Genomic DNA, 60,731 nt, shown 5'->3' with positions numbered 1-60,731 from the left:
TCCTGGCATCACATCACTCCAGTCCTCAAACAACTTCACTGGCTTCCCATCTCCCACCGGATCACCTACAAAATCCTGATCCTCACCTACAAAGCCCTCCACCATCTGGCCCCCCCCCCATATCTCACTGACCTCCTCTCCCCCTTCCAACCCTCACGGTCCCTCAGATCCACATCAGCCGGTCTCCTCTCCATCCACAAGTCCAACCTCCGCAGTTTTGGGGACAGAGCCTTCTCCAGGGCAGCTCCCAGGCTCTGGAACTCCCTCCCCCAACTGATCCGCAATTCCGTGTCCCTCACCATCTTCCAGTCCCGCCTCAAGACCCATCTCTTCACCTCTGCCTATCCTTAGCCCCATGTCCCCCTCCCTTTTCATCTGTGCTTGAATTGCCTCATATTGTGTTTTGTATTGAATTCTGTCTTTACTTTGTGTACTAGTCATGTCTCTACTATTTATTTCATTCCCCTTACATGTTTTTCCTCTACCTGCTAAATTTTTGTAAGGTGTCCTTGAGACTCTTGAAAGGCGCCCATAAATAAAATGTATTATTATTATTATTATTATTATAATGTTAATGATAGTACCTGCCTCAACAACCTCCTCCGGCAGCTCGTTCCATATCGCCACCACTCCAGTGTTTTGTGTTTTTTTAATGCTAAATTAGGACTATCTTAGTTGGGACGCCATGCTGGCATTTTTGAGTTGGGCTGAAGGGCCAGGTTCCGTGCTGTTTGATTCTATGACTGCCGGTTCACTTCAAGTCAACAGCCTGGGCTTTATGAGCTAAGAAGAGCTGGACACCGAATAATCCCAATGGCATTAAAGCTCCATCAAACAGAGTCTTGCTTCATAGAGAGAGACCTGCTCTCTGCAACTGGACAGAAAGGTGATCAGACTGCTTTTGAGAGAAATTCTAATTCTAAATGGCAGCAGGTCTTAATAGCTAAAGGAGAGAGGTTGGGGACAGATGCAAATTTTATTTCCAAGCACATTAGCACTAATAGCTACTCATTAGATGCCAATTTTTAATCCGGACACATAGAGAGCCTGCATTTTCAGGCATTTAAAATCTCTCAGGATGTCCCAGTAAACACCACAGGTGATAATCATTTTGTAATTCCAGTCATTACTGCATCAGAGGCCAAAATAGCAATTGATTTACACAGCCAGATCCTGCAGCAAATGGGATGAATGACCAAATGCTGGTGGTTCATCCAAGAGCTAAATACTCATTATTGGTATTGGTGTATTATTGTCCCGTGTATCGAGACTCGGTGAAGAACCTTCGTTTTGTGAAGAACGAGGTACCTTTAATATAATGCGTGAAATAGATGGAATGGAAATCCTTCCTTGGCTGCATGTGTTATAGACAATAGACAATAGACAATAGGTGCAGGAGTAGGCCATTCGGCCCTTCGAGCCAGCACCGCCATTCAATGTGATCATGGCTGATCATCCCCATTCAGTACCCCGTTCCTGCCTTCTCCCCACATCCCCTGACTCCGCTATCTTTACATGTACAATGTAGCAGCCTATTGCATTCTCCTCTGCTTTGTCAAGTTATTTTTGTCCGACTTCAATGGAACCAAAATCCAGAATATAATTCAACGAGCTTACACATTTAACCTTGGTGGATGAATGCGACATTCTTCCTGCAAACACACAACATACAACAGTACCGCACAGAATATTGGCTCACAAAGTCCATGCCGACACCACGCCAAGCCAAACTGATTTCATCAGCACGACCAATATCCCTCGATTCCCCACACTTCCACGTGCCTATCTAAACGCCTATTAAATGCCACTATCGTAGCTGGCAATGTGTTCCAGGCCCCCGCTATTCTCCAAGGTAGACAAAATGCTGGAGAAACTCAGCGGGTGCGGCAGCATTTATGGAGCGAAGGACATAGGCAACGTTTCGGGCCGAAACCCTTCTTCAGACTCTATTCTGTCCCACTACTCTCTGTTGTAGTCAAGGAAAGAGTGTCCACGTCACGGCCCTGTTTCCACCACCACGCACAAGAAGTGACAAGACAGACACCATTGTATGCAGATGGCGAGAAGTGTGTTCAGCTCTGGCTAATCTTGTGTGTGGGCTCGATAAGAAGAAGGCTACTCTTTGTGTTAAAATATTAGCCCCGTACATCTCCATTAAACTTCCCCCCTCTCACCTTAAACCTACACTATCCACTGTTGGACCTTTCCAAGAAGGTTGTGACTCTCTACCCTATCTACGCCTCTCATAATTTTATATACTTCCATCAAGTCTCCCCTCAACCTCTGATGTCCCTGAGAAACATTTCTTCATGCAGACACAACCAAAATATGTAGAAGTATGTAGAAAGGAACTGCAGTTGTTGGTTCATCTTCTCAGTCCTGGGACACTTTGAGATACCCCTTGCCTTGTAGTACTTCTGGTGAACCTTGCAGGAAACGAGTGGGTGCGTAGATCCCAGAACCATGGAGAGAATGCATCGTTACTGAGGGACTCATGAGATACCTGGAATGCTGGGCTTGTATTCACTGGAATTTAGAAGGATGAGAGGGAATCTTCTAGATACATATAAAATTCTTAAGGGATTGGACAGGCTAGATGCAGGAAAAATGTTCCCGATGTTGGGGGGAGTCCAGAACCAGGGGTCACGGTTTAAGAATAAGGAGTCTGAAGAAGGGTTTCGGCCCGAAACGTTGCCTATTTCCTTCGCTCCACAGATGCTGCTGCACCCGCTGAGTTTCTCCAGCACTTTTGTCTACCTTCGATTTTCCATCATCTGCAGTTGACACCAAGCCAATTAACCTACAAACCTGTACGTCTTTGGAGTGTGGGAGGAAACGGAAGATCTCGGAGAAAGCCCGCGCAGGTCACGGAGAAAATGTACAAACTCCGTACAGACAGTATCCGTAGTCGGAATCGAACCCGGGTCTGCGGCGCTGCAAGCGCTGGAAGGCGGCAACTCTACCGCTGCGCCACCGTGACTGCCCAAGTGTGTGATGGGACAGAGTGTGTACTTTTCTAGGGATGGCTGCATGGGTGATTGGGGGGTGGGGGGGGGCTATATACACAGTGTCGGTAACGTGTTCCGTGCATGTGGCATTTTGTAATGGATGCAAGCTTGTTTGGCCATGACCCATCCATTCATGTTCCTGCAATCTCTGACTGCTAGTTTTGGGAAAGAGGAATGAGGTACAATGGTGCTCGAAGTCCCTGAGCAATGGAACTGCAGACTGCCAGACAGTTCTGGTTATACACTCTGCTCCAATGCACAGGTCTAGGTATTATTTATGTTGGAGCTAAGGATGAAAAAATATAGCAGGACCTGAATGAAATGCAGGTCCTTGGGGGAAAGAAAATAGAAACTCTGGAATTGGTTGTGTTGTGAGTCTTAAAGTCACATCATTTGCAGTTTTTTTTAATTTAATTGCCACTGGCCCCATGGATTGGGACACGGGGCAAAGATGGGGGATTAGGAGAGGAGTTGGGATTGGTGTGTGGGAGACAGGGAGAGGGAGAAAGGAGAGAAGGAGAGAGGAAGGGAGAGAGAGAATTGTGAGAGGAGAGAAGAGAGAGCGAGGAAGAGTCAGGAGAGGAGAGGAAAGAGAGAGAGAGTCAGAATGAGAGAGGAGGAGATAGAGAAAGAGGGGGAGGGAGGGAGAGAGTCAGGAGAGCAGATGAGAGAGCAAGGAAGAGTCAGGAGAGAGGGGGAAGAGGGGGGAAGAGGAGAGAGAGAGAGAGAGGGAGAGGGGGAGAGGGGGAGGGGGGGAGGGGGGGGGGGAGAGAGGGAGAGGGGGAGGGGGGGGGGGGGGGGGGGGGGGGGGGGGGGGGGGGGGGGAGGGGGAGAGGGAGAGAGAGAGAGAGAGAGAGAGAGAGAGAGAGAGGGAGAGGGAGAGGGAGAGAGAGAGAGACGTCAGGCCACTTCATTAAACAGTGTATACAACACGGAACAGTTGTCACATCCACAGCCTCGAGAATGTGGTGCAAATTATTACAAAGCAAAAATAGTAATTAAGGAGCGTAATTATATAATGCTGTGTGAAGTTCCACCCCTCCCCCCCACCCCCCTCCTCACCTCTCTCTTGCTTACAGCCTGACAGCACAGTGTCGGTGAACACTGGCACCTCCTCACCGCCCCCCAACTCCCCACCGTCTCTGCTGCACTGAAGGGGAGGCACCATCTCCCAGCCAAGGGTCTCTGGATGAAGTCACCAAGCACCTGTGACTGCGGGAGAGGTCCACTGCCTGACACACAGACTGCCTCAAAGATAGAAACTAAAAGCTGGAGTAACTCAGCGGGTCAGACAACATCTCTGGAGAGAAGGAATTTGAAGCTCTTGACCCTTTCCACCATCGACCCGTTGATAATAATCAGAGTTTAATATGTTTGTAAATGACAGTCAGTACTGAGGGTGAATGGTCTAATGGCTCTTTACTATCACATGCATAGGCGTACAATGAAATTTCTTTTTTTCCCATGCAGTTCAGTAAAGTCTTGCCAGACCTAAACACAATCCCTGCTGTATTCAAAGGCACTTTGAGCTGATGTGCAAGGCAGCAGGCCCGTGAAACAATTTCGCAGGACATTGAAAGAATGGATTTGCAACACAGTCATGCTTATTTCATTCTGCAGTTAGACTTGGTGCAGCACAGAAGCAGTCCGTCCTCTGAGCCCATGCCAGCTTTCTGCCGAAGACCAGGCAGCCTCTCTCTCCCCAGAGCCTTGCAAGCTCCATTGCTGGTCTCCAATTCCACTGTTGTGACTTTGAACGGGCTACGCAGAGATCAGAGTTGTAGACGTGGAAGGTCTTTATTCAGCACGACATGCAGATACACAGAGGAGAGAAACTGCTGGCAGAATTTTCTGAGAGTCTCTACTGGATGAATTTCAGAAGAACCTCTCAGAAGTACATCAAAGTGGACTTTAGTTTAGTTAGAGATACAGCCCTTCAGACCAACCAGCGATCGCACCGTACACTAACCTACACACACTAGGGACAATTTACATTTATACCGAAGCCAATCAACCTACAAACCTGTTTAAGAAGGAACTGCAGATGCTGGAAAATCGAAGGTAGATAAAAAAGCTGGAGAAACTCAGCGGGTGCAGCAGCATCTATGGAGCGAAGGAAATAGGCAACGTTTCGGGCCGAAACCCTTCTAGGGTTTCGGCCCAAAACGTTGCCTATTTCATAGAAACATAGAAACATAGAAAATAGGTGCAGGAGTAGGCCATTCGGCCCTTCGAGCCTGCACCGCCATTCAATATGATCATGGCTGATCATCCAACTCAGTATCCCATACCTGCCTTCTCTCCATACCCCCTGATCCCTTTAGCCACATCTAACCCCCTCTTAAATATAGCCAATGAACTGGGTCAACTACCTTCTGTGGCAGAGAATTCCTTCGCTCCATAGATGCTGCCGCACCCGCTGAGTTTCTCCAGCATTTTTGTGAACCTACAAACCAGTACGTCTTTGGAGTGTGGAGGGAGACTGGAGCACCCGGAGAAAACCCACATGGCCAAGGGGAGAACGTACAGACATGGTCAGGATCGAACCCAGGTCTCTGGCGCTGTGAGGCAGCAACTCTAGCCCTGTGCCACCCTGCCACCCGACATCTACACCTCCTCACCCTCACCTACCTGTGAAGATCCATCTCGGGAAATGAAGTACAAAAACTTCTGAAGCCCCCAGTAACTCTCACCCCAGTAAGACACATCAAACGGTGAATCAGATCCACAGTAATCCCAGGATCCCAGACTGTATCCATGGAAACATCATCCAAGCTACTTGCCTGAAACCAAAAATATATTCAGTTATCCAACGGCTTTTGTAAACTAATTATAGTTATTTGGTGGAATAAAGTACTGTGGTTCAGATAAAAGCAGAACATTCTCTCACTAATTCATCCTTCAGAAGGTAGTAATCTTCCAGCAAGGTTGGTATACAAATGTTAGTTTAGTTTAGCGATACGGAGTGGAAACAGGCCCTTCGGCCCACTGAGACCATGCTGACCAAACATTTAACACTACCATACACAGTAGGGAGAATTTACCACTTTTTTAACCAAAGCTAACTAACTTACAAACCTGTACGTCTTTGGCGTTTGGGAGGAAACCGGAGCACCCGGAGAAAACCCACGTAGGTTTAGTTTAGTTTAGAGATACAGCGCGGAAACAGGCCTTTCAGCCCACCGTGTCCACACTGACCAGCGATCCCCGCACATTAACACTATCCTACACGCACTGGCGACAATTTGCACATACAACAAGCCAATTAATAAACAAGCCAACAAGCCAGGGGAGAGATACGTTTTTTTGCCTTCCATCACAGCGAGGAGGAGATGCGCTGTGATGGATGTCTGTGTAAATTGTGTTGTGTCTTGGGTCTTTTTCTTTTTGTATGTATGACTGCAGAAACAACATTTCATTTGGACCTCAACGAGGTTCAAATGACAAATAAAATTGTATTGTATTGTATTAACCTACATACCTGTACATCTTTGGAGTGTGGGAGGAAACCGAAGATCTCGGAGAAAACCCAGGAGGGTCACGGGGAGAACGTACAAACTCCATACAGACAAGCACCCGTAGTCGGGATCGAACCCGGGTCCCTGGTGCTGTAACCGCTGTAAGGCAGCAACTCTACCGCTGCACCACCGTGCCGCACAGATGGTAATAAGTCTCCCTTTCACTGCCCGAGGAACATCTCATCGTTGAGCTCAGAGCAGCAGACCGATTGGAGCTGAATGGATTTTCAATCTAGATAATGACTTTGTGCATTTACACAGTCCAGGATTCAAGTCGGGGTCAATCCTGTGGCAATTAATCGCTATTGAACAATGTAATAATTCCACAATGTGCCAAGTAAATACTGTGACCAAATTCCTAACGACTTCACCCAGTTTTAGATGCACACGGATACAGATCGGATGTATGTGTGTGCAAATCATTTCCTTCACCCATTAAACTGATTTGCACAGACATACATCCAGTCTGTATCTGTGTGCATCTGCAGAATACAGGAGAGTGTTCAAGTGAGTTTATTGTCATGTGTCCCTGTATAGGACAATGAAATTCTTGCTTTGCTTAAGCACACAGAAAATAGTAGGCATTTACTACAAAACAGATAAGTGTGTCCATATACCATGATATAAATATATACACACATGAATAAATAAACTGGTAAAGTGCAAATAACAGAAAGTGGTTATTAATAATCAGAGTTTTGTCCGAGCCAGGTTTAATAGCCTAATGGCTGAGGGGAAGTAGATATTCCTGAACCTGGTCGTTGCGGTCTTCAGGCTCCTGTACCTTCTACCTGAAGGTAGCAGGGAGATGAGTGTGTGGCCAGGATGGTGTGGGTCTTTGATGATACTGCCAGCCTTTTTGAGGCAGCGACTGCGATAAATCCCCTCGATGGAAGGAAGGTCAGAGCCGATGATGGACTGGGCAGTGTTTACTACTTTTTGTAGTCTTTTCCTCTCCAGGGCGCTCAAATTGCCGAACCAAGCCACGATGCAACCGGTCAGCATGCTCTCGACTGTGCACCTGTAGAAGTTAGAGAGAGTCTTCCTTGACAAACCGACTCTCCGTAATCTTCTCAGGAAGTAGAGGCGCTGATGAGCTTTTTTGATAATTGCGTTAGTGTTCTCGGACCAGGAAAGATCTTCAGAGATGTGCACGCCCAGGAATTTGAAGTTCTTGACCCTTTCAACCATTGATATAAACGGGGCTGTGGGTCCCCCTCCTACTCCTTCCAAAGTCCACAATCAGTTCCTTGGTTTTGCTGGTGTTGAGGGCCAGGTTATTGCGCTGGCACCATATGGACAGTTGCTCGATCTCCCTTCTATATTCTGACTCATCCCCATCAGTGATACGCCCCACAACAGTGGTGTCGTCAGCGAACTTGATGATGGAGTTCGCAGTCATGGGTATAGAGTGAGTACCTCGTAGTGACTGAGCACTTTGTGTCAGCGCTGTGTGGCAGCGGTAGAGTCGCTGCCACACTGCGCCAAGGACCCAGGTTCGATGCTGACCACAGGTGCTGTCTGTACGGAGTTTGTACGTTCTCCTTGTGAGACCGCGTGGGTTTTCTCCGGGTGCTCCGGTTTCCTCCCACATTCCAAAGACGTTAAAGTTTGTAGGTTAAAAGTACACAAAATTGCTGGGGAAACTCAGCGGGTGCAGCAGCATCTATGGAGCGAAGGAAATAGGCGACGTTTTGGGCCGAAACCCTTCTTCAGACTGATGGGGGGTGGGGGGGGGAAAGAAAGAAGGAAAAGGGGAGGAGGAGGAGGAGCCCGAGGGCGGGCGGATGGGAGGGTGGGAGGAGACAGCTAGAGGGTTAAGGAAGGGGAGGAGACAGCAAGGGCTAGCCAAATTGGGAGAATTCAATGTTAATGCCATAAGGACGCAAGGTCCCCAGACGGAATATGAGGTGCTGTTCCTCCAATTAGTTTGTAGGTTAATTGGTCTCTGTAGAAAATGTCCCTCGTGTGTAAGATGGTAACTAGCGTATGGGTGATCACTGGTGGGCACAGACCCGTTGGGCCAAAGGGCCTGTTTCCAAGCTGTAGCTCTCAAATCTAAAGACTAGCGTGCCAGTGCACAATCCTGCCCACTGTGTTTTGGTTGCAATCACTCAGTTTGTGACCCAATGCAAGATATGAAGCCATACCCTGAGAATCAAAGGAGATAACCTTTGTCTTGTGGATCGACACAAAATGCTGAAGTAACTCAGCAGGACAGGCAGCATCTCTGCGGAGAGAAGGAATGGGTGACGTTTCGGGTCGAGACGCTTCTGCAGACTGAAGACTTCTTCAGACTTCAATCTGAAGAAGGGTCTCGACCCGAAACGTCACCGATTCCTTCTCCCCAGAGACGCTGCCTGTCCCGCTGAGTTACTCCAGCGTTTAGTGTCCCCCACCTTCGGTTTAAGCCAGCATCTATAGTTCCTTCCTACAGCTTAGTCTTCTTGTAAATGAGCTGTAGACCGCTGGTCTTGCACATGGACATTAATGGGGAATGGTTTCGACGTGCAGCAAGGCAGCTTGGCAATAACAGGAGCAGAATTTGTAGCTCTTTCACCAGGTTAGATTGATGATATTTTATTCTGTTGCTAGGCAACGGAAGATATTAGACTTTTAATATTGGAGGTTATTGGCATTCTGCTGGCAGTGAGTGCCGGGCACGAGAGGATCACGGACATTTCCCTCCTCACCCTCCTCATCTCTAATTTATTTCTAATTGGCAATTAGCGTGCAGTTGAGATCGGTACGAAAGGGAAACTTGTGGATAGTGAAAATCTGCGGTAAAAAAACAGGGATTGCTGACAATCCTCGGAGAGGGAGAGAGGGAGAGAGGGAGAGGGAGAGAGGGAGGGAGGGAGGGAGAGAGGGAGAGAGGGAGAGAGGGAGAGGGAAGGGGAAAGGGGGAGGGTAAGAGGGGGAGACGGAGAGAGGGAGAGAGGGAGAGGGGGAGAGAAGGAGAGAAGGAGAGAAGGAGAGAAGGAGAGAAGGAGAAAGAGAGAGGGAGAGAGGAGAGGGAGAAGGAGAGAGTGTGAGAGGGAGAGAGGGAGAAGAGGAGAGAAGGAGAGAAGGAGAGAAGGAGAGAAGGAGAAGGGGAGGGAGAGAGAGGGAGGGGGAGAGGGAGGGAAGGGAGAGGAGAGAGGGAGAGAGGGAGAGAGGGAGAGAGGGAGAGGAGGAGAGAAGGGAGGGAAGGAGAGAGAGAAGGGGAGGGGGAGGGGGAGGGGGAGGGGGAGGGGGAGGGGGAGGGGGAGGGGGAGGGGGAGGGGAGGGGGAGGGGGAGGGGGAGGGGGAGGGGGAGGGGGAGGGGAGGGAGAGGGAGGGAGAGAGAGACAGACAGACAGAGACTGAACCACTGTTTCAGCCCTCCGACCTTTCAGCAGCTTTAGATTGGTGTCAGAATTTGATTAAAAAAGTGCAAAGACTGGGAAGCAGAAAATCAGATGACAGAAAATACAATTTACACCGGTAAAATTGAAATCATATTAACCTAAAGAGTAGAGATAAGTTTGCAACCCTGAATACCCTTTCAATGTGTGCGTATTATTAGTCAGAACCTTTGTCCCTGCAATAGTGGAATCGTTCAGTTATTATTGTTAGCTGCAAGGTCACTGGTGTAATATATATCGCTTCAATCAAATTTATCATTAAAATTCCTCTTTTTCTCTGTGGCGACTCCTCGGATTGGAATAGGCAATGGCTAGCTTCCACAGCTAGAAGGTATTGTACTGTCCATTTGAGTGACAAAAGCAATTGTGCCCATGGTCACGTCTATTTTCTGAAGGTAACATAACTGCTTAATAACGCAATGATCCAGTCATAAAGTTAGACTTCACGGCTCAATGTTAAACTCTTCAAATTTAAATAACTCACTCTTTCTTTCTCCATGTGCTGGGTACTGTTGCCTGACATCATCTGCGCGAGATAACCACTTATGAGGTGTTTGCGCAGTAATCAACCAGATCTTGCCTCCGTTTCTCCCTGTTTTATCTTCTTTTACTAGCCTGCTCGTTACTCCCACAGTCTCACCGCTAACAACGCATTACATTTTTACACCTCACGCTGCCTCGGCAAGGCCCGCAGCATCATCAAGGGCCAGTCACACCCCGACCAAGAATAAGGAGCAAGCCATTTAGAACGGAGACGAGGAAACACTTTTTCTCACAGAGAGTGGTGAGTCTGTGGAATTCTCTGCCTCAGAGGGCGGTGGAGGCAGGTTCTTTGGATGCTTTCAAGAGAGAGCTAGATAGGGCTCTTAAAAATAGGGGATATGGGGAGAAGGCAGGAACGGGTTACTGATTGGGGATGATCAGCCATGATCACATTGAATGGCGGTGCTGGCTCGAAGGGCCAAATGGCCTCCTCCTGCACCTATTGTCTATTGTCTTTTGACCACTCCCTCTTCTCCCCTCTCCCATCGGGCAAGAGGTACAGAAGTGTGAAAACACACACCTCCAGATGAAGGGACAGCATCTTCCCAGCTGTTAGTAGGCAACTAAACCATCCTACCACAACCAGAGAGCAGTCCTGAACATCTATCTACCTCATTGGAGACCCTCGGACTGTCTTTGATCCGACTTTACTGGACTTTATCCAGCACTAAACATTGTTCTCATAATCCCCTTTAATCATGTATCTGTACTCTGTGGAAGGCTCGATTGTAATCATGTATTGTCTTTCCGCTGAAAGCTTTTCACTGGACCTCAGTACACGTGACAATAAATTAAACTCAAATACATTACACAGGCAAAGAAGCTTGATCGGATTTTAGCCACTTATCTTCCATATTATGCCACTTCATGGCCCAACTTATCAGAGAAAGATCACAACCTATTTCAGTCTAAAGAAGGGTCCTAACCCGAAATATCGTTTGTCCATTTCCTTCCCGACAAGCTGCCTGAATAATAGACTAAACTAAACTAAACAGCGCCCCGACCTCACCAATGATCCGCCATGGGTTTGGTTCATGGCACACTACGCCCCTCGGTTTGCACTATTATGGTCTAGTTACCAAGTATTGGAACGTACGGTGGCGCAGCGGCAGAGTTGCTGCCGCACAGCGCCAGAGACCCGTGTTCGATCCTGACTACGGGTGCTGATTGTGTGGAGTTTGCACGTTCTCCCCGTGACTGCGTGGGTTTCCTCCGGATGCTCCGGTTTCCTCCCGTACGGGCTTGTAGGTTAATTGGCTGGCCCTCTAACTGTTCCTGAGGAGGGGAGCCTCATTGAAGCTCACAGCGTAGAAACAGGCCCTTCGGCCCACCGGGTCCACGCTGACCAGCGATCCCCAATCCACTAGCACACACTACACACTATGGACAAGTTTGCAATTCTGTCCAAAGCCAATTAACCTACAAACCTGTATGTCTTTGGAGTGTGGGTGTAAACCAGAGCAGGTCGCGGGGAGAACGTACAAACTCCGTACAGACAGCACCCGTAGTTAGGATCGAACCCGGGTCTCTGGCGCTGTATGGCAGCTACTGTACCGCTGTGCCACTGTGCCGTAAGGCACAAAGACCACCACGTCTATGCCTATCTTTTTGCCCATCTACACTAATCCCATTTGTCTGCTTCAGCACTATATATCGATCTGTGGTTTGCCTATTTAAGTGTTTGTCTAAGAGCCTTTTAAACGTAGAGATTTATATCTGATTCCACCACGTCCTCTGACACCATGTTCCAGATATCAATTACTCTCTGTATAAAAGAACATACTCCTCAGATCCCGCTAAAACTCCTTCCTCTCACCTTAATCCAAGCCCTGTTGTTTTTGGTGCCACCCCCATGGGAAAGAGATCATGCATCTCATGATCTTATATCCGTCTATCAGGCCACCCTTCAACCTTCTACGCTCCAAGGAAAACAAACCCAGCTTATCTATTTCTCCCCATAACCAAAGTCCTCCAACCCAGGCAACATAAACTAATAGCATCATCCTGCAAATAAAAAGGCCCTTCGGCCCAACTTGCCCTCGCCAACCAAGATGCCCCATCTACACCAGTCCCGCCTCCATGTGTTTCTCCCATATCCTTATAAATCTTTCCCATCCATAAACCGGTCCAAATCTCTTCTCAATGTTGTGATAGTGCCTTCCCCAGCTATCTCCTCTGGCAGCCCATTCCATTTATCCACTATTGCCCCTCAACTTCCCATTAAATCTTCACCCCCCCCCCCCCCCCTCACCTTAAAGCTCTGACCTCTGGTTCTTGATTCCCCTACTCTGGGCGAAAGAGGGAAGTGGATCTTGTTCATTTACCCGACCTATTCCCCTCATGATCTTCCACACCTCTATAAGTTCACCCCTCATCCTCCTGCGCTCCAAGGAATAAAGTCCTCGCCTGCTCATTCTTCTCCCTACAGCTCAGGCCCTCAAGTCCTGGCAACACCCCCCGTAACCCCTGCTCTGCACTCTTTCCAGCTTAAGTAACAGGATGAGCAAAACTCTACACAAAACTCCAAATATGGCCTCACCAATGTCTTGTGCGACTGTAACATAACAACACAAGTTCTATACTCATGCTGGAGTATTGAACGCATTTTGACAGTATGTCGTAGTTGTACAAGACATTGGGGCAGTATCTCTGGATAAAAGGAATAGGTGGCGTTTCAGGTCGAGCCTTCTTCAGACTGAGAGTCAGGGAAGAGGGAAAGTATGAAAAGGTGCAGAACAAATCAGGGCCGGCACCGATGGCCAAGGAGCCCACAATGGTCCATTGTTGGCTGTGTCAGATGTGATAATGAAGGGATTATGAACAGTAAAACTAGCAGGACGACTAGGGTGGGGGAGGGACTGAGAGAGAGGGAATGCAAGGGTTACTCAATACTAAGATAGACATTAAAAAAATCTGGAGTTTAACTCAACGGGTTAAGCAGAATTAAAGAAACCTCTCATCATCTTGTTTACCGCTGGGATTGTCTGAATTTCTCTTTTGGGTGTAAGCTTATAAAGTTGCAGTAGTGTTGAGACCCTCTAAAAACTGTTCAAAATCACCATTTTAGTTTAGTTTAGCAAAACAGGCCCTTTGGCCCACACATTAACACTATCCTACACACACTAGAGACAATTTACATTTATACCAAGCCAATCAGCCTACAAACCTGCACGTCTTTGGAGTGTCTTTCGGTAGGCGGCGCGACTCACGTCAGCAGCGGCCTCTGCAGTCCGTCTGCGTTTTTATTATTTTATGTCTATGTTTTTATGTAGTTTTTGTTTAATTTTGTTGGGGTATGTGTGTGGGGGGGGTGGGGGTGGTGTGGGGGGGTTGGGGGTAACTTTTAAATCTCTCCCTGCACGGGAGGCCCGACCTTTTCTTTGTCGGGTCTCCGTTGTCGTTGGGGCTGCAACGAGGAGCGGCCTCCAACAGGAAGACCGGGGGCTGTGGTGCCGACTACTCACCTCACCGTCGCGGAGCTGGCCGAGTCCAGAGCGGGTGGAGCTGTGGTGGACGCTGTTGCGACCCGACCCCCGGAGATTCGGTGGCTGCAACTGCGGGTTTGGCGGGCGACACCGGGAGCCCGCGGGTCCCTGGAGGGAGACCGCTTTTCGGGGCTTCCGCAACGGCGACTTCTCCCGCCCGAGTTGCGGGGTTGAAGAGCTCCTGGAGCGGGGCCTTACAGCACCGCCCCGCGCGGCTTGGAATGGCCGCGGGAGTTTGCGAGCGCACGCCGGGGGCTCTAACACCAAGACCCGGTGTGCGGCCTTGCATCACCCGGCGTGGCTTTAATGGCCACGGGACAATTCGCCATCGCCCGCCGGGGGCTTTGACTTTGACTTTGACTCTGACATCGGGGGGGAGAGTGCAGTGGAGAGAGAAGTTTTTTTGGCCTTCCATCACAGCAATGTGATGGATGTTTATGTAAATTATGTTGTGTCTTGGGTCTATTTGAGGAGGAGGAGCCATCTTGGTGAACGGCTGCTAGCCAGCAGCCGTCCGTTTTAAATCCGTTTTTTTTATAGTTTTTACTGAGTTCTGTTTTTTGTTTGTAGGGGATATGGTCTTTTTAATGTGGGGGGTAGGTGTAAACCTAATTTCTAGGTCCCTACCTGGTCGGTGTGGCAGCTTCTCCGGGCTGCCCGTCGATCCGTCCTCGTGGCCTACCTGCGGGCTTGGAGCGCCGTTTCCTGGCGGGAAACGCCCAGCACCTCGGCCTCGGCGGCGGCACGGCATTGGAGCGCTGGAGCGGAGCGGAGCGGAGCGGGCGATGCCTTGCCTGGGTCGCCGCGCTGGAGCGACGCGCTGGAGCTCTGGCGAGCTGGACCGCCGAGAGCAACAACTCCGGGCTGCGGGCTGCGGAGAGGCGGCGCCGACTTTGTCATCTGGAGCCTGGGAGCTCCAAACCGGCGCGGCCTTGTCGGCTTCGGCAGCTGCGGGCTCCAACCAGAAAGCGGCCGTTCCAGGTGGCCCAGCCGCCGAAAGGACTCTCCCGACGCCGGGGCAAGACCACCCGGTGAGAACGGCCAGGGACATCGGGCCTCCGTAGAGGCAATTGCGGTGGCCTCAATAGGCCTGACTTTGGGGTGAACAAGGGGTGGGGACTGGACATTGTGCCTTCCCCCATAGTGCTATCCACTGTGGGGGGATGATTTTTTTTGTCTAACTGTAGTCTTGTAGGTCTGTGTCCAAGATGGCTGCCGTGAAGGGAGAGTGGACGCTGGCACGAATTGGTTGCCGCTGCTCTCTCTTCACACTGTGTTTTTGATTTTCTGTTTTTGGATTGAATTCTGTTTTTAATTTGTGTCTCTGTGATGTCTTTATTATTTGTTATATTCCGATTATATGTTATTCCGATTAAATGTCTATTATTGTTATGTCTGTATTCTTTCTTTATGTCCTGCACGGAGAGGACGCTGGCGCTGTTTGTTCGCCGCTTCTCCGTTTGCTATTGTCTGTTACTATTGTAAAGCGACTTTGAGTCTTAGAAAAGCGCTATAAAAATAAAATTTATTATTGTTATTATTATTATTATTTGTTTGTAATGTATGGCTGCAGAAACGGCATTTCGTTTGGACCTCAAGGGGTCCAAATGACAATAAATTGAATTGTATTGTATTGTATATATTGTATTGTGGGAGGAAACTGAAGATCTCGGAGAAAATCCACGCAGGTCACGGGGAAAAGGTACAAACTCCGTACAGACAAGCACCCGTGGTCAGGATTGAACCCTGACCTCTGGCGCTGTGAGGCAGTAACTCTACCGCTGCGCCACCGTGCCGGCCCATACCATTTATTCAGATAAATCACATAAATGAAAAATAATCTGGACTATTTCGCTCAGTCTAATGATTTTATTTTGGGGTAATAAAGCTTGAAATGTTGCGAGTCTTTAATAATCGGAAGCATGAATGGCTTCAATAAGAACATTTGTTTTACAATCAGACATGGCTCATCATGGTCTAAGAACTTCAGAAGAGTGAAAGCTTTTGTAGAAATTAAGTGGATGGGATAGGTAGAGGCAAATGGAATTTAATATGCATAAATGTAGATTAATGCACATTTGGTGCAGATTAATTGTCAGCCTTTTGCATAATACATGAATGTCACAGGAAAGGGGAGGACAAATGATTTGCAAGCATTGAAGAACAAGCAGCCAATGTGAAATTCTTGTCAACATGGCTTGTCCCCTATGTGGCTGGATTCTGAGAATGTGATCAGGAGAGGAGGTGATTTTATCCCTGGGTGGAGTTGCCTTTGGAGTATTAGTTAGTACTCGGCCTTGTGTTGTTCTGTCAGCGACACACATTCGTGCCAGCGATTCCCACGTCCCATTAATGAATAAAGGAAGGCATCATGCAGATGTGTTCCATGGGGACACGAGGAACTGCAGATGCTAGAATCTTCAGCAAAACAGACTTTTGTCACCTACAGTCATAGAGTGATAGTGTGGAAACAGGCCCTTCGGCCCAACTTGCCCACACCAGCCAACCTGTCCCAACCACACTAGTGCCACCTGCCTATGTTTGGTCCATATCCCTCCAAACCTGTCATATCCATGTTATTGGATTATAAAGATGCGGTAGTGCCTTATGCCCCTGTCCCACTTAGGAAACCTGAACGGAAACCTCTGGAGACTTTGCGCCCCACCCAAGGTTTCCGTGCGGTTCCCGGAGGTTTTTGTCAGTCTCCCTACCTGCTTCCACTACCTGCAACCTCTGGCAACCACCTGCAACCTCCGGGAACCGCACGGAAACCTTGGGTGGGGTGCAAAGGGTTCAGGTTTCCTAAGTGGGACAGGGGCATTACTGCCAGAAATCTAATACTGAAAGGCAGATTTGTGAGTTGTGAATCTGTGGAATTCTCTGCCTCAGAAGGCAGTGGAGGCCAATTCTCTGGATGCTTTCAAGAGAGAGTTAGATAGAGTTATTGTGGTTAATACTGATTGATCACAATGAATGGCGGTGCTGGCTCGAAGGGCCGAATGGCCTACTCCTGCACCTATTGTCTATGTTTAAGGTGAGAGGGGTAAAGTTTAAAGGAGATGTGTGGGGCAAGGTTTATTAACACAAAATGTGTCGAGTGCCTGGTACTGCCGGGGTTGGGGTTGAGATAGACATGACAGTGGGATTTAAGAGGCTTTTGGATAGCTATGTGGATACACAGGGAATGGAGGGATATAGATTATATGCAGGCAGGTTAGAGTTGGTCTTAGCATCATGTTCAGCACTGACATTGTGGGCCGAAGGGCCTGTTCATGTTCTGTTCCATGTCCAATGTTCTATATACTGATAAATTATCCCCAAAAATAAAATATAATTAATGTTGAACCTGTATTACTTGATGTACCGAAGGGTAAATATTATATATCTAATACTTTCCTGCCCATAATACCACATTTCCTGATTAACAGCATATCTCCATATCTCTAATTTCCCTTACTCTCAGTCTGAAGAAGGGTCTCGATATGAAAAGTCACCTACTCCTATCCAGAGATGTTGCCTGACCCGCTGAGTTACTCCAGTATTTTGTGTCTATCTTCAGTGTAAACCAGCATCTGCAGTTCCTTAGATAGACACAAAATGCTGGAGTAACTCAGCGGGACGGGCAGCATCTGTGGAGAGAAGGAATGGGTGACGTTTCGGGTCGACACCCTTCTTCAGATTCTGCAGTTCCTTCCTACATATAACAGCAGATTTTGTTTAGAATTTATTTTCAATGTTAAATACAGATACTCAAAGGGTTAATACAACAGATTAAAGCAAATTTCCTCAGGAAATGCAGTGGAAAAAAAACACTATTAATCTCAGCAACAGTTTATCAGATATTATTTGTCAGGATGCACAAAGACTTCTGACGTCAGTCTGTTTCTGCAGGTGGTCCTTAGAAAGAGCAAACTGTACACAACACCATAATTCCTGCTTTGTAGACACCATCGGTTTCTGTTGCGAAAGCTTCCCCTGGGCTCACTCACTGAGCTCACTATGCTCTGGGCTCAATCACTGTGCTCTGGGCTCACTCACTGTCAAAAACTGTTTCCAATTTATAAGCTTCAGTGCGTCCTTTCGTTATATTGGAAGATTTTTCAGCTGATCTCTTCAGATTTCAATCATGCACGTTGATATATGTGTGTGCGTCTGTGTCTTTATGTGTGTGTGTCTATGTATGGGTGTGTTTGTATGTGTTTATGTGTTTGTATGTGTGCATGTGTGTGTGTGCGCCTGTGTGTGTGCGTTTGTGTGTGTGTGTGCCTGTTTGTGTGTGTGTGTGTGTGTTTGTGTGCCTGTGTGTGTGTATGTGTGCCTGTGTTTGTGCGTGTGTGTGTTTTTGTGTGCGTGCGTGCATTTGTGCGAGTGTTTGTGTGTGTGTGTGTGTGTGTGTGTGTGTGTGCGCCTGTGTGTGTGTGTGTGTGTGTGTGTGTGTGTCTGTGTGTTTCGCTATTTGCATGTGTGTATGTGTGTGTATGTGTGTTTCTGTGTGTGTGTGTGTGTGTGTGTGTGTGTGTGTGTGTGTGTGTGTGTGTGTGTGTGTGTGTGTGTGTGTGTGTGTGTGTGTGTGTGTGTGTGTCGCAGCCTTACAGCGCCAGAGACCCGGGTTCGAACCCGACTCCGGGTGCTGTCTGTACGGAGTTTGTACGTTCTCCCCCGTGACCGCGTGGGTTTTCTCCGCGATCTTCGTTGTCCTCCCACACTACAAAGGCGTACATGTTTGTAGGTTTATTGACTTGGGTTTGTATACTTGGGATGAATGTAAATTGTCCCTAGTGTGTGTAGGGTTGTGTTAATGTGCTGGGATCGCTGGTCGGCACCGACTCGGCGGGCCGAAGGGCCTGTTTCCCCACTATATCTCTAAACTAAACAGTGGTGGTGAGTGTGCAGTCCTGATTGTAAGTGCCTGTCGGGCCGTGTTTGTAGCTGCAGTCAGCATGACGGTGAGATAGCTGCGCTGGGCCATGTTTACTACATGTGCAGATTGAACAGTATCTCCTCTACAGCTCCACCTCTGTGTAAAGCCATCTTCCACTCCGTACTCACACTGCCACCAACTGACAGCTACGAAGGAGTGCAGCCAATCTCCCAACTCCATGTGTAGGAAGATGCACCAAAGATAGAGGCAAATAGCTGGAGTAACTCAGCGGGACCGGCAGCATCTCTGGAGAGAAGGAATGGGTGACGTTTCTGGTTGGAGACCCTTCTTCAGACTGGTTAGGGATAAGGGAAACGAGAGATATAAACAGTGAAGTGGAGAGATAAAGAACAATGAATGATAGATAGATATGCAAAAATGTAACGATGAAAAGGAAACAAGCAATTGTTAGTTGTTTAAGAAGGAACTGCAGATGCTGGAAAATCGAAGGTACGCAAAAATGCTGGAGAAACTCAGCGGGTGCAACAGCATCTATGGAGCGAAGGAAATAGGCAACGTTTCGGCACGAAACGTTGCCTATTTCCTTCGCTCCATAGATGCTGTTGCACCCGCTGAGTTTCTCCAGCATTTTTGTGTACCAAGCAATTGTTAGTTGTTTGTACACAAAATTGCTGGAGGAACTCAGCGGGTGCAGCAGCATCTATGGAGCGAAGGAAATAGGCGACGTTTCGGGCCGAAACCCTTCTTCAGACTGATGGGGGGTGGGGAAAGAAAGAAGGAAAAAGGGAGGAGGAGGAGCCCGAGGGCGGGCGGATGGGAGGGTGGGAGGAGACAGCTAGAGGGTGAAGGAAGGGGAGGGGACAGCACAGGCTAGCCAAATTGGGGGAATTCAATGTTGATGCCATAAGGGCGCAAGGACCCCAGACGGAATATGAGGTGCTGTTCCTCCAATTTCCGCTGTTGCTCACTCTGGCAATGGAGGAGACCCAGGACAGAGAGGTCGGATTGGGAATGGGAGGGGGAGTTGAATTGTTAGTTGTTTGTTGGGTGAAAATGAGACGCAAGTGCGACTTGGGTGGGGGGGGAGGGATAGAGAGATGGAATCGCTTGCCTTGAATGGACTGGCTAGTCTTGCTTTTCTGGGCCTGTGTGTTTAACCTCTGAAGCCCACAGGAAGCAGCTTCCTCTGCTGGCTCCAGAGAATAATTGCAGTTCGAGTTTACAACTTCACAGGAGACAAAAGACAAAGTGCTGGGGGAACCCAGGGCGCCAGGCAGCTGGTACTGTAACTGCAGATGCTGGTTTATACCAAAGGTAGACGCAAAGTGCTGGAGTAACTCAGAGAGTCGGGCAGCATCTCTGGAGAAAGAGGATGGGTGCCGTTTTGGGTCACAACCCTTCTTCAAATTAAAAATTAAATTTTAAATTAAATTTCTTTATTTATATAGCACATTTTTAGTCAACTTGCATTGACCCCAAAGTGCTTCACATAATTACATCCACACACACAGGCAAAGGTGTCTTGCCCAAGGACACAAAGACAGTATGCACTCAGAACCTATATCATTCGAACCAGCTACCTTCCGGTTGCCAGCCGAACACTTAGCCCATTGTGCCATCTGTCAGACTCAGACTCAGCCTGCATGGTGGGGATATGGAACGAACGGTCAGATGCAGCGACTACCCTCCAAAGATTTACAGGTTGATAGGTTGGCTTGGGTAAAATTATCAATTGTACCTTATTGTGTAGGATAGTGCCAGTGAATGGGTAATCGCTGGTCGGCGCGGACTCGGTGAGCCAAAGGGCCTTAACTTTGGAAATATGCTGTGTCACCAAAGTTTAAAGTCTACTGCTGCACTGACCACTAGGCAGGAACTGTGAACTTAAAGAACGTTGTCCATTGATGCCACAGCTCCCTTAGCATTACAGCAGACATGGAAATAATGGCAATGTGCGGAGGCAGTGTTTATTGTACACATCGTCAGTGCCATCCGAATGTTGTCCATTGAGGACCATGCTTACAAACAAGTGGTGCTGCTGCTAGTACGTTCACAAGCTCACAAGTTATAGGGGTAGAATTAGGCCATTCGGCCCATCGAGTCCACTCCGCCTTTCAATCATGGCTGATCTCTGCCTCCTAATCCCATTTTCCTGCCTTCTCCCCATATTACTCGACACCCGTTCTAATGAAGAATCCGTCTGTCTCTGCCTTAAAAATATCCACCTTGTTGCCTTACAACGCCAGAGACCCAGGTTCGATCCCGACTACGGGTGCTGCCTATATGGAGTTTGTACGTTCTCCCCGTGACCGCGTGGGTTTTCACCGAGATCTTCGGATTCCTCCTACACTCCAAAGACGTACAGGTATGGAGGCTAATTGGCTTGGTATAAGTGTAAAATTGCCCCTAGTGTGTGTAGGATAGTGTTAATGCGAAAGGACTGTGGGTCGGGCGACTCGGTGGGCCAAAGTGCCTGTTTCCACGCTGTATCTCTAAACTAAATTTGCTCCACTGAACCAGGAGAAAGAGACTTCCAGTTAATGTAAGTGTTCCCATTATGCGGGCAGAGATGAAGTCCGTGATGGCTTTCCTTGGCCAAACTGCCCTGTGGCTAAATATTGAGGACTCCTTTAGATTATTTGGGATATTCAGTAAACCCGATTTACTGAAGTTGCCGGTATTACTGAAATGAGGGACATGGAGAGAGTTTCAGCTATAGCTGGGTGAGCATTTGATGCCACTTCCCATTCCCACACTGGCCTTTCTGTCCTGGGCCTCCTCCACTGTCAGGGTGAGGCCACACGCAAATTGAAGGAACAGCACCTCATATTTCGCTTGGGCAGCTTACATCCCAGTGGTATGAACATTCAAGTAACCCTTGCATCCCTCTCTTCTCCATCCCTCCCCCACCCTAGTCGTCCTGCTAATTTCACTGTTCATATCCCCTTGTTATCACCTCTTCCACAGCCAACAATGGACCATTGTGGGCTCCACCTTTCCTGAGTCATTTGTGCCGGCTCTGGATTTGTACTGTACCTTTTCCTACCTCTTGTTTCCCTCTCCCCTGACTCTCAGTCTGAGGAGGGGTCTCAACCCGAAACGTCACCCGTTCCTTCTCTCCAGAGGTGCTGCCTGTCTCTCTGAGTTACTCCAGCATTTTGTGTCCTCGAGCAAGTGATAGGTGGATACAGGTGACAGAGGGGAGGGGTTGACAAATGCGTTAAAAGCTAACCTGCCACAAAAATACCTACATAAAATGCATCTGTAACACTGTAGGAGAACCCAAGGTTGTCCACATTTAAAATAAACCAGAATTAAATCTAGAATTAAACAATTATCGAGAGAGAGTGATTAATTTATTTCTCCTACCTTCTGGACAAGTTGTGTGGATAATATTTAATTACCATCTCTCAACATACAACATAGACCCAGGTCTGAGACTGCTTTTTGCATGTGGGCTGCGAGGTTGCTATGGCGACGGTGCAGGCCCCTGACCCTGCTGTTTCCTGCCGCTCGTTACGGAGATATTTCCTCTTGCCGCGAGACGCGGGCAATGTGCTCGGAAACCAGCGCAAGAGTCAATCACACTCTGGGTCCTGAGGGATGGAAGACACTAAATATCCAGCAAGATATCAAACAAGCAAGGGCCTGGTAATTGCTAAGAAGCAGCGCAGTCAAACAGGCAAATATTTAAAGATCCTGCCTGCCCAGGGAACCATGTACTGCTGGAAAAGTTAATCATCTCAGCATCGAATTAGGGGTGGAAGCAATCCTCGTGATAAGCAGCCTAACGCAGACAGGCCTTAACAACAAGCGACTGTGTTTAGAAGGATGAGGGGTCGGGGGGGACCTCTTTGAAAGTTATCGAATAGTGAAAGGCCTGGGTAGAGTGGATGCAGAGATGAGTTTTCCACTGGTTTGGGAGAGTCCAGGACCAGAGATCATAGCCTGAGAATTAAAGAATGTCCCTGTAGGATGGAAATGAGGAGGAATTTTTTAGTCAGAAGGTGGTGAATCTGCGGAATATTGTTGCTACGGAAGGCTGTGGATCGAGACTCTTCTTCACAATTATAAATATTTTTTTAAATACAAGGGTTAATTTTGGTTGAATAAGGGTGAACGAGAGAATCTTCATTTCATGGAAAGAAAATGAATCAAAGTGATTTGAAGGTGATGTTAATAAAAAAAAATGGTGACCTCAATTAACTGTGTTTCTCACTCCTAATCCCTTTGCTGAATTAACATCAATATTTTTGGGATGGGGTTTTAAATAGGAATGCGCTTTGTTTTATAAATGTGTTGCTGGCAGAACCACCAACTCTTATTGCCAAGAGTCCCTTGAAAACTCATTCTTCTCAATTACCTGTGATGGGATAAGATGACAGACTTTTATCATGGTCGCCTAACTGTGGGATTATGGAGTTTGATTCCGAGTTCGCACTTAATTTATTGTCACGTGTACCGAGGTACAGTGAAAATCTTTTGTTGAGTGCTAACCAGTCAGTGGAAAGACAATACATGGTTGCAATCGAGCCATCCACACTGCACACGGATGCAATCATACAGAAAGCACATCAGCACCTCTACTTCCTGAGAAGATTACGGAGTCGGTTTGTCATGGAGGACTCTCTCGAAAGTCTACAGGTGCACAGTAGAGAGCATGCTGACTGGTCCTATCTGGGACACATGACAATAAACTCTCTTGAATCTTGAATCTTTCTCTGTAGTCACTGAGAATATCAAAATAACAGTGTATTCTGGAGACTTCACATGGAGAGTTTCAACATGGATATCAGAAGATGCCTCTAGTTAACGCAGAATATAATAATAATAATGATGGATGGGATTTATATAGCGCCTTTCTAATACTCAAGGCGCTTTACATCGCATTATTCATTCACTCCTCAGTCACACTCGGTGGTGGTAAGCTACTTCTGTAGCCACAGCTGCCCTGGGGCAGACTGACGGAAGCGTGGCTGCCAATCTGCGCCTACGGCCCCTCCGACCACCACCAATCACTCACACACATTCACACACATTCACACACAGGCAAAGGTGGGTGAAGTGTCTTGCCCAAGGACACAACGACAGTATGCACTCCAAGCGGGATTCGAACCGGCTACCTTCCGGTTGCCAGCCGAACACTTAGCCCATTGTGCCATCTGTCGTCCCATTATGGAGTTTGATTCCGAGTTCGCACTTAATTTATTGTCACGTGTACCGAGGTACAGTGAAAATCTTTTGTTGAGTGCTAACCAGTCAGTGGAAAGACAATACATGGTTGCAATCGAGCCCTCCACACTGCACACGGGTGCAATCATACAGAAAGCACATCAGCACCTCTACTTCCTGAGAAGATTACGGAGTCGGTTTGTCATGGAGGACTCTCTCGAAAGTCTACAGGTGCACAGTAGAGAGCATGCTGACTGGTCCTATCTGGGACACATGACAATAAACTCTCTTGAATCTTGAATCTTTCTCTGTAGTCACTGAGAATATCAAAATAACAGTGTATTCTGGAGACTTCACATGGAGAGTTTCAACATGGATATCAGAAGATGCCTCTAGTTAACGCAGAATATAGAACATCACAGCACGGGAACAGTCCCTTTGGCCCCCAATGCTGTACCAAACATGATGCCCAGACCAACTCTTATCTGCCTGCACATGTTCCATATCCATTTGCATACCTTTAGTTTAGTTTACAGACAGAGCGCGGAAACAGGCCCTTCGGCCCACCGAGTCCACGCCGACCAGCGATCCCCGCACATTAACACTATCCTACACACACTAGGGACAATTTACACATACACCAAGCCAATGAACCGACAAACCTGCACATCTTTGGAGTGTGGGAGGAAACCGAAGATCTCGGAGAAAACCCACCCGGGTCACAGGGAGAACGTACACACTCTGTACAGTCTCTCAAATGCAACTAATATATCTTGTCTCCAGCATCCCACCGAGCAGTGTGTTCCAGGCACCCACCAGCATCTGTGTAAAAACTTGCCCCGCGTATCTCCTTTAAACTTTGGCCCTCTCACCTTAAAGCTGTGCCCTCTTATCATTTAATTCTTCCATCCAGGGCAACACGGTTCTGACTGTCTTCCCTATCTATGCCTCTCATAATTGTATATACTTCTATCCGGACTTCCCGCAATCTCCAGCGTTTAATGTTGCTCTCTGCTCTTGCATTGTAGAGAGCTCTTCTGCAGCCTTCTCCAGCGTAGTCTGCAGAATGGTTGACAATTGTCGCTATTAAACCATTTCCACCATGAAATATCCTAACTATGTTGCACTGTGTTACATGATGTATAAGTGTGCATTTAATGGCATACCTTAATTAATGCTTTATACCCTCTCTGGCTTCAACACTTATATCTTATGCTACATTGGCATGGAAATGTACATGTAACTGGACAATTTAACCACTGATCTGTTAATCCCATCAAACCTCACACCATGTTTTATTGCAGACTAAGATACCATTAGAATCACAAATGCAAATAGTGCCTGACAAGTTATATGGTGTTTTTATAGCAATACATAACTGATATTTCACACGTAACCAAATGAACTGTAGGAATCACATTAGGAGGAAGGAACTGCAGATGCTGATTTAAACCGAAGATGGACACAAAATGCTGGAGTAACTCAGCGGGACGGGCAGCATCTCTGGAGAGAAGCAATGGGTGTCGTTTCGAGTCAAGTCGGAAGAAGGGTCTTTTTTTTTTTTTAATTATTATTTAAATTTTTTTTTCATTTTAAATAATTCAACACAAAAAAGAAAAGGGACATGTTAATAAGAAACACTCAAATAATACACAAAAGAAAAATATAAAAATATACAGAAACATAAGAAATATATATATTTTTTTAATTATATATATAATACAACCATACCATCAGTCACACATGTGAAGAATGCACCTACACATAACAACATTTAACAAACCAGCCCTTAGTCTGGCAGAACCTGCAAGTCTGCAAAGTATGATAAAAAAAAAAGGATCAGTAGATCCCCTCAATGTATATTTAATTTTCTCAAGTTTAAGAAAAAACACTACAGAAGGGTCTTGACCCGAAACGTCACCCATTCCTTCTGCCAGGGATGCTGCCTGCCCCGCTGAGTCACTCCAGCATTCTGTAGTTAATTGCAACCATATTATGCAGCGACTGGTGAAGGTATAAAAGGTGACTGGTGGAAACATGGATAGGTAATGTCACCAATTCTTGGTCTCCAGAGATGCAGCCTGACCTACCGAGTTCCTCCAGCACTTTGTGTTCTTTTGTGTTTTAGCCAGCTTCTGCAGTTCCTTGTTCCCACTGCACAAAGTAAACTGAGGGCAGCTGCCTGGGATTAAACCCACAGTATCTGAGATTTGGGAGTCTTTTAAAGGCCAGTTTAATTAGAGTTTATTTGAGTTCAGGACCTCTGTGCTCCTGGGAGGATGCAAGATGAGGGTGGCAAGGTTCATGGAGAGATGTGGTGAGTTTAACCAAAAAGAAAAAGGTAGCATAGGTAATTATTATATTAGTACATGGTATTAGGAAAAAGGACTGTTCTGCACTCAGTATTCCAGCAGGAACGATTACAGGAAACTACCTGATGACTATTTTAAAATGTACTATTTTAATTTAACATTTCCCATTCATTTAAATGCAGACCTGATGCTATTCGACTGTGTTCTCCTAACACAGACTCCAATGAACTGATTCCGCCCCTAAAACACCAGTGACTGCACCATGAGATTGAAAATCAGAGGTGCTGTGCAGCGTTTTCATGAACAAGCCGTCAATCTTGTATATTCTTCCTTTCTTAAAACAGGATCAGACAGCAATTATCTTGTCAGTTTTCCAGTCACAGAGTTTCTGTGCAAGGATTCATCAGATTTTTCTGTTGTTTTGTGCCATTGCTTGGCTGTGCCCGGAGGTTGATAGATTCTTGATTAGTACGGGTGTCGGGGGTTGTGGGGAGAAGGCAGGAGAATGGGGTTGCGAGGGAAAGATAAATCAGCCATGATTGAATGGCGGAGTAGACTGGATGGGCCAAATGGCCTAATTCCGCTCCTATAACCTATGATCTTATGAATTCAGTGTGATGTTTGACATTGGGGTTAAGTTTAAAATGTATATCGCTCGGTAAATGGTTGCATTTTGGGAAGTTAAACCAGGGCCGGGCCTTCACAATCTAGAAGTACAAGAACATACAGTAGTTCCTTGAAAGCATCGTCACAGGTAGACGGGGTGGTGAAGAAGCCTTGTGGCACATTGGCCTTCAAAAGTCAGGGAATCAAGTATAGAAATGGGGACAATATCTTACGGTTGTACAAATGTTGGTGAGTCTGCACCACTGTGTTCAGTTTTTGCCATTAATCTGAAAAGGGTGCTGAGAAGATTCACAAAGATGTTGCCAGCAATCAAGGGTTTGAGTAATAGGGAGTGGTTGGGCAGGCTAAGACTTTATTCCATGGAGCGGAAGAGGCTGAGAGGTGATCTTAGAGAGATGTATAAAATCATGAAGGTAATAAATAGGGTGAATGCATAGACTTTTTCCCAGGGTGTGGGAATCAATAGCTAGAGGACAGAGATTGAAACTGACACTTAAAAGATTTAATGAGACCCTGATGGGCAATGTGTTCACACAGAGGGTGGAGGGTCCATAGAATAAGCTGCCAGAATTGATTGTTAAGGCAGGTACTTTAATAACATTAAAAATAAAAAAAACACATTTGAACAAGGACATGGATAGGAAAGGTTTTGAGGGATATGGGCCAAACACAGGCAAGTGGGGCTATGTTGGCATGTTGGTCGGCATGGATGAGTTGGGCCGAAGGGCCTGTTTCTGTGCTGTGTTCGAAAGCTTCTGATAGAGGATTTTTAGTCATCGGAAAAAAACAACAAATTCTTCACATTGACGAATATGTTGCAGGAAAAAAATAATTTGTTTAGTTCGGAGATGCAGCGTGGTCCTTTGGCCCACTGAGTCTGTGCCGACCAGCGATTTCCCCCACACTAGCACTATCCTACACACTAGGGACAATTTACAATTTTGCCAAATCCAATTAACCTGCAAACGTGCACCTGTATTATTGCTAAGATGCTTTTGCCCTGTAGTCACTGCAATATCAAAACCAGAAGGGGAAAAATAACTAAAACACAAAACATGTTTGAATCTGTTAATGTTTGTGGAAATATGAACCTTTGTATTCACCGGATTAACAAATAACAGCCAAAGGAAGTGATTTGGTAAATGCATAATGTCATGCAGAGGAAAATGAAAAGTCCATGATTTTTAAAATCTCTCCTTTTTACTTTTGCAACATGTAATAAACAAATCTCCCACCACTTTCCTACAATGTTTGAATAATGAACTGAAGGCTCATTAAATTTCTGAATGCGGTTTACTTAGCAAATTAAACTCTTTGAATGAGATTCATCTGGACTTGTGTGCAGCTGGATTTTGCTTGCTTGCACAAGTGGTTTATTCAAAGTATTCTTAACATTGTCAGCCCTTCATGCTGTAATTTATGCAATGGCTTGCTACATTTCAGTGGTCACACAGATTGCTCTGCGCACCCCCCTAGATTGCATGGCATTCTGTTCAATGTTGTATCGTGATTCCTAAACTGAGATGTCTAAGGATTTGGCTACAGACACAGAATGTTAACGAGCAACAACATCTGGCTCGGAACAAAGTCCTGACCCATAGTATATGATTATTGGAAAAGACAGTGAGGTGATGGGTAAATATCTTATCGAACATTGCTGACTTGCTACGAGATTCATACATTTCGTAAGTGATAGGAGCAGAATTAGGCCATTGGGCCCATCATGTCTACTCTGCCATTCAATCATTGCCGATCTATCATTCCCTCTTAACCCCATTCTCCTGCCTTCTCCCCATTACCCCTGACACCCGTACTAATCAACATCGAGCTCTAGGTTGAAGCTGATCTAAACACAGACTGAAATCTAAACCTGGTTTAGTTTAGAGATACAGCACAGAAACAGGCCCTTCGGCCCACCAACTCAGCAATCCCAGCACACTATCCTACACACTAGGGACAATTTACCATTTTTTTACCAAAGCCAATTAACCTACAAACCTGTTCTTCTTTGGAGTGTGGGAGGAAACTGAAGCACCCGGTGAAAACCCACGCAGGTCACGGGGAGAACGTGCAAACTCCGTACAGGCAGCACTCGTAGACGGGATCGAAACCGGGTCTCTGGTGCTATCTTCGGTTTAAACCAGCATCTGCAGTTCCTTCTTGCACAAAAGTAGAAGGGAGGTTGGTTTGCGTAATGGTCTGGGCTGCGTCAACAATTTTCTGCAATTTCTTGTGTTCTGTCCAGAGCCTGGTGGTATCCTTGTTGGAGATCCTGGCTCTTCCTTGGATCAGAGAGTGAATGGGCACTGGGATTCTCTTCAGCCAGCTCAGAAACCAGATTTCAACAGGAGCACCACTCTCCTCACTGACGGCAATCCAGTCACCAACCTAACCCTTGCTTGGGGCTTTTCAGTCAGCAAACCTATTCCTTTTCTCCAGAGACGCTGTCTGGCCCGCCGAGTTACTCCAGCTTTTAGTGTCTATCTTGCTAAGGGCATTTCAGTCAGCAGAAAGAACCTTGAAGGTGCACAAAAATGCTGGAGAAACTCAGCGGGTGCAGCAGCATCTATGGAGCGAAGGAAATAGGCAACGTTTCGGCCCGAAACGTTGCCTATTTCCTTCGCTCCATAGATGCTGCTGCACCCGCTGAGTTTCTCCAGCATTTTTGTCTACCTTCGATTTTCCAGCATCTGCAGTTCCTTCTTAAACACATGTGTAGGAAGGAACTGCAGATGCAGGTTTAAACACGAAGATAGGCACAAAATGCTGGAGCAACTCGAAACGTTAGCCATTCCTTCTCTCCGGAGATGCTGCCTGTCCCTCTGAGTTACTCAAGCATTTTGTGTCCATCTACAGGGTGATCATGTATCTATCTGTACACTGTGGGTGGCATGATTGTAATCATGTGTTGTCTTTCCACTGACTGCTTGGCACATAAGTCAAGTCAAGTAACATTTATTTATATAGCACTTTTTTAAAAAACAATTCTCGTTGACCAAAGTGCTTTATATTTGTTATAAGAATATTATAAACAAGGCCGAAACCCTTCTTCACCTTGAACCTTGATGTCTTCATCCCACGAGAAGCAAGTTTTGAGAGGAATACCAAGAGTGCTGTAGGCGGTGGGATATTGAGTCCATCCTTAGCAGGGGCTTGTGAGTCAAGCTGGGTGAGAGACTTGTTGATCAATGCACTTGGTGCAAGTAGGAATATAGGCATCGATTATGATGGAAGATGCCCAACAATAATTTCAACAAACTTCACTGTCAGTAGAAGGGACAAAATTCCCGCAATTTGGGATGATGATCATCACGCAAAAAAAGTTATTGTCATCGTTATGTGAAAAAAGAAGTTACATTTATTCAACATAGATCCAGCTTCCAGAGGGTTAAATCCAACAGATTCTCAAGCCTATAGTCGCTTTTAAATTTCTGTTTGATGTAAAATGTAATTTTTGGGTGGAAGTTATTATGAAGAGATTTGGCAGCACCCGCGGCATTGAGAGAAATCACAAAATTATTTTGAGCGATTTGGCGTGTGATTTTATCTGTAAAAGGATTGAAATTGGTCTTTTTAAAGAGCATCCTCACAGTTTATGCAAATTTTTTTAAACTTAATTTGTTCCACAAATTATGACAGGTTTTGTGCCCTTTGTTCTCATTCCTTTCTTCCAGATAAATTCCCATTTATTGGCCTTCAATTGAAAAAACAACTATTGAAGGGATAGAACCAGTCGTGTTAATAAGTTCGTGATAGGAGCAGAATTAGGCCATTCTGCCCATCAAGTCTATTCTGCCATTCAATCATGGCTGATCTACCTCTCCCTCTTAACCCCATTTTCATGCCATCTCCCCCTGACCCCTGTAATAACCTGCACTAGTCACTGTTTCCAGCCAGGTTTATGTCGCATGATCTGGTTTATCAACAATTATGAATGTGTGTGAATGTGTGTGAGTGATTGGTGGTGGTCGGAGGGGCCGTAGGCGCAGATTGGCAGCCACGCTTCCGTCAGTCTGCCCCAGGGCAGCTGTGGCTACAGAAGTAGCTTACCACCACCGAGTGTGACTGAGGAGTGAATGAATAATGCGATGTAAAGCGCCTTGAGTATTAGAAAGGCGCTATATAAATCCCATCCATTATTATTATTATTATTATTTGTGAACAGTCGACAGGAGGAGTTTCAGTAATGGTGAGAGGAAAACGTAAATAATATTACAAGTGTGTTGACCAGGGAGCTTCTCTGAAACTGCTCGGGTAAGAGTTGGTCAGACCTTCATCTGCATTTACAGATGCGACATCGCATAGAAACATAGAAGCATAGAAAATAGGTGCAGGAACAGGCCACTTGGACCTTCGAGCCAACATCGCCATTCAATATGATCATGGCTGATCATCCTAAATCAGTATCCCGTTCCTGCTTTCGCCCCATATCCCTTGATTCCGTTAGCTCTATCTAGCTCTCTCTTGAAAACATCCAGTGAATTGGCCTCCACTGTCTTCTGTGGCAGAGAATTCCACAGATTCACAACTCTCTGGGTGGAAAAGTTTTTCCTCATCTCAATCCTAAATGGCCGACCCCTTATTCTTAAATTGTGATCCTGGTTCTGGACTCGCCCAATGTCGGGAACATTTTTCCTGCATCTAGCCTGTACAATCCCTTAAGAATTGTGTACATTTCTATAAGATCCCCTCTCATCGTGCCATGTTTTTGTGAAGTGTTGGCAAATGGCAAATTGCGGATTCTCATGGCAGCCTAGTCCAGGCTAGGGCCAGACACAGTACAATTTTGACACAGGCAGCAGAGATTGCACAACAACATCCCATCAACACCAATGCCTCTATAATTTCCACCGAGTATTTGTCATTGTGTGTTCAAGTCAGCAGAAGCAAGGGGCTCATCTTCCCTTCAGATCCAGGGTGTAAGCGGCAGGTTACAGTGCATCAAGAACTGCTATTCGATTCCCATACTCAGCTCCTTCAATCTAAGGACCAAAATAATAAATCAGCTCGGAGCTGTGAGGCTTAATTGAAGTTGTGCTCACACCTTCTCGCCCTCTGGAGTCCAGGATGCCACGAGACATTCTGTTAACGTTATTCTCATGAACTTTATTTTCCCAATTCTGGCAATCCCATTAAAAACAAAATCAAGATAACTCACTTCGGAAGTACACTGCCAAGCATGGCGCATGGCACTTATTCAGACTTTAGTTTAGTTTAGAGATACAGCGCGGAAACAGGCCCTTCGGCCCACCGAGTCCGCGCCCACCAGCGATCCCCGCACATTAACACTATCCAGCACGTGTACTAGGGGCAATTTCACATTTCTGCCAAGCCAATGAACCTGCAAAACATGTACGTCTTTGGAGTGTGGGAGGAAACCGAAGAATCTCGGAGAAAACCCACGCTTGTCACGGGGAGAACGTACGAACTCCGTACAGACAAACACTCGTAGTCGGGATAGAACCCGGGTCTCAAGCGCTGTAAGGCAGTAGCTCTATCGTTGTGCCACCATGCCGCCCAAAGTTATATTAAGTTATATTGAGAGATCGTGAAGCAGTTTCTGAATCGTGCCACGTGTGACGATAATATCATTATTTTAAACATTATTTAAATTAAATGTATCAGGAGAGCACTTTACATGATTTCACAAAACTTGCTTGTGGGTGAAACCCCCATACAGGGGAGACCTATTACTGGTGATTTATACAGATGGAACATCTTATACGAAACGTTCTAGATTGATGAGTTGTGGGCATAGTTTGTGGTTTAGCAGCCTGTTCAGGATTAGTTGTCCGTGGCAGAGCTAGGGACAAGGTACTTACAGGGTAATATTCCTTCATCAATGAGTTTAACCAGGAGGGCATCAACTGCAGTGATGGGAGCCAGTGGGTTAGCTCCTGGCCATTTAACTGACAGGGGAGCACATTTATCACTGCTTCAAAGGCATTTACAAATTAGGAACCTGCGCTGAAACCTGAGGAACGGATCGGAGGAGACACAAGAAACTGCAGGTGATGGAACCTGGAGCAAAACACAAAGTGCTGGAGGAAGTCACAGTGGCGCAGGGGTGGAGCTGCAGCCTTGCAGTGCCAGAGACCCGGGTTCGATCCTGTCAACGGGCGCTGTCTGCACGGAGTATAAATGCTCTTCCAGTGACCACGTGGGTTTTCTCTGGGTGCTCCGGTTTCCTCCCACACAATGAAGACATGCAGGTTTTTTAAGTTAATTGGCTTCGGTGTAGGATGGTTGTAGTGCACGGGACGAATGTTTTTTGGTACACAAAAACGCTGGAGAAACTCAGCGGGTGCAGCAGCATCTATGGAGCGAAGGAAATAGGCAACGTTTCGTCCCGAAACGTTGCCTATTTCCTTCGCTCCATAGATGCTGCTGCACCCGCTGAGTTTCTCCAGCGTTTTTGTGTACCTTCGATTTTCCAGCATCTGCAGTTCCTTCTTAAACTCAATATGTTTTTTGTCTTGTTCTCAAAACCCAGCTGCCAAACCTTCCCACTTGCTGTATGTGCGTGGTGACACCCAGTGATTTAGTTTAGTTTAGAGATCCAGGCCATTCAGCCCATGGAGACCACGCTGACCAGTGATCACCCATACACGGGTATCGGTGGGTTAGTACGGGTGTCAGAGGTTACGGGGAAAAGGATAGTGTGCTGGGATCGATGAGTTGGTGGGCCGAAGGGCCTGTTTCTGTGCTGTATCACTAAACTAAACTAAGCTGTGTTTAGATTTCAGTCTGTGTTTAGATCAGCTTCAACCAAGAGCTCGATGTTGATTAGTACGGGTGTCAGGGGTAATGGGGAGAATGTAGGAAAATGGGGTTAAGAGGGAATGACAGATCAGCCATGTTTGAATGGCAGAGTAGACTTGATGGGCCGAATGACCTATTTCTACTCCTATCTCTTATGATCATATGATACACTAGTTCTGTCCTACACACCAGGGACAATTTACAGAAGCCAATGAACCTACAAACCTGCACGTCTTTGGAATGTGGGGGGAACACCTGGAGGCAGCCCACGTGGTCACTGTTTATGCAACTAATTATGGAGAAGATATCTGCACCCTCATGAAGAATAGACAATAGGTGCAGGAACAGGCCATTCGGCCCTTCGAGCCAGCACCACCATTCAATGTGATCATGGCTGATCATCCCCAATCAGTACCCTGTTCCCGCCTTCTCCCCATATCCCCTGACTCCGCTATCTTTAAGAGCCCTATCTAGCTCTCTCTTGAAAGTATCCAGAGAGCTGGCCTCCACTGCCCTCTGATGCAGAGAATTCCACGGACTCACAACTCTCGGTGAGAAAAAGTGTTTCCTCGTCTCCGTTCTAAACGGCTTGCCCCTCATTCTTAAACTGTGGCCCCTGGTTCTGGACTCCCCCAACTTCGGGAACACAGTTGCTATAGAACTTAGTTGCCATGATTTGGACTGGTTACGGTTAATGACCCAAGGCCTAATTTTGGGCTCCTTTGGACCTTCTGGCTTGGATGTACATCACTGTAACATCACTATTCTCTTGTCCAAAACTAGATGTTGATAAATTGCCCTCCTGCAGCAGTGTCAGAGAATACTCATTTATATGTCATGTGGCTTGGGGGCTGTGTATCTTGTAGTTTTTAGTTTCTATATTTCACTGAACTCTGCACAAGGTCATTCAAAACCCAGCACAAAGCCCCCTGCAGCAATCCTCGACAGTATCCGTGCTGGAGTTTACAAACACCAAGCTTTAATGAGGCTCTCCATCAGTTTAAATAGCACGAGGAGCAAACATACCAGAGTGTTCAAAGGCTCTCTGTAAAAATTACTTGCAGAAGAATATATTTCATCAAACACTGGGAATAAATATTTTTCTCGATTGGCCAGTTGGGCTGATCTGCTTCTTCCAACGCTGTTTGAAAGGTGTAATTCAATACATAAGGTATATGGGTCTTCATTGGTCGGGCCATTGAGTATAATGGTCAGGAAGTCAAGATGCAGCTTAAAATCCCTACTATAACAACTGTATGAGCCTCCAATCTCCTGGCATGTTTCTTTTTAGAGATACAGCGTGGAAACAGGCCCATCAAGTCCACAGCGACCAGCAATCCCTGCACTTAACACTATCCCACACACACTAGGGACAGTTTTTACATGTATACCAAGCCAATTCGCCTACCAACCTGTATGGTCTTTGGAGTGTGGGAGGAAAACGAAGATCTCGGAGAAAACCCACGCAGGTCACGGGGAGAACGTACCATTATACTCCGATGACCTCTCTTGGACCCACAATACCTCAATTCTGATCAAGAAGGCTCACCAGCGTCTCTTCTTCCTGAGGAGACTGAAGAAGGTCCATCTGTCTCCTCAGATCCTGGTGAACTTCTACCACTGCACCATCGAGAGCATCCTTACCAACTGCATCACAGTATGGTATGGCAACTGCTCTGTCTCCGACCGGAAGGCATTGCAGAGGGTGGTGAAAATTGCCCAACGCATCACCGGTTCCTCGCTCCCCTCCATTGAGTCTGTCCAAAGCAAGCGTTGTCTGCGGAGGGCGCTCAGCATCGCCAAGGACTGCCCTCACCCCAACCATGGACTGTTTACCCTCCTACCATCCGGGAGGCGCTACAGGTCTCTCCGTTGCCAAACCAGCAGGTCCAGGAACAGCTTCTTCCCGGCGGCTGTCACTCTACTCAACAACGTACCTCGGTGACTGCCAATCACCCCCCCCACCCCCCGGACACTTATTATCACTTATTATTATTTATTCAAATCATTTGCTATGTCGCTCTTCCAGGGAGATGCTAAATGCATTTCGTTGTCTCTGTACTGTACACTGACAATGACAATTAAAATTGAATCTGAATCTGAATCTGAATCTTGAATCTGAATCGGAACGCACTAATAGTGAATGTCAGCTAGGGACGGGCACTGAGTGTCGGCACAGAGTCATCTTGAGAAACCTGACCACAATTTGCAATTAATTTCACAATGGAAGAGAGAATCATAGTCAATCAGCATAGAAACATGCCCTAAACCCCATCTCATCCATGCTGACCAACGTGTCCCATCTAAGCCAGTCCCATTTAGGCAGCACACACAATGGCACAGCGGTAGAGCTGTTGCCTTACAGTGCCAGAGATCCAGGTTCGATCCTGACCACGGGTGCTGTCTCTGCACCGAGTTTGCACGTTCTCCCTGTGACTGCGTGGGTTGTCTTCGGGTGCTCGGGTTTCCTCTTGCACTCCAAAGACGTGCAGGTTTGTAGGTTAATTGGCTTCTGCAAGCTGTCCCCAGTGTGTAGGATAGATGGTCAGTGCGGGCTCGGTGGGCTGAAGGGCCTGTTTCTACGCTGCATCTCTAAACACAACTAAACTAAATATACTGAAGAAGGGATTCGACCCGAAACGTCGCCTATTTCCTTCGCTCCATAGATGCTGCCTCACCCGCTGAGTTTCTCCAGCATTTTTGTCTACCTTAAATATACCCGCATTTGGCCATATTCCTCAGTTGATCTTTGATTCTCAAACACCCCACATGGACACTCTAATGTCTGAACAAAGGTATAAACATTTATACAGCAGGTTTTTCCTGTTTAATCTGTCTGTGCTTTGTGCTATGGTGTTGCATTAAAGACATGGCATGTTTTTGCTTTAGAAATCTGCACATTAGAGCCAAAAAATGTGCGGGCAGTGTTCTCGATTGTCAGCTGTCCTTGATCACCTACACGTGGAGTCAGAACAGCAGAGTCTGGGTACTTCTTATTGTTAGAAGGAAACGTCATGAGAAAAAGAGAGGGAGGGGGGGAGAGAGAGAGGGGGGGGTAGAGAATGGTACGGGAGGGGGAGAGCGAGAGGGAAGAAGGGAAATGTAAAGAGGAAGGTGGAGAGAGAGAAGGAGTGAGAGAAATGGAGAGAGAGAGCGAGAGAGAGAGAGCGAGCGAGACAGAGGGGAGAGAGAAAGGGAGGAAGAGAAAAGTAGAGGGGGGAGGGGGAGAGAGAATGGTGGATAGAAGGAACGAGAAAAAGAAAGCGAGAGAGAGGCACACAGCGAGACAGATGGAGAGACAGAGCAGTGTGCCAGAAAGAGGCAGACACACCCAGACAGAATAAACTGTTTTGCAAGGTAAAACATCGTCGCAATTTGAGTTAATGGACACCAGTAAATGTGCCTTAAATGCTTAGTTGATGTATGATTCTTGTGAATTATTGGCTGTGGTGACAGGAAGCAGGATGTTCCTACTAATTTAACAGTCTGGCGTGACCCCATTTACTTCTCAGAACATCATTGGAATTCATCAGCTGTGCAAATCCAGTGAGGATTCTACACTTGCTCAGCCCGCGCCACAGTCAGATACTTTATTGTAAGTGGAATAAAGTGGAATAATCATTCTGCCATCTGCCTTTAAAACTAGTTTAGGGTCATCAGTGCCATTGCATTCCAATTCGGCTGAGGCAAGATCATATTTCAAAGTTATTACAAGTAATGTATGGATTACCTTATCCAACATCATGATTCACTGTGGCATCCAACCCCATTTTTTTATTTTTTTTCAATTTTCGGGTATTGCTGAGAAAAGCAGTATTTATTACCCATCCCCAACCATTCTTGAGAAGGTGGTATCAGCCACGTACTTGAGTTGCCGCAGTCCTTCGAGTGAAGGTCTGTCAGTACAATTGGGGAGACCCTTCCCAGCATTAGACCCAGCTGAGATGAATGGATGCTGCTGGCTCCACAGAGGATACCAGCGACCCTCTTCCATCCAATTCCATGGGTTCATCAAGGCAGCATCGAGGATCCAATTTCAAGACTGAAATACAAAAGGATAACTTTGCTTTAGACTTTAGAGATACAGCGAGGAATCGGGCACTTTGGCCCACCGAGTCCGCGCCGACCAACGTTCACCCCGTACACTGGCACTGTCCTACACACGAGGGCAATGTACGATTTTAGCGAAGCCAATTTAACTACAAACCTGCACGTCTTTGGAGTGTGGGAGGAAACCGGAGCACCTGGAGAAAACCCACGCGGTCACGGGGAGAACGTGCAAACTCCGTACAGACTGCACCCGTAGTGGGTTTTCTCCGGTTTCCTCCCACATTCCAAAGACGAACAGGTTTGTAGGTTATATGTAGGAAAGAACTGCAGATGCTGCTTTAAGTCGAAGGTAGACACCAAATGCTGGAGTAACTCAGCGGGACAGGCAGCATCTCTGGAGAGAAGGAATGGGTGACGTTTTGGGTCCTTCTTCAGGCTTGGGTTAATTGGCTTCTGTAAATTGCCCCTAGTGTGTAGGGTACAATTAGTGGATGGGTGATTGTTGGTCGGCATGGACTCAGTGGGCCGAAGGGCCTGTTTCCACGCTGTATCTCGAAAAACTAAAAACTAGTGGAGTACCAAAGCCTTGTGCCTTGATTGAAATCATTATATATCTTCTGAAGAGTGATATTGCAACAAGCAGGTGATATGAGCTGTATAATAGTTGTTGCTGACAGCAAATGTACAATCCCACTGAGGGAGTTCTGTGTGAAAGCCCTTTGATCCCAACTAATTTCTTGTTTATTTCCTGCATCCTTCATATTCCTCAAGACATTGCCTGGTTGGAGCTTTGTAAACCTTACCAACGCTACCTTTATCTTTTTGATTAAACTCAGCATATCTCTCCCTGAACCTTGCAACCTCTCCTGAACACGATGGTCCTGAACTCTAATTAACTGGCCTTTACCAGACTCCCAATTCTCAGATGTGGGTTTAATCCCAGGTAGCTGCCCTCAATCTATTTTGTGCAGTGGGAACAAGGATCTACAGAAGCTGGCTAATACACAAAAATACACAAAGTGCTGCAGTAACTCCACAGGTCAGGCTGCATCTCTGGAGAACATGGATCGTTGACGTCATTTATCTGTGTTCTCCAGAAATGCTGAGTTACTCCAGCACTGATTCCTTTTATATTTTCTCCTATAATACTGTATTAGCCTTCCCCCAGCTCACCACTACCACCCAAGGACCAATCCTACACGCACTAGGGACAATTTACATTCATACCAAGCCGATTAACCTACAAAACCTGTAGGTCTTTGTAGTGTGGAAGGGACCCGAAGATCTCGGAGAAAGCCCACGTGGTCACGGGGAGAACGTGCAAACTCCGTACAGACAGCACCTGCAGTCAGGATCGAACCTGGGTCTCTGGCGCCGTAAGGTGGTGACTCTACCACCGTGCCACCCCCTCGGTGCGTTCTCCCTCTCATGAACGCAACTCCTCCATCTTCCCTGTCCCTCCCTGCCCAGTACACTGACTGGCAGGTTGAGCGGCCAGCCTGACAGATGATGGTATGCCCACACACAATGATTCACTAATAATGATCTAATATAGAGCTTCAACTCCATCTGAGCGAGGCTTGGAATTGCAAAACGAAAAATAGAGATGATAGAGATGTGGTGACTGGAAATCTGTCCCAATTTGTTACAGATGGTACATACAAAATGTACATTGTGTTCATATTTAACTCCTTTGTCAGATGTCAGTGGGATTGTACTTTTTATTGCCTGTTACCAAATTATTATCCAGTTTATATCACCTGCTTATTCCAATGTCACTCTGCTGGGATGAAACGGCTTATTTTATTTATTATCGGTGTAAAACCCTGATGCGTTTGGCATTTGTAATGTATAAAAGAGCTGCATCATTTATAAAGGTGTCCACATTGTTGCTGGAGATATGCTCGATCTAAACAGGAATGTAGATTGTGATGAATTACTGATGATTACCTCCCTAGGAACACAATTTGTTTTTCCTTTCCAAGGAGTAACGTCTGCCCCCCCAGCAGATGCGCAGCCCTCTGTTTTACACTACAGATACCATCAGAACTACCATTAGGGCAGCACGGTGAGTCGCTGCCTCACAGCGCCAGAGACCCGGGTTCGATTGCAACTACGGGCGCGGTCTGTACGGAGTCTGCAAGTTCTCCCCGTAACCTGCGTAGGTTTTCCCCCGAGATCTTCGGTTTCCTCCCACACTCCAAAGACGTACAGGTTTGTAGGTTAATTGGCTTGGGATAGGTGTAAATTGTCCCTAGTGTGTGTCGGATAGTGTTGGTGTGCGGGGATCGCTGGTCGGTGCGGACTCGGTGGGCCGAAGGGCCTGTTTCCACGCTGTATCTCTAAACTAAACTACACTACAGCAGGCCCGTGATTCTCGTGCTGCAGAAATAATCTCCCATTCCCACCAGTTGAGTTTAGTTTATTGTCACTTGTACCGAGGTAGAGCGAAAAGCTTGTGTTGCGTGCTAACCAGTTAAAGGAAAGATAATACATGATTCCAATGGTGTGGTCCATAGTGTACAGAGACATGTACACACACAGATAAAGGGAATAACGTTAGTAATGTTTAGTGCAAGATAAAGCCCAGTAAAGTCCGATCAAAGATAGTCCGAGGGTCTCCAGTGAGGTAGATGGTAGCTCAAGACTGTTCTCGAGTTGTTGGTAGGATGGTTCAGTAATAACAGCTTGGAAGAAACTCCCTGGGACCGCGTGGGTTTTCTCCGGGTGCTCCGGTTTCCTCCTACACTCCAAAGAAGCGCAGGTTTTTAGGCTGATTGGCTTCGGTTAAAAAAACTGTAAATCATCCCCAGCGTGTAAGATAATGCTAGCGTATGCGGTGATCGCTGGCCCGCACGGACTTGGTGGGCCGAAGGGCCAGTTTCCGCAGTGTATCTCTAAAGTCTTAACTTTAGGGAACTTTCTGTATTACTAACTAGGAAAGAAGCCATGTGTAATGTGAGGGTTAACATGACTTTTCAGCTAAAATGGAGGTGTCTGCTTACACTCCCTCTGTCAGGCCACCAAGTTCACTGGGGAAAAACAATCAGCCTCAAGCCTTTGAATAGTGCAGCTGCAAATAAATATCATTACCATGAGAACTCATTCTAACCTGAGACAATCAAAACTAGCTCAAGTCAAGTTAAGTCAACTACAGACTTCAAGTTTCCTTGTAGATTAGTTTAGCTTAGAGATACAGCGCGGAAACACCGAGTCCGCGCCGACCAGCGATCCCCACACATTAACACTATCCTACACACACTAGGGACAATTTTTACACTTACCAAGCCAATTTACCTACATACCTGTACGTCTTTGGATTGTGGGAGGAAACCGAAGATGTCGGAGAAAACCCACGCTCTGTGGATTACTAATGGCACGCGTATTAATTTATCAAACTTTGCTGAATATATTATTTATCTGAGTGTTATTGCATTTACAGTGCCTATTAAGCTGCTGCAAGTAAGACCATCATTGTTCCATTGTCAGTTCGTGTGACAATTTCACACCCTTGAGAGTCTTCTCTCGACTCGTATCAAGTTGAGTTTATTGTCAGCATTGAGTTGAATTGCAACAGCAGCATCACACGCACACGGACTCAGATAATGCACAAAACCATAAATGATACATACAGGATATTACATTCGGCAGCTGATGGAATGATTAACCCTTGCTTTTAAAATGAAGGAGGACAGATAGTTTTAAAATATTGAATAAAGGAACCGCAGATGCTGGTTTACAGATAGAAAGTGCTGGAGTAACTCAGCAGGGCAGTCAGCAACACTGGAGAGCATGGAGAGGTGACATTTTGGGTCGGGGCCCTTCTTCAGACTGATCGTAGGAGGGGGAGGGTGGAAGAAAGCTACGAAGGGCAGGACAAAGCGTGGACGTTTTAAAACAGAGCCGACTGTTTACAGCTTCGGAAGGGAGCGCAGGGTTATCGTGTGTAGGAAGGAGATACACAAAAATGCTGGAGAAACTCAGCGGGTGCAGCAGCATCTATGGAGCGAAGGAAATAGGTAAAGTTTCGTGCCGAAATGTTGCCTATTTCCTTCACTCCATAGATGCTGCTGCACCCGCTGAGTTTCTCCAGCATTTTTGTCTACCTTCGATTTTCCAGCATCTGCAGTTCCTTCTTAAACACATGTGTAGGAAGGAACATGTGTAGGAAGCCCCCTATTGTACTCCCTGTACACACATGACTAGGTTCAGCTCCAACTCAATAATTAAGTTTGCTGATGACACTGTGGTGGTGGGCCTGATCTCAGACAACGACGAGAAGGCCTACCGGGAGGAGGTGGCTGGTCTAGCACTCTGGTGCCAGGATAACAGCCTCCTCTTGAACATCAAAAAAACGAAGGAGCTGATCATGGACTTTAGGAGGGCACATCATCCGAGGACGTTCACTCCATTGAGGATAAATGGGGATCCTGTGGATAGGGTGAGCTGTTTTAAATATCTGGGAGTCCACATCTCCGAGGATATGACATGGGCATCACACGCCTCAGCACTCGTGAGTAAGGCAAGGCAGCGCCTTTACCACCTCAGGCAATTGAGGAAATTCAGAGTGTCTCCGAGGATCCTCCAGTGCTTCTACGCAGCAGCGGTGGAAAGCATCTTGTCCGGGAACATTACCATCTGGTTTGGGAATTGCTCTGCCAAGGACAAGAAGGCTCTGCAGAGAGTAGTGCGTTCGGCCGAACGCACTATGGGAACTTCACTCGCCCCCCTGCAGGAACTATACAACAGGAGGTGCAACTCCAGAGCAAATAAAATCATGGGAGACCCCTTCCACTCCTGCAACGGACTGTTCCAGCTGCTACGGTCAGGCAAACGCCTCCGTTGCCATGCGGTGAGAACGGAGAGGTTGAGAAGGAGTTTCTTCCCAGAGGCCATTCGGACTGTAAACGCCTATCTCACCAGGGACTAATGCTACTGAACATTTTTCCTTCCATTATTTATTATGTAAAAGAATAAGTGTGTTATAATTGTGTTTATAATTTGTTTGGTTGTTTGTCTTTTGCACAAAAGTCCGCGAGCATTGCCACTTTCATTTCACTGCACATCTCGTATGTGTATGTGACAAATAAACTTGACTTGACTTGACTTGAACTGCAGATGCGGGTTTAAACACGAAGATAGACACAAAATGCTGGAGTAACTCGAATCGTCAGCCATTCCTTCTCTCCAGAGATGCTGCCTGTCCCTCTGAGTTACTCCAGCATTTTGTGTCCATCTACAGGGTGATCATGTATCTATCTGTACACTGTGGGTGGCATGATTGTAATCATGTATTGTCTTTCCACTGACTGCTTGGCACACAAGACCAGTCAAGTCACATTTATTTATATAGCACTTTTAAAAAACAACTCTCGTTGGCCAAAGTGCTTTACATTTATTATAAGAATAGTATAAACAAACAAACTACATACATATATACATATAGCCCTCGCTCAGTGGACGTCAGGAAAGGCTTGGGAGTATAGATACGTTTTTAGCCTTGACTTAAAGGAGTCGATGGAGGGGGCAGTTCTGATGGGAAGAGGGATGCTGTTCCACAGTCTAGGAGCTGCAACCGCAAAGGCGCGGTCGCCCCTAAGCTTATGCCTAGACCGCGGGATATTCTGCAGTCCCAAGTCGGCCGATCTGAGGGACCTGGAGGTGGAGTGGTGGGTGAGAAGCCTTTTAATGTAGGAGGGGGCACACAACAAAAGCTTTTCACTGTACCTCGGTACACGTGGCAATAAACTAAACTAAACTGAATTATGTGAACTAACTCATAGGACTTCCCCATGGCCCAGACTTACGGACGGTTCCAGCAGTACTGAGTATCACCAGTTGCAGCTTGTATAAGTGGAGTCCCTGATGGGCTGAGAAGCACGAGGCTAATTGATGATTTAGTTGATACTTTAACAGACATAACCTGGGTAAATTTAACTCATTAAAGTGTTCTTTCTTCACCATTCTCTGCCTCGGAGGGCGGTGGAGGCAGGTTCTCTGGATGCTTTCAAGAGAGAGCTAGATAGGACTCTTTAAAAAATAGCTGAGTCAGGGGATATGGGGAGAAGGCAGGAACGGGGTACTGATTGGGGATGATCAGCCATGATCACATTGAATGGAGGTGCTGGCTCGAAGGGCCAAATGGCCTACTCCTGCACCTATTGTCATTGATAACAATCGCTCAAAACCCACTAGTACCTTTTTGATATACAACATCTTCAAAAAAAAGCCAGCCATTAGTTTAAAGAGCAAACATCTCTTTGACACTGCAGGTCCACCACTGGTTTTCCAGCACCCTTGGTTCCAGAGCCTTTCTGGATTATCTGTTTTGCTGGACCAACAGAGGTCACGGCCTCAGAGGGGAGTCCAACGGTACCGGAACGGTCTGCCTATGCCGGCGCGGGACCGAGAATTCGGCCGCTCAAAGTCGGCCGAGGAAGTCGGCTATGAGAACAGATCAGCCGGCTCTGTCCGGGCTGGAGTTCCAGAGCTCCGGCTGCAGCGGGCAAATTCGACCCACCGATCGACACGGAAGTCCTGATGAGGTCAAGATTGGCCACCTCATCCGGCCTAGGCACCACTTTTTCGGGGGGACTTCCTGGGGGGTAGATTGCATGTGCGCTCTGTTAATTTTCTCAGGATTAAAGGAGGTACCGGGCCACCAGTCTCCGGAAAATTGGTGGTGAGCCTGCATTACTAGTGGTGCGGATGGTAGAGCTGCTGCCTCACAGCGCCAGAGGCCCGGGTTTGATCCTGACCTCAGATGCTGACAGTGCGGAGTTTGCACGTTCCCCCTGTGACCGCGCGGGTTCTCTCCAGGTGCTCCGGTTTCCTCCCACATCCCAAAGGCACGCAGGTTTGTGGGTTGATTGGCTTCTGTAAATTGCCCAGTGTAGAACTATTGGTGATATACGTGAATGGGGAGAAGGCAGGAGAATGGGGTTGAGAGGGAAAGATAGATCAGCCACGATTAAATGGCGGAGTAGACTTGATGGACCGAGCGGCCTAATGCCCCTGTCCCACTTAGGAAAACCTGAACGGAAACCTCTGGAGACTTTGCGCCCCACCCAAGGTTTCCGTGCGGTTCCCGGAGGTTGCAGGTGGTTGCCGGAGGTTGCAGGTAGTGGAAGCAGGTAGGGAGACTGACAAAAACCTCCGGGAACCACACGGAAACCTTGGGTGGGGCGCAAAGTCTCCAGAGGTTTCCGTTCAGGTTTCCTAAGTGGGACAGGGGCATAACTCTGCTCCTGTGACTTATGAGCTTATGAATGGGTGATCGATGGTCGGCATGCACTCGGTCGGTGGGCCAAAGGGCCTGTTTCCATGTTGTCTCTTTCAATTCAATATTAATTGACAGCTATTGCTGAAATGATGCTTTGAAGTTAAAATATGTTTTCTGTAATCAGCGCCAAGGGGTTAAACTGTGTAGCATCGTTTACAGTTCTGACCATCATGTTAATGAAGTATGACCTCTGAAATGCCATGTAAATATTAAGACGACGCTCTAAGTATACCAGGGCTGCAATTAATTAATAACAGTAATTGTTAATTACTGTTCAGTTTATTACATTTTAATTAGTGACCTCTTCTTGTTAATCTTTTATTCCTACATACATTCTTCTGTGAATATGTTGAGGTTATGCATTGGATGGAACCCCCGATGAATGTTAATGAGGCTTTTAACCAGAATTGTGGTGGGGAAGAGAGGCACCAACATTGTACAAAGATCATGAGAGGAATAGATCGGGTAGATGCACAGAGTCTCTTGCCCAGAGTAGGGGAATCGAGGACCAGAGGACATGGGTTCAAGGTGAAGGGGGAAAGATTTAATAGGAATCTGAGGGGTAACATTTTCACACAAAGGGCGGTGGGTGTACGGAACGAGCTGCCAGAGGAGGTAGTTGAGGCTGCGACTATCGCAAGGTTTAAGAAACAGTTGGACAGGTACATGAATAGGACAGGTTTGGAGGGATATGGACCAAGCACAGGCAGGTGGGACTAGTGTACCTGGGACATGTTGGGCCAAAGGGCCCCTTTCCACACTGTGTCACTCGATGTTGAAAATGCCTTGTCAAGGCTGCAAAATGGAGGAACTAAAGAAGGCGGCTGCTTAGGAAGTAGGAGATCTCCCCGACGAGCAGTTTTCCTTAGTCAACAATCCGCCAGGTTGTTGCCATGGTTACTTGTCTCAGATGCTGGCTGTGAACCAACGTCCTCCTGAGGCTGAGAGCTCAGAAAAATAGAAACATAGAAAATAGGTGCAGGAGTAGGCCATTCGGCCCTTTGATAGGTCATTAAGAGCCCTATCTAGCTCTCTCTTGAAAGCATCCAGAGAACCTGCCTCCACCGCCCTCTTGAGGCAGAGAATTCCACAGACTCACCACTCTCTGTGAGAAAAAGTGTTTCCTCGTCTCCGTTCTAAATGGCTTACTCCTTATTCTTAAACTGTGGCCCCTGGTTCTGGACACCCCCAACATGTTTCCTGCCTCTAGCGTGTCCAAGATCTTAACAATCTTCACAGGGAATGTGTGAGGCCACTCTGCAGAACAACAGTAAAAGCTATTTAATCGTGGCTGGTCAAATGCAAACATTAGATGACGATAATAACCGAGGCTGCTCTCTCTCCTGACAACGTGGCAACAACATGGGCAGCCGTGTTTGCATAATTGCAGCAGGTTCGTGTGAAAACAACTCGGGGATAGCAATCTGTATGAAAAGAGAGGGCGACAATTATCTTCATAATTAGGCATAACATCTTTATGATTTCTACGGAGGTGGACAAAGACCGACCAAACTTATAATGCAGATTTAATGGGATCATCGGAACGTGGGAATGAATTGTAAATAGCAAGGATTTCAAGGCTAGGATGGATAGGGAAGGTTTAGATGGGTAGGAAAGATTTGGCAGGATATGGGGCCAAGTCTAAGCAAATGGGACTATCTTAGATGGACCATCTTGGTCAGCATGGACGAGTTGGGCCGAAGGGCCTGTTTCTGTGCTGTAATACAATAGACAACAGACAATAGGTGCAGGAGTAGGCCATTCGAGCCAGCACTGCCATTCAATGTTATCATGGCTGATCATCCCCAATCAGTACCCCGTTCCTGCCTTCTCCCCATATCCCCTGACTCTGCTATTTTTAAGAGCCCTATCTAGCTCTCTCTTGAAAGCATCCAGTAAACATACCTCCACTGCCCTCTAAGGCAGGGAATTCCACAGATTCACAACTCTCTGTGAGAAAAAGTGTTTACTCATCTCCGTTCTAAATGGCTTACTCCTTTTTCTTAAACTGTGGCCCCTGGTTCTGGACTCCCCCAACATCGGGAACATTGGACTTAGGCTGAGGAAGAACTGAGCAAGTGGTGCTGAAACAATGCGTTTGAGGGGGTCACTGATGCAAACTGTTTGGATTATTGGTGACTTTCTTTATGTTAGTTTATTCTCCGTGTACAAGGTACAGTGGAAAGCTGGGCATGGCCATCAGGAAGGATGAGTAGATGGTGAGGAGGGTTACTGGAATGGCTCCAAAGAGTTTGAGACTCCACTGCTGTGTAGACCTGGAGAGAATGGGGGTGATTACCATCAGAATGGGTAAGGATAAGTGAAATGACATTCCATTGGTTTCCTCTACTCCAGAAACAGGCCCTTCGGCCCATCGAGTCTGTGCCAACCAGCGATCACCCAGTTCACTAACACTAACCTCCACACTAGGGACAATTTACAATCTTTACTGAAACCAATTAACCGACAAAACTGCACGTCTTTGGGGTGTGGGAGGAAACTGGAACACCTGGAGAAACAGGGAGCACGTGCAAACTCCATACAGACAGCACCCGTAGTCAGGATTGAACCTGGGTCTCTGGCGCTGTAAGACAGCAATTCCGCCACTGTGCTGCCTGGCAGCAGATACCCCACTTACACCATGTCTGAGATAACTCGGGGCAGCCCAGTGGGGAAGCACGTTTAATATATAATATTCATACTGTATATAATATCGGGGTGGCACAATAGCTTTTCACACAGATGGCGGTGTGTACATAGAACAAACTGCCGGAGGCGGTAGTTGAGGTAGGTACTTTGAGTTTGAGTTTAGTTTATTGTCACATGTACCGAGGTACAGAGAAAAGCTTTTGTTGCGTGCTAACCAGTCAGCGGAAAGTCAATACCATCGATAGTGTACAAATATATTGGTACGTGGAATAGGAAAGGTTTGGAGGAATGTTGGCTGGAAGATGGGCAGGTGGGACAAGTGTAGACGGGAGCATCTTGGTCGGCGCGGGCGTTGGGCCGAAGGGCCTGTTTCCACGCTGTATGGTCCAATGAATATTTTACCCATAACCTATCCGAGACACACAAGGAACCAGTTCTCTGCACTACAGGCCAAATTGAATACCAGTGCAAGATGAATTGGTACCAAAGAGGTTACAAGTGTCCCTCAGGGAGTCCAACATCAAACAGAAAGGGATAACAACGACACAACAAAGAGTTGGGGAATTCACCGCTGGTGGTGTCAGCAGAACAATTTGCTGATCTTTGATCAGATAAATCTTTGAGGCCTTAATTATATTAAAAGGATTTCATGTTTGAAAGTTCCAATTTACAATTCCCAGTAGAGTATCAATAATTAAAAATTATTGGGCAGTAAAAATTAATGGCTATTAACTCGGACTTGGAAGAACATTATTCTCTAGTATGACCATGAAACAATGTCTTAATAAAACCATGTAATTATTTCAATAATTCAATTTGGCATTGAATTTAATTAGTGACGTTTTGGGCTTTAGAAACCCAAACTATGGCTCAGTTTATGTATGTGTAATTAAATGGGGAGCTAAACTCCTTTGAAAGAATCCACACTCTAATGGAGTACAGTTTCAAAAGTTCAAAAGCATAGGTAATTTCCCCTTCAAAGAATACGAGATGTGACAAGACCTTGGTTGGTCTTGGTATGCAAAACATTGACTTCCTGCCACATACACATAGCCCTTGAATTCAATGTGAAACTTCAGATTGGTTATTCTGCCAATGTTTTCACAAAAATCACCTCTAGGGCTGATTAAAAGTAAGAGTCATTCATTTTGGGACAGCGGCAGAGTTGCTGCCTTACAACACCAGAGACCCGGGTTCGATCCTGACTACAGGTGCTGCCTGTACAGAGTTTGTATATTCTCCCGTGTTTAAGAAGGAACTGCAGATGCTGGAAAATCGAAGGTAGACAAAAATACTGGAGAAACTCAGTGGCTGAGGCAGCATCTATGGAGCGAATAGGCAACGTTTCGGGCCGAAACCCTTCTTCAGGCTGATCAAACCCTTCTTCAGACTGATTCAGACTGACAGTCTGAAGAAGGGTTTTGGCCCGAAAAGTTGCCTATTTCCTTCGCTCCATAGATGCTGCTGCACCCGCTGAGTTTCTCCACCATTTTGTTCTACCTTGTACATTCTCCCCGTGACCACGTGGGTTTTCACCGGGTGCTCCAGTTTCTTCCCACACTCCAAAGACGTACAGGTTTGTAGGTTATTTGGCTTCGGTAAATTGCAAATTGTCCATGGTACCTTGGATAGTGCTAGTGTAAGGAGTGATCGCGAACATCGGTGAGCCAACGGGCCTGTTTCCACGCTGTATCTCTATTGTCTTAGTTAGGTAGTTTAGCTTATTGTCACCTCTACCAAGGTGCAGTGAAACGCTTTTGTTACGTGCTAACAAGTCAGCGAAAAGACAATACATGATAACAATCGAGCCATCTACTTTGTACAGATAAAGTCCAATATTAAGACAAAGATGAGGTGACATTCCTTCACGCAGAGTCGTTAGTATTTGTAACACTTTTTCTCAAAGGGCAGTTGTGCAGAGTCCTAGAATAAGTTTAAGGTAAAGTTAGAACGTTTCTACACAGACAAGGGGGGTGAGAGGCCAGTGCAGGTAGATGTGGAGCTGAGGTTATAACCTGATCAACTATGATCTGATTGAATGGTAGAACAATGTTATATCTAGTTTTAGAAGCTTCCACACTGAGCCCCCCCCCCCCCTCCCCAAAGTGACCTTCTCTGTAATCAAATAAATAAGATTGTCCCTGGTGTGTGTAGGATAGTGTTAGTGTGCGGGTATCACTGGTCAGTGTGGACTCGATGGGCCGAAGGGCCTGTTTCCACAATGTATCTCTAAAACTAAAACTGAAACAAAGGATAAAGAATGCAGGTATTGACAAAGGACCTGTCAGGTGCTGTGCTGAGGAACAACATTTCTGTGCAATGGATAGTTCGAGATTGGAATGCAATGCAAAGGTAATCATGCAGGAAGATCCAGTTGTGGTTTACAAAGGAATTAATTAAGTGCTTGAAATGAAAAGATTGCAGGGCAGTGGAGAGAGGGTGGGAGCGTGTGCATTGTTTATTATTGTTGCATGCATTCTTTGTCCATGCTGTAACAACTCTTACACCTGCCAATTGTACTGCATTTCCGAGATGTGGGCGGACCCTTGGATGGCTGGTCGGTGTGGACTCGGTGGGCTGCCGCGCTATCTAAGTCAGAGCTTGGCACGAAAAGAAAGCTCTCACCCCTTGGGGAAGGTGTAGAAGGCCAATGAGGGCAGGACTTATCCTCATGTAGATCCATCTGTTGACACATAGATGGTGCCCAAGGACTGAAGACTGCAGATGTTACGAAGGGTGATGGGATAAGCTTAGTAACAACAGATCAGTCGGTTTAATCTCAGGAATGGGTTAAGTTAGTCACAGAGCCATGCAGTGTACAACCCGCTCATTCAGCCCACCAAGTACATGCCATCTATCAAGCATCCATTCACACTAATCCTATTTTATTTTTCCCTCCCACAGTCCTTTCAACCTCTAGATTCTAACATCCGAAAGAAGGGTCTCGACCCGATATGTCACCCATTCCTTCTCTCCAGAGATGCTGCCCGTTTCGCTGAGTTACTCCAGCTTTTTCTGTCTATCTTCAGTTTATGAATGTTTTAATTAGGAATTTTCAACATTGACTTCTTGGAGAACGCATCGCAGATTCACAATGCATTTTCACGTGAAAAACAGCTTCCTGCGTGCATATTTACCAAAAAAGATTTTAAAAAACAATTTGTTCCACTGTTTCCATTTTAAAAATGTTGCTTGACAAAATGTTTTGTGGGAATGCATCTTTAGTTTAGGTATGCAGCGGCAGAGTTGCTGCCTTACAACACCAGAGACCCGGGTTCAATCCTGACTACAGGTGCTGCCTGTACAGAGTTTGTATATTCTCCCATGTTTAAGAAGGAACTGCAGATGCTGGAAAATTGAAGGTAGACAAAAATACTGGAGAAACTCAGTGGCTGAGTGAGCATCTATGGAGCGAATAGGCAACGTTTCGGGCCCAAACCCTTCTTCAGACCGATTCAGACTGACAGTCTGAAGAAGGGTTTTGGCCCGAAAAGTTGCCTATTTCCTTCGCTCCATAGATGCTGCTGCACCCGCTGAGTTTCTCCACTATTTTGTCTACCTTGTACATTCTCCCCGTGACCACGTGGGTTTTCACCGGGTGCTCCAGTTTCTTCCCACACTCCAAAGACGTACAGGTTTGTAGGTTATTTGGCTTCGGTAAATTGCAAATTGTCCATGGTACCTTGGACAGTGCTAGTGTAAGGAGTGATCGCGAATATCGGTGAGCCATAGGGCCTGTTTCCACGCTGTATCTCTATTGTCTTAGTTAGGTAGTTTAGCTTATTGTCACCTCTACCAAGGTGCAGTGAAACGCTTTTGTTACGTGCTAACAAGTCAGCGAAAAGACAATACATGATAACAATCGAGCCATCTACTTTGTACAGATAAAGTCCAATATTAAGACAAAGATGAGGTGACATTCCTTCACGCAGAGTCGTTAGTATTTGTAACACTTTTTCTCAAAGGGCAGTTGTGCAGAGTCCTAGAATAAGTTTAAGGTAAAGTTAGAATGTTTCTACACAGACAAGGGGGGTGAGAGGCCAGTGCAGGTAGATGTGGAGCTGAGGTTATAACCTGATCAACTATGATCTGATTGAATGGTAGAACAATGTTATATCTAGTTTTAGAAGCTTCCACACTGAGCCCCCCCCCCCCTCCCCAAAGTGACCTTCTCTGTAATCAAATAAATAAGATTGTCCCTGGTGTGTGTAGGATAGTGTTAGTGTGCGGGTATCACTGGTCAGTGTGGACTCGATGGGCCGAAGGGCCTATTTCCACAATGTATCTCTAGAACTGAAACTAAAACAAAGGATAAAGAATGCAGGTATTGACAAAGGACCTGTCAGGTGCTGTGCTGAGGAACAACATTTCTGTGCAATGGATAGTTCGAGATTGGAATGCAATGCAAAGGTAATCATGCAGGAAGATCCAGTTGTGGTTTACAAAGGAATTAATTAAGTGCTTGAAATGAAAAGATTGCAGGGCAGTGGAGAGAGGGTGGGAGCGTGTGCATTGTTTATTATTGTTGCATGCATTCTTTGTCCATGCTGTAACAACTCTTACACAAGCCAATTGTACTGCATTTCCGAGATGTGGGCGGACCCTTGGATGGCTGGTCGGTGTGGACTCGGTGGGCTGCCGCGCTATCTAAGTCCGAGCTTGGCACGAAAATAAAGCTCTCACCCCTTGGGGAAGGTGTAGAAGGCCAATGAGGGCAGGACTTATCCTCATGTAGATCCATCTGTTGACACATAGTTGGTGCCCAAGGACTGAAGACTGCAGATGTTACGAAGAGTGCTGGGATAAGCTTAGTAACTACAGATCAGTCGGTTTAATCTCAGGAATGGGTTAAGTTAGTCACAGAGCCATGCAGTGTACAACCCGCCCATTCAGCCCACCAAGTACATGCCATCTATCAAGCATTAATTCACACTAATCCTATTTTTTTTTTCCCTCCCACAGTCCTTTCAACCTCTAGATTCTAACATCCGAAAGAAGGGTCTCGACCCGATATGTCGCCCATTCCTTCTCTCCAGAGATGCTGCCCGTTTCGCTGAGTTACTCCAGCTTTTTCTGTCTATCTTCAGTTTACGAATGTTTTAATTAGGAATTTTCAACATTGACTTCTTGGAGAACGCATCGCAGATTCACAATGCATTTTCACGTGAATAAACAGCTTCCTGCGTGCATATTTACCAAAAAAAGATTTTTAAAAACTATTTGTTCCACTGTTTCCATTTTAAAAAATGTTGCTTGACAAAATGTTTTGTGGGAATGCATCTTTAGTTTAGGTATACAGCGCAGAAACAGGCCCTTCAGACCACCGGGTCCGTGCCAACCAGCGATCCCCGCACATTAACACAAACTTGTACGCACTAGGGAAAATATTTTTACACCTACACCAAGCCAATTAACCTACAAACCTGTACGCCTTTGGAGTGTGGGAAGAAACCGAAGATCTCGGAGAAAACCCACGCAGTCACGGGAAGAATGCACATACTCCATCCAGATCGAACCCGGGTCTACCGCTGCACCACTGTGCCGCCCTAATTCACAGCTGAAGGAAGGGCCATCCTTAAAAGGACACTGAAGAAGGGTCCTGACCCGAAACGTCACCGATCCATGTTCTCCAGAGATGCTGCATGACCCACTGAGTTACTCCAGCACTCTGCATCATTTTGTCCATCCTTAAATTCTATCTTGATTAAATAAGGAGAATTTGTAGCTTTGGTGATAAGATCAAGAACCAAAGGACAAAGAGTGAAATATTGGCAAAAGACCTTGCCTTACAGTGTGAGAGATCCTGACTATGAGTGCTGTATGTTTGTACGTTATCCCCATGAACTGCGTGCATTTTCTCAGAGATTTTCGGTTCCCTCCCACACTCCAAAGAAGCACAGTTGCAGGTTAATTGGCTTGGTATGAATGTAAGATTGTCCCTGGTGTGTGTAGGATAGTGTTAGTGTGCGGGGATCGCTGGTCGTTGTGGACTCGATGGGCCGAAGGGCCTGTTTCCACGCTGTACCTCTAAAACTAAAACTAAAACAAAGGATAAAGAATGCAGGTATTGACAAAAGACCTGTCAGGAGCTGTGATGAGGAACAACATTTCTGTATAATGGATAGTTCGAGATTGGAATGCAATGCAAAGGTAATCATGCAGGAAGATCCAGTTGTGGTTTACAAAGGAATTAATTAAGTGCTTGAAATGAAAAGATTGCAGTGCAGTGAGGAGAGGGTGGGAACATGTGCATTGTTTATTATTGATGGATGCATTCTTCTTCATGCTGTAACTACCTTGTGATAGAAATAGAACAACTCTTACACATGCCAATTGTACTGCATTTCCGAGATGTTGGCAGCACAGTGTTCTGTAATCTCTCACAGTCAGGTAAATGCTTCCTTTTGGTTTAGTTTTGCTGCCAAAATGGATAATCTAATTTCAACTCGCACGATATAGTGTTGCCAGATCTTTGCCAACTCACTCAACTGATCTCTTTTCCTTTGGTGACTTCCCTTCCATCCACTTCACAACTTACCTTTCCACCTAATGTAAGAAAACAGATACTGGCTGTGTAGGAAGGAACTGCAGATGCTGGTTTCAAACCGAAGATTGACACAAAAAGCTGGAGAAACAGGCAGCATCTCTGGAGAGAAGGAATGGGTGACGTTTCGGACCCAAAACGTCACCCATTCCTTCTCTCAACAGATACTGGTTTGTTCCAAAGACAGACGCAAAGTGTTGGTGTAACTCTGGCAGCTCTGGCAGCATCTCTGGAACAAAGTGATGGTGATGTTTCAGGTCGGGACCCTTCTTCAGACAAAAAAAAGTCTCTGTTCTCCAGTCTGAAGAAGGAACAAAGGCCAGAAGTGAAATGGAGACAAAAATCTAAGGATAAAGGACAAGTACTGTAGTTGGATTATATTTCTGTGCTATTATTAAAGTCTTTTTCTTAATGTAATGAGGAAGAGGAAAGAATTGTCCTCCTAATCAAAGATCAGTGTGACAAAATGTTATTCTTTTAATTCAGAGCAAATTGGATTCCTTTAATTTCTTTAATTCAGAACAAATGGCACAGCGGTTGTGTTGCTGCCTTACAGCGGCTGAGACCCCGGTTCGATCCTGCCTACGGATGCTATTTGTATAGAGATTGTACGTTCTCCCCATGACCACGTGGGTTTTCTCCGGGTGCTCCGGTTTCCTCCCACACTCCAAAGACACGCAGGTTTGTAGGCTAATTGGCTTTGGTAAAATTGTAAATTGTCCCTAATGTGTGTAGGATAGTGCTGGTGTGCGGGGATCGCTGGTCGGCACGGACTCGGTGGGCCGAAGGGCCTGTATCCACACAGTACCTCTAAACGAAACTAAAATGATATCAATATCTCTTTTCTTTATCTGTCATTTATAAATCCTTCCTGAACATAGTTTCTCAATCATTGCCAAAGAGTATTGATCGATGAGTCTTACTGTAGCTAATATCATCTCCTGGCCACCTGTAAACTAACTGCTTGAGGCTGTTGGCAATGGTGTTTCCAGGGCTGGTGCCAACAGCTTAAACTTAACATCAGCAGCTTAAAGAGTTCATGTTCTTTTCCTGTAGGTTCCACCTCTGCTCTTGGAAAATATACTTTGCCAAAGATATATTTTTAAACATCATTTTACTTTCTGTTTCTTGACATAATGATACCGTCAATCCAAATCCAGACTTGTTATTTCAATGAAAACAATCCACAGTGTTTCTGCCCATAACCTTCAGGCAATAAAGATAAAGATAGTGCCCTTTAAATTGACTTAACACGTAAAATAACAAAGTCGGAAGAGCAGAAACATAGACAATAGGTGCAGGAGTAGGCCATTCGGCCCTTCGAGCCTGCACCGCCATTCAATATGATCATGGCTGATCATCCAACTCAGTATCCTGTACCTGCCTTCTCTCCATACCCCCTGATCCCTTTAGCCACAAGGGCCACATCTAACTCCCTCTTAAATATAGCCAATGAACTGGCCTCAACTACCTTCTGTGGCAGAGAATTCCAGAGATTCACCACTCTCTGTGTAAAAAATATTTTTCTCATCTCAGTCCTAAAAGCTTTCCCCTTTATCCTTAAACTGTGACCCCTTGTTCTGGACTTCCCCAACACCGGGAATAATCTAAGGTACACAAAATTGCTGGGGAAACTCAGCGGGTGCAGCAGCATCTATGGAGCGAAGGAAATAGGCGACGTTTCGGGCCGATGGTACCTGTAACACATTGCCAGAGAGTGGTAGTGGAGGGAGTGATAATACTGCTGTTTAAGATGCTTTTAGATAGGCCCGAAACGTCGCCTATTTCCTTCGCTCCATAGATGCTGCTGCACCCGCTGAGTTTCCCCAGCAATTTTGTGTACCTTCGATATTCCAGCATCTGCAGTTCCCTTTTGAACACCGGGAATAATCTTCCTGCATCTAGCCTGTCCAACCCCTTAAGAATTTTGTACGTTTCTATAAGATCCCCCCTCAATCTTCTAAATTCTAGCGAGTACAAGCCGAGTCTATCCAGTCTTTCTTCATATGAAAGCCCTGCCATCCCAGGAATCAGTCTGGTGAACCATCTCTGTACTCCCTCTATGGCAAGAATGTCTTTCCTCAGATTAGGGTTGCAGTGTTGAACATTTATCCTGGTGCTATGAGAAATAGGTACATTCCTGTATCATTCAACCTCGTGAAAGTCTCGTGTCACAGGTAGATAGGGGTGGTCAAAAATAAATTCCAAAGCTTCAAGAAGACAGCGATGGATAGGGATGGGGAGAATGCCTGAAAATGCTTAAAGTCCTCTTCACCTGTTTTAATCATTCTGTGCTGTAAAGAAGGTTGAAACTGAGCCTGTGTAACTGACACACTGCGGTCGACTTTAGTCAGATTCTGTTCTCTCTTGGCAAAGAACAAATGACAATCGTAAAACAATAAAATAACGTCTGGTAACAGGACCGTTTGCTTGTCTGTAATGGGATGGAATTGGGCTGTGTTTGCCCTTCCATGTTTTTCAGACATACAGTATAAGTGTTATACTGTAAGATCATTCGGAAAAGGGAAAAATGCTTAAGTGCCTGCTACAGTAAACAACACATCAAAGGAAAATGATGTATATAAAGAACAGATTAATGTTTGTTCGTTGAGCAACCTCCTACATTGTTCTGAGTGCTCACTGTGTTTGACCCTCTTAAATAAAGTCTTGATTGCCTCGTCCGATCGTAAGTTTAAAGTTTTCTTTAACAATAGGGTGGTCAAAAAGTCTTTTTGGTGCAATGGTACCTGTAACACATTGCCAGAGGGTGGTAGTGGAGGGAGTGATAATACTGCTGTTTAAGATGCTTTTAGATAGGCACATGGAATGAAGGGATAAAGATCATGTACAGGCACACAGGATCAGTTTAACTTGACACCATGTTCAGCACAATCATTGTGGGCCGAAGGGCCCGTTCCTGTACTATACTGGTCCACGTTCGATGTTGTTCGACTGGGCTTATATTCATTGGAATTTAGAAGGATGAGAAGGGATCTTATAGAAACATATAAAATTCTTAAAGGGATTGGACAGGCTAGATGCAGGGAAAAAACAGGAAACATGTTCCCGATGTTGAGGGAGTCCAGAACCAGGGGTCGCAGTTAAAGATTAAGGTGGTAGGCCATTTAGGACCGAAATGAGGAAAAACTTTTTCAGCCAGAGAGTTGTGAATCTGTGGAATTCTCTGCCACAGAAGGCAGTGGAGGCCGATTCACTGGATGTATTCAAGAGAGAGTTAGATATAGCTCTTAGGGCTAACAGGATCAAGGGATATGGGGAGAAAGCAGGAACGGGGTACTGATTTTGGATGATCAGCCATGATCATATTGAATGGCGGTGCTGGCTCAAAGGGCGAATGGCCTACTCCTGCATCCATTTTCTATGTTTAAGAAGGAACTGCAGATGCTGGAAAATCGAAGGTAGACAAAAGTGCTGGAGAAACTCAGCGGGTGCAGCAGCATCTATGGAGCGAAGGAAATAGGTAACGTTTTCCTTCGCTCCATAGATGCTGCTGCACCCGCTGAGTTTCTCCAGCACTTTTGTCTACCTTCTATGTTTCTATGTTGTCCAATGCCATTAAATTCTTGCTTTTACAGGGAATAAAAATCTTTAATGGCAATGCAGATGTAGTTTCCCCAACACTGTGCAGTTGCAGCGAGCCTTCCCTTACCACACTCCATCTTCTCCGCAATAAATGCCAGCGTTTTATTCGCAATCCTAATCACCTATCAAGCCTCCCCACTGAACCTCCCCATGTTTCACATACAAAGACAGCGATTCTGTCTGTTCTGCCGGATTTCCAGCCACTTCTCATTCCTGCGCTTGTGCACTTTAGAGGCACCCTGTCAAAAACGTCCTCTCAAATCCTACTGCTCCAAAGCTTGGCCACAAATTCACCTCTAACCGACTCTCCAATAAACCTGCGAGTGAATAATTGCCTCTAAAAGCCTGACTTCTCAAATGGTGCACATTCATTAGTGCCTGTCGAAACTTCGTTTCCCTGTAGCCCTCCGTCAGGTTTTTTTCTTAATGATGGAATACATTTTCCAAAAGGCATCTGAGACCAGGGTGACCCAAGTGTAGAGAATTCTAACGATCTGCATCTCTGCAGACACTTACTATTAATCAGTATTCAATTAACCGCAGTGCCACATCTCAATTGTGTGGTACTTTTAAGATGGAAAGTCAAAAGATCTAAAAGACTGCCAGAGCGCAAATGGGCTGATTTGTGTTTGCATTTAGTCAACTTCAAATAGAAAGGGTTTTTAATTCAAATAATATTTAGATGGGAAAGGAGAATACTAAGGGATCAAAGATGCCCTAACAGAACCCATAGCTCGAAGGGCCGAATGGCCTACTCCTGCACCTATTTTCTATGTTTCTAAATCTCCAAACAAAACACAGTGCTGGAGAAGCAAAGCAGGAAATAGTGAGTGATGCAGCATTGAAACAGGCCCTTCAGCCCAACTTGCCCACACTGACCAACATGCCCCATCTACACTAGTCCCACCTGCCTGCGTTTGATCCATGTCCCTCCAAACCTGTGCTATCCATGTACCTATCCAAATGTTTCTTAAATGTTGCAATAGTCCCTGCCTCAACTACCTGCTCCGGCAGCTCGGTCTATACACCCTTTGTGTGAAAAAGTGACCCCTCAGATTCCTCTTAAACCTTCCCTCACCTTAAACCTATGCTGGAATCTTGAGCAAAAGACAAAGTGCTGGAGGAACTCAGCAGGTTAGGCCACATCTGTGAAGGGAATAGACAGGCAACATTTTCCCCTCACCTCCCTCTACCAAATTCCTCCCCATTACTCGTCTTGAAGAAGGGTCCCAACACAAAACATCACCTGTCCATGCTGTCTGACCCGCTGAGTTCCAGGCTTGTCTCAGGTTGATGTATATTGAGACAATGACCGATGCCTTTGAAATGTCTTGTCCTGGAAGTACCAACTGATAAGATGCTTTTGAAATGTGTCTACTAATTGATAAGAGACAAGCTCAGACTCGTCCTGTGGTAATGTGTATTGACTGCATCTTGTGACCATGACCAAGATCTTTGGTGTATGACTAAGTGATACACAGTATAAAACACCATACAATTTTTTGTTCATTGAAGTGGTGGAATGGGGAAATCAAGTGTCTGTTGCGTACTTGACTGGTGTATCCCCGTCACCTCTGCCGGCTGATGATCAGTAAAGCTTGAGTTGGTTTACCTAACGTTTTTGTGAGTTGTCTGTTTATTAAGAAGTGAACCTTATCACGTTGATCAGGTGACATAACCGCTTATAATTATGAAATGAACGTCAAATCTGACCCAAATAAAAGAAATTCTAATTATTTCCCCACCAATTATTTCCAGAAAGTTAAAGAACCTGATGCTGCAAATTGCTCTTAACAGGAATTAAAAACTTCAGCTGCCTTCATTCTATTTATAATTCACCAGCTTGTGAGGACGAGCAAAATTTCAAAAGAGAGTCAGGTTAGTTTAAGAACCTGTGCAAGAAGGAACTGCAGATGCCGGTTTAAACCAAAGATAGACACAAAAAGCCGGAGTAACTCAGCAGGACAGGCAGGATCTCTGGAGAAATGGAATGGGTGGCATTTCGGGTCGAGACGGGTCATGATCAATCTGAAGAGGGTCTCGACCCGAACGTCACCCATTCCTTCTCTCCAGAGATGCTGCCTGTCATAGAAACATAGAAACATATATGCAGGAGTAGGCCATTCGGCCCTTCGAGCCTGCACCGCCATTCAATATGATCATGGCTGATCATCCAACTCAGTATCCTGTACCTGCCTTCTCTCCATACCCCCTGATCCCTTTAGCCACAAGGGCCACATCTAACTCCCTCTTAAATATAGCCAATGAACTGGCCTCAACTACCTTCTGTGGCAGAGAATTCCACAGATTCACCACTCTCTGTGTCCCACTGAGTCACTCCAGCTTTTTGTGTCTATCTTTAGTTTAAGAACCTGATGGTGTAGGTTTCTATGGGTTTCGGGTTTCTGTACCTCCTGCTCAATGGGGGCAGCGAGAAGGGGGTTTGATCCAGGTGGTGGGGTCTTGGCTGAGCGATGCCACCTTCTTGAGGCAGTACCTCATATCGATGATTCTGATGGTGGGGAAGGCTGTGGGAAAGGGTGATGGACCGGACTGACTCCACCACTCTCTGCGGCCTCTTGCGTTCCTGTGTGTTGTGATCGCTGGCTGCTTCATCAGCGAACTTCCTTCCAAGTTGTATTGGCAGATGGTCCAACCAAGATTTCACGCCCCTCTCCCCCACAAAATCCGTCACTTCTCCATGTTATCCAGAGACAGAGTCATAAAGCATGGAAACAACCCCTTCAGACCTAACTTGCCCACACCGGCCAACATGTCCCAGCTACACTGGTCCCACCTGCCTGCGTTTGGTCCATATTCCTCTAATCCTGTCCTATCCATTTATTTACCTGTATAACTGTTTCTTAAATGTTGCGATAGTCCCAGCCTCATCTACCTCCTCTGGAGC

At 46.2% G+C, this 60,731-nt stretch overlaps 1 long non-coding RNA gene across 1 annotated transcript; it reads left to right on the top strand.

Annotated features, from left to right (window-relative positions):
- The first annotated feature begins 36,874 nt into the window (after positions 1 to 36,874).
- On the top strand, positions 36,875 to 59,281 carry LOC116991308. The gene is made up of 2 exons (XR_004416746.1): positions 36,875 to 36,904; positions 59,167 to 59,281. It is a non-coding gene; the product is annotated as an uncharacterized LOC116991308 (long non-coding RNA).
- The last annotated feature ends 1,450 nt before the right edge of the window (positions 59,282 to 60,731 follow it).

This window comes from Amblyraja radiata, chromosome 33 (genome assembly GCF_010909765.2).
Source record: "Amblyraja radiata isolate CabotCenter1 chromosome 33, sAmbRad1.1.pri, whole genome shotgun sequence".
Taxonomy (NCBI): Eukaryota; Metazoa; Chordata; class Chondrichthyes; order Rajiformes; family Rajidae; genus Amblyraja; species Amblyraja radiata.
Note: the sequence above shows the minus strand (reverse complement) of the source record. Positions and strands in the feature narration are given on the sequence as shown.